Here is a 72,089-nt window from a genome sequence, read left to right on the forward strand (position 1 = left end):
ATTTTGGCATCCATATTCATCAGGGATATTGGCCTGTAGTTCTCTTTTTTTACTGGGTCTCTGTCTGGTTTAGGAATCAAAGTAATACTGGCTTCATAGAATGAGTCTGGAAGTTTTCCTTCCCTTTCTATTTCTTGGAATAGCTTGAGAAGGATAGGTATTATCTCTGCTTTAAACGTCTGGTAGAACTCCCCTGGGAAGCCATCTGGTCCTGGACTCTTATTTGTTGGGAGATTTTTGATAACCGATTCAATTTCTTCGCTGGTTATGGGTCTGTTCAAGCTTTCTCTTTCCTCCTGATTGAGTTTTGGAAGAGTGTGGGTGTTCAGGAATTTGTCCATTTCTTCCAGGTTGTCCAATTTGTTGGCATATAATTTTTCATAGTATTCCCTGATAATTGTTTGTATCTCTGAGGGATTGGTTGTAATCATTCCATTTTCATTCATGATTTTATCTATTTGGGTCATCTCCCTTTTCTTTTTGAGAAGCCTGGCTAGAGGTTTGTCAATTTTGTTTATTTTTTCAAAAAACCAACTCTTGGTTTCGTTGATCTGCTCTACAGTTTTTTTAGATTCTATATTGTTTATTTCTGCTCTGATCTTTATTATTTCTCTTCTTCTGCTGGGTTTAGGCTGCCTTTGCTGTTCTGCTTCTATTTCCTTTAGGTGTGCTGTTAGATTTTGTATTTGGGATTTTTCTTGTTTCTTGAGATAGGCCTGGATTGCAATGTATTTTCCTCTCAGGACTGCCTTCGCTGTGTCCCAAAGCGTTTGGATTGTTGTATTTTCATTTTCGTTTGTTTCCATATATTTTTTGATTTCTTCTCTAATTGCCTGGTTGACCCACTCATTCGTTAGTAGGGTGTTCTTTAACCTCCATGCTTTTGGAGGTTTTCCAGACTTTTTCCTGTGGTTGATTTCAAGCTTCATAGCATTGTGGTCTGAAAGTATGCATGGTATAATTTCAATTCTTGTAAACTTATGAAGGGCTGTTTTGTGACCCAGTATATGATCTATCTTGGAGAATGTTCCATGTGCACTCGAGAAGAAAGTATATTGTGTTGCTTTGGGATGCAGAGTTCTAAATATATCTGTCAAGTCCATCTGATCCAGTGTCTCATTCAGGGCCCTTGTTTCTTTATTGACCGTGTGTCTAGGTGATCTATCTATTTCTGTATGTGGGGTGTTAAAGTCCCCAGCAATTACCACATTCTTATCAATAAGGTTGCTTCTGTTTATGAGTAATTGTTTTATATATTTGGGGGCTCCGGTATTCGGCGCATAGACATTTATAATTGTTAGCTCTTCCTGATGGATAGACCCTGTAACTATTATATAATGTCCTTCTTCATCTCTTGTTACAGCCTTTAATTTAAAGTCTAGTTTGTCTGATATAAGTATGGCTACTCCAGCTTTCTTCTGGCTTCCAGTAGCATGATAAATAGTTCTCCATCCCCTCACTCTGAATCTAAAGGTGTCCTCAGGTCTAAAATGAGTCTCTTGTAGACAGCAAATAGATGGGTCTTGTTTTTTTATCCATTCTGATACCCTATGTCTTTTGGTTGGCGCATTTAATCCATTTACATTCAGTGTTATTATAGAAAGATACGGGTTTAGAGTCATTGTGATGTCTGTATGTTTTATGCTTGTAGTGATGTCTCTGGTACTTTGTCTCACAGGGTCCCCCTTAGGATCTCTTGTAGGGCTGGTTTAGTGGTGACAAATTCCTTCAGTTTTTGTTTGTTTGGGAAGACCTTTATCTCTCCTTCTATTCTAAATGACAGACTTGCTGGATAAAGGATTCTTGGCTGCATATTTTTGCTGTCTAGCACCCTGAAAATCTCGTGCCAATTCTTTCTGGCCTGCCAAGTTTCAAAAGAGAGATCAGTCACGAGTCTTATAGGTCTCCCTTTATATGTGAGGGCACGTTTATCCCTTGCTGCTTTCAGAATTTTCTCTTTATCCTTGTATTTTGCCAGTTTCACTATGATATGTCGTGCAGAAGATCGATTCAAGTTACGTCTGAAGGGAGTTCTCTGTGCCTCTTGGATTTCAATGCCTTTTTCCTTCCCCAGTTCAGGGAAGTTCTCAGCTATGATTTCTTCAAGTACCCCTTCAGCACCTTTCCCTCTCTCTTCCTCCTCTGGGATACCAATTATGCGTATATTATTTCTTTTTAGTGTATCACTTAGTTCTCTAATTTTCCCCTCATACTCCTGGATTTTTTTATCTCTCTTTTTCTCAGCTTCCTCTTTTTCCATAACTTTATCTTCTAGTTCACCTATTCTCTCCTCTGCCTCTTCCATCCGAGCCGTGGTGGTTTGCATTTTGTTTTCCATTTCCTTTAAAGCGTTTTTCAGCTCCTCGTGACTGTTCCTTAGTCCCCTGATGTCTGTAGCAAGAGATTCTCTGCTGTCCTGTATGCTGTTTTCCAGCCCAGCGATTAATTTTATGACTATTATTCTAAATTCACTTTCTGTTATATTATTTAAATCCTTTTTGATCAGCTCATTAGCTGTTGTTATTTCCTGGAGATTCTTCTGAGGGGAATTCTTCCGCTTGGTCATTTTGGATAGTCCCTGGTGTGGTGAGGGCCTGCAGGGCACTTCCCCTGTGCTGTGGTGTATAACTGGAGTTGGTGGGCGGGGCCGCAGACCGACCTGATGTCTGCCCCCAGCCCACCGCTGGGGCCACAGTCAGACTGGTGTGTGCCTTCTCTTCCCCTCTCCTAGGGGCGGGATTCACTGTGGGGTGGCGTGGCCCGTCTGGGCTACTTGCACACTGCCAGGCTTGTGATGCTGGGGATCTGGCGTATTAGCTGGGGTGGGAAGGCAAGGTGCACGGCGGCAGGGGGGGCAGGCTTAGCTCGCTTCTCCTTAGGTGATCCACTTCAGGAGGGGCCCTGTGGCAGCCGGAGGGAGTCAGATCGCTGCCGGAGGTTTGGCTCCGCAGAAGCACAGAGTTGGGTGTTCGCGCGGAGCGAGCAATTTCCCTGGCCGGAGCCGGTTCCCTTTGGGATTTTGGCTGGGGGATGGGCGGGGGAGATGGCGCTGGCTAGCGCCTTTGTTCCCCGCCAAACTGAGCTCTGTCGTCCGGGGGCTCCGCAGCTCACCCTCCCTTTGTCCTCCAGCCTTCCCGCTTTCCGAGCAGAGCTGTTAACTTATGACCTCCCAGACGCTAAGTCGCGCTTGCTGTCGGAACACAGTCCGTCAGGCCCCTCCGCTTTTGCAAGCCGGACTCGGGGGCTCTGCTTGGCCGGCGAGCAGCCCCTCCGCCCCGGCTCCCTCCCGCCAGTCCGTGGAGCGCGCACCGCCTCGCCGCCCTTCCTACCCTCTTCCGTGGGCCTCTCGTCTGCACTTGGGTCCGGTGACTCCGTTCTGCTAATCCTCTGGCGGTTTTCTGGGTTATTTAGGCAGGTGTAGGTGGAATCTAAGTGATCAGCAGGACGCGCGGTGAGCCCAGCGTCCTCCTACGCCGCCATCTTCCTAGAGGCCAGTTTAAGCTTTTGAAAAAAGCCAAACCTTGTGAATTTGGTCCTTTTATTTATTTCTTACTTGTTAAATAATTTGCTCTTCTCCCTTGTCTCATTCTAATAAAAGCACTGAGGCTGCCCAAGAAAATACAAATAGGAAGCTGGGGGATATACATGGAAAGGAGGAACAAGATCTGTACTCCTCTGCCTTGATGCTATGCTATCCAGAGAAGTGTTTATGGTTTGATTATATTTGTATGCGTTTGAAAGTTTTCATTTCAATTTTTGGAATCGCATTTATTACTTTATTTGCAACACTTTAACATAAATACAGAGGGAATTATTATTATCCCCATTTTACAGATTAGAAAACTAACTTGGAGAAGCAGTAAGTGGTAAATGCAAATCCACACTTTAAAAACTCAAGGCAGGGATTTATCTGTGCTCAAATCCTTTCACATAGTAGATCCTCAGGAAGATTTACTAAATGAATTCATTAGTAGATGATTTTTTTTCCACCAAAGTACTATGTTTTTGGGTGGAAGCAGGATAAGGAAGAAAAGTGAAGATACACAGGGAGGAGTGAGGCTAATGGTAACAGCTAACATGAGTTACATGCTTGCTATATGTCAGTCGCTGAATAAGCAACTTAAACTCATGTATTCTTCAGAACTACTTGTGAAGGTAAGTAGAATTATGTTTCACACTGTACACGTGAGGAAACTACAAGGTATGTTTCAGGGAAAAGACTCAAACCCAGGTAGGTTGATTCGCAAGCCATACTTTTAACCTCCCACCACTATACAGATATAGAAACAAACAAAGAAGTTAGAAGTCATAACAATGGCAAAGAGCAGAAGCAATAGTCAGGAGAAATCAGGCAAGGTGGAAGGTCTAATATCTACTGAGTGCCAGGCCTTTACACAGATTGTCCCCAGTCCTCAAATTAACCCTATTAAATTAATTAAAGAATGAGGCCATTAGACTGAGGTGGCTCTATTGCGCTGGAGGCCAAACTGAGAGAACCAAAATCCAACTCGGTAAATGCGTCAAGGTAATGAAATCGAAATGCTGAGGACAACCAGTCACCAACAGCCAGCTAGGCTTCAAGCTACAGCCAAGAAATCATTTCCTTTCTTTGCTTCTGCCTTTTCTTTACAGAAGTCTTTCCCCTGGCTCCTGTTGGCAAAATGTTCCAACCACTTCCAGTTTGGTATTGCCCGATTCAAATGACTCAAGCTGAAATAAACTCTTAAAATTTTTAACATGCCTCACTGTATCTTTTAACACCCCAAAAGTTGATGTGAGTATCTTCTCTTCATAGATAAGGAAGGTGAAGTTCAAAGATGCCAAATGACTTCCACAAAGTCATGCAGCTAACAACTGATAGACCTATAATTCAAATCAGGTCTGATCCCCAAGCACATTTTTTTTCTATTACACAATATTGCCAGAGACCAAATTTATACAGTCTAGATAACAGATATTTTCCATGTACAGGAGCAGTCTCTGTCTCTAAGAGATGTGGAACAGACAGCAGAAGAATTCTAGTACTCATGTATCTTTGATCAAAGAACAGTCTTTCTCTAATTGGAAAGTTCATCCCCTATATCTAAGCATATAAATGACTGCCTCCAGAGAATATACAAGGAAGTATGAAAGAGAAAGTACACACCTGTCCAGGTCATCTGAATCAGCCCTGGTGATCAGTAAGTGAAAGTGTAATCAATTATATTTCCAGTTCTAGACACTAAAGTAGCATGACTCCTTTCTATAATATGCACACGATGCCACATATCTACGGTGATCTCTTTTCAGCTCTCTGGAATTGCCTTCAGTCTTATTCTAGAGGCATGGTTCCCAAACTTCAGCATGCAGCAGAATCAACTGGAGAGCTTCCTAAGCAGAAAATATGGGGCTCCACCCCCAGAGTTTCTGCTTGAGTCAGTCTAGATTGGGTCCTGAGAAGCTGCATTTGCAACAACTTCCCAGGTAAGACTGATGATTCTAGTTGGAGACCATACTTTAAGGACTATTAGTTTCTAATTCATTTATCTTTAATCCAGACCAATGTTGGCCATAACATGATACCAGGAATGAGCAATCTACTTAAAAAGCAAAGGGTTCAATTCCTTGACTCTAAGGACCCCAGGAAGCTTTCAGTACTGATTTGTAGAGCTTCAGCATTTCATACTGAACTTCACATTTTCCCTGAACACAGAAAGCACATATATAGATGACAATTCAGATCAAAGTTAAAAAAAAAAAATAATGCTTGTACCTTTGCAGCTTATGTATAGGTCCTCAAAACTCTATTTTGTCAGGGTGCCTGGGTGGTTCAGACGGTTTACCATCCTACTCTTGATCTCAGCTCAGGGTCATGAGTTCAAGCTCCATGCTGGGTGTGAAGCCTACTTAAAAACAAAAACAAAACAAAACAAACAAACAAAACTCTATTTTTTCCTACAAGGTTTAGATTCCTTGTGTTAGCCCTGATAATCAATATAATCTGGAAAGTTTCACCTTAACAATATTTTTGGACTTGTTCATTTTTCTGTCAATAATCAGATAGAAATAAGGTTTTGCTCATGTTTTGCAGATGATTTTTTAATAATTTTCATAGCTTCACTGTGAACATTAGACTTTTATAGTTATCAGAGCTCAGCTAGGGAAAGCTATGACTGTTTCATTTTGACAGTTCCTTTGGAGCAATTATTTAATGTGAGTATTATTTAAATGTGAGAGTGGAATGAATATATCCTGGTGTGGTTTTTAAAATTTAGTCTCAACATCTTATCTTCTATCTACATTTAAGATAGCACATTATTCTTTACTTCTTTTTTTTTTTCGACGTTTATTTATTTATTTTTGGGACAGAGAGAGACAGAGCATGAACGGGGGAGGGGCAGAGAGAGAGGGAGACAAAGAATCGGAAACAGGCTCCGAGCCATCAGCCCAGAGCCTGACGCGGGGCTCAAACTCACGGACCGCGAGATCGTGACCTGGCTGAAGTCGGACACTTAACCGACTGCGCCACCCAGGCGCCCCATTATTCTTTACTTCTTGCCTTCCATTTAGAGTTAGCAAGGAGTTTAGATATTGGGGGAAGTAATTTAGGCTGAAGAGCAAAAGATACACATTTATGTGCTATCCTTGGCTCTGTTATTCCCTTAATCCCACCTGAAGAAAGAAAAATGTTGATTTTAAGTTGAGGCAAAATATGACATCTTTTGAACAGTACAGTTGACAATTTAGGAAAAACCACACAGTCTTTAAGCCATTATTTCAAAACCTCTGGGTATGTATAAAGTTAGTTTCACTGGGTGCCATTTGAGCAAAGATCCACTGTTGAGAAAAAAATTTAACTTAAAGAGTTAATAACTTAATGGAGGAAAGCCACTGCAACCTTTTTCCTCAGATCTGTAGGAATTCAGGCTTTATATTTATAATGAATTTCTGTCCACCCATTCTCAGGAATACTTAATAGGCAATGGAAGAAATATGAAGTGTCGACAAAGCAATTATCACTGTTCTGAAGGGGAGATGGGGTGAGGTGAAAATGCATAGAGAATAGTTATTTGTTTACTTCAAAATATGGGTAGTGTTCAGCTGAAGGGGGTTATCCTGAGAATTTCTGTATGTTTTTCATATGCCATTTCTCTCAAGAATCGACAGGCAGTGGCGTTACACTCATTCTGGAAATTGCCTCTATGTTCAAATAGCATTCACTACATGCAGCTTTTCTCAGATCTAAAGGGCAAGGGGAAAACAGATTATTTGTAAAATAAAAACATAACACTGGCATGGATATTTTTTTTTCCTCAGGGTGAGAGGGAAAATGCCTGGATCTTGTTTTCAAACATTCCAGCCATCAACTCCAGACAGCATGGACAAACATAATTTTCATTGTTGACATAATGAAGATGATGATGCTTTTCAACCATTTCCCAGAGCATAAACTCATTTTCAGTGTGAGCCCGGCTAACCATAACGGATGCTAGTGATGTGGGAAAAACAAATGCACAAATGAAAAACAATGAGTTAGTTCATTCATTGCTGTCAATAGAAGCCAGAGTTCCCCCAAATCTGCTTAGTATCTGCCTTTGTATAATCTAAAGTGCATTGCAGACCATTTGCATATTGAGTAAAATGTTAAAATTAACAATTGAATAAAACGTTAGGCATAAGCTAGGCAGTTACATTCTCACTATCTCTCAGAAAGTTTTGGGCTTTTTTCTTCATGTGTCTGCTTATTAAATTAGGTACAAAGATTTTTTTTTCAGTAGCTGAAACTAAATAAAGTTGAGAATTGATGCAATTATCTCAATAATATACTCACTTTCCTTAACTTTTAAATTATTAGACAACCAAAATTACTTTTGGTTTAAATGATGTGGATAGTTGAAGAAAACATGATAGTCTCATAAGAAGACTCGTAACAAAACCAATTATTTTTTCTTACTGGCCTTAGTTAACATTTCTATCAATTTCCTTCCTGTCTTTTTTCTGTGTGAGCTCATATTATAGATATTGTCCTGTACTCTGTTTTTGGGTTTTTTTTTCATATTATAGCATTTTCTTATTTGGTAAAGGTTTTTTATAACTAATTTTCAGTGTCTACATATCCTTATATCACAGAAAAGTACCACAATACATCTAAGATTTCTGCATGTGGGATCACTTAAGTAACATATAATACTTTTTTATTAAAAATAACAGTGATAAATATCCCTGTACATAAATCAATGTAATTAATATTTTAAGACTGTGAGTAAATAATGACATTGTTTGAGTAACATAGGTTTAAGTCAGATCCTCTGATAACTCTGGGCACGTGGAGACCCACGATACATTTCCCAGGCACCCTTGCTAGTACTGTGACTATGTGACTGAGTTCTGGCTGGTGGAATAAGAAAGTGTCCTGTGGCAGCTTCCAGGAGACTTCTTTACACTACTGATGCTATATGCCCTTTGCTTCTATTTTTGGCCGTTTCTCCATTTTGGATCATGGGATAAGGGCTACAGTCAAGAATGGTGGAGAGTGAAATGAGACAAATTCTCATTACATATCCATTGACAAACTGGAAAAAAGCATTACAGTTTTGATAAATCTTTTGATGAGAGATAGTGAATCACCTTTGTTCCCTATTATTCTATTTTGAGAGTGAGGGTGATGCCCCCCAAAATATCATGATTTATCCCTATAGGATTTAAGGGAGATTCCTGGGTTCTCTTTCTCTCCCGGTGCCCAGAGAGAGCACTCTGCATTATTCTCTGTCATCTCATTTTGGCAACAGCAAAATATATGTTAGCAAAACAATATGTTTTTAAAGAGCAGATCATTTCCAATTCCCAAGTGGTAAATAATTTCTAAAAAGTACTATATTCTCTCTCGAGTTATTTTTCATTTTAGTCAATAGTTCACTATTGTAAAAAAAAAGTTACAAACTACATACAAGAGGAGAAATAGCTTAAGGACCTGTATAACTTTGAGGCAAAGTTGCATGAAATTGTCAAACCACAACTCTCCCAGGATCTTCCAGTGTTAGTTGATTAGCCAAACCAGCAGGACTATTCAGTAATGGATTCTGCTTTGGGCAATGCTAATAGAGCTATACCCTTGACGGAAACTAACCTCAAAATTTGGGCCACATTGACTTTCACTAAACATATAATGATGACGCTTCGCTTTTCAATGTAAAAAGGGAAACGGAAAATTGAGGTAATTATGTTGGCAATTTAAATAAAACAGAAAATATCCAGATACTTGAGCAAAGGGAATTGGAGCTTTGAACTATGTAGATAATCTGAACTCTCAATTTCATTTTTTCAAGAACACAAAGAAAATAAAGTTTCCTGACCAGAGATTTCCAAAATCTCATGTCTAGAAGGCCCCAAACCAATTCACTCCCTGCTATCTCAGCAAAAACTGGCATTAACCAAGGCTTTTTTTTTTTTTTTGAGTTCTCCTGTGTTAATTCAAATTTGTAGAGACTGATGCTGTTTACCAACAAGCAATCAGGCAAGATAGTCTCACAAACACAAAAATGTAACATGTTGATCCAGTTTCCACTTCCTCTGAGCCTCTGGAGGAAATGGACCACCATCCTGACAAATGTGGGTAACATCTACCAAACATTCTCCTTTGGTCTATTAGTGAATTCCTTCCCACTAAGAAGGTGCCTCTCCTCCCAGCATCCAGCACTTCCTTTGTTGCATTTGCCCCCAATATCTCTGCTTTGCAGTTTTATGTTCTTCAGGGCGGGCTTCTGGCCTATTGTCACTGCTGATGTCGTCACCCACTCTGCACCAGGGCCAGCCCTGTGGGATGTGGTTCCATCAGTGCTTTGATGCCAAGCCTCTCCTGTCCTGTTTCTCCTGATGTATATGATAATTTGGCATGAGGAGTTCATCACTGCCCACCTACTCACGGCCCTATCTTTTCTCTATTTGATCCATATTGTTAGCTACTATAAAAGAGGACCTCTCTGCTCATAAGTTTCTACCTCTAGACATTAAGTGTTTCAAAATCATTTCAGTCGTAGATTGCCAAATTGTTGTAACATTTTTGTTTATTCATTCCCTTACTGTTATTAGATTGGTTAGGACTTCTGGTTTTCAGCAGCGTGAGACATACTGATGGTGTGTTTACAAGTTTACCATCTGTGATGTTCATTTTGTGTCAACTTGACTGGGTCACAGGTTGCCAGACATTAGGTCAAACATTATTCTGGGTGTGTCTATGATGTGTTTCTGGATGACACTAACGTTTGAATAAATGAGCAAAGCAGATTGCCCTCCCTGATGTGGGTGATTCGCATGTAGTCATTTGAAAGTCTGGCTAGAACAAAAAAGCTGAAAAGACCTCCTGTGACCAGGAGAGGATTCCTTCCAACCTAACTGCTTTCAACCTGGGACACTGGTTCATTCCTGGCTTTGGAATTAAACTGAAATAATAGCTCTTCTTGGGTCTTAAGCTTGCCAGCTTTCAGACTGGAAATACACCATCAGCTCCTCATTCTCAAGCCCCTGGACCCAGGCTGGAACTACACCTCCAGCTCCACTGGGCCTTGCTGCCTGCAAATCTTGAGACTTGTCAGCCTCCCGAATTGTGCACACTACTTCCTTAAAATAAACCTCTTCATATACAGTACATATAGCCCATTAGTTCCTTTTCTCTGGAAAGCCCTAATACCATAGGTAACCCTGATATTTGTTTTGTTTACTACCCAACTACAATCTTTTCTAAATTACATATTTGGATTGTTTTATATTAAATGTCTCTCACTTGTAAATAATTGATGAACCTCATCTCAAAAGCAATTGATCTGTGATCAGCTTGCTTTTTTCCTTATAAATATGGAATGAAAGCCAATGTGTGCTAGCCTAACAGCCTCCACAGTCATAATAGAAGGCTCTCCACCATGTTATAATTCTCTCCTGCCAAGTTCTCTAGAAATCCCTGAAACTATGCCTCATATATGTTCACAAACAATTGTCTCCCATGGACTTCTCCTGCTCTTTTCTCACTTCTAGAAGTTTACTATCTTATATTTTCCACAGCTGACAATGTCCCTTCATGAACCACCATTTCTGCGATGCTCCCAAAGTTAAGTGCCAGCACTCAAGGCCCCAGAGTAGCACTCACTTCTGTAAGATTAGATTCTGAGTCAGGAAAAGCTCAACTCTGTGTCACTTTCCCAAACAAGGGACGACAGCCAGGCCCTGATGGAGCTGTCATGACAGCCTGTGAAACTCTGGGCAGATGAATCCTTGTCCTTCCAGTCCTTACTCTCCCCTCAAAGTTTTAAAAATTATAGGCTCAGTTTTAGTCAGTGTTCACATGCAAGGTAAAGAACACTTTTTTACCGTCAGCTGATCTCTGGGATATGTCTCCTGAGATGGAGACAGAGCCGTAACCAGGGAGCTCAATATGGAGAGAGCAAGCTTCATCTAGCTTCGGAGATCAACGCCCTTCCCTGTTGCGTTAGGTGGCTTAAGTTCAATATTTCTTAATGTTTTTGAAAGCAGGAAGAGAATTGTGAGGGTAGGAAAGAGAAATATCTTTAAAAAAACCAGGTGACTATTTTAAAGATATTCATTTACAATCATTTTATTAAACAATCACCTTTTACATGTCATCAGACCTTACCCCTGAAGTGCAAAAAAACAGTTTGAGGTATTAAAACTGAAGGAACATTTGCACATATTTCGTAAGGTGTTCACACTATAGTAACCAAAATATTCAATGTAACTAAATACTACACATAACAGCAGGTTGAGAAGAACAAAGCTGTATAAAACAAACCCAGTTCGTCTCATTATAGCTCTGAGCCTCCTATTTATGATGAAAGGATGGCAAAAAAAAGTAATGTGAGATGTAAGTTGCTTGCAAAATGATGTGTCCATTATTGAGTTTTTAAAAGTGGTGTATGGAATGTAAAAGGGCAACACCTGAAACAGCAGCCATCCCTAAAGCACAAAAATCAAACTGACAAACTGGTTTCAATGATAGTATTCTGTGCACAGGATTTAATACTCAGATTAATGGCAATTCACTTACAGTATCTGAAATAGATTTACTAGACTATTTTAGCACTACTCATGTACACATATAAGGTCACATAAGTAGCATGCATGGTCCATACATTTTTTTCTGTAGGAGTTTTCCCTTTAAAGTAGAAAATAAATTTTTACACAGATCAAAGTTCAGAATGGTCACTTCAAAGTGATCTTGAAGAAACAAAGGGAAGAGGAGATTGCTTTTTTAAGTGTTAGACCTTTTCATATTGATTAAATTATCTGAAGACTTTCCAGATCCCATTTCACTTTGTGTCTATACCTTGAAAGAGAAAGTTGAGGCAATCCGATAACTAATTATTATAATATAAACACTTCTGGTCTGTTGAGGCAATTGGAGACAAGATGTATTTTGATTTGATGATTGATTTAATTACTAATTTTAGAGCATAGGTACTTCATTTGAAACAAATTTAAAATTGTATAGTGATTTGCATATAATATAGTAAATTAAGTCGTGAATAATGGGTCACAAATGTTGAACAGAAATTAGTCTCTACAGCAGTTGTTATGGTTAACATAGCACTTGTAGTAGCCACACATGCTAGGTTTTTAAATTATTATTTTTTTAATGTTTATTTATTTTTGAGAGAGAGACAGAACACAAGCGGGGGAGGGGCAGAGAGAGAGGGAGACACAGAATCTGAAGCAGTCCCCAGGCTCTGAGTTGTCCGCACAGAGCCCAACGTGGGGCTCGAACTCACAGACTGCGAGATCATGACCTGAGCCGAAGTTGGATGCTCACCTGACTGAGCCACCCAGGCGCCCCCACACATGCGAGGTTTTGATGCCCGTCACTGAATTGTTCTATTCAGTTGTGTGAATAGACCGAACAAAGAAAAGGATGATTTTTTGCTAAGAACAGAGGCTGCTTAATACGTGGCTTTTAAACATTTTTTTGAAAAACTGACAAAGGATCACAACCTCTTGCAGTTTACTATTACAGGAAAATACTGTTTATTCCATGGCCATCATGACACGTTCAAGAAGACACCTAAAAAGTAGGGCTCTTCCAGATTATTTGCTTTGCTAGCATCAGAAATTTGTGGGAAAGGGACATTTTTTTTTCATAGAGACTCAACAATGTTCTGCAAAACACACTTACCCTGTTTACTCTTTGTCATAGGGACAAAAGGAAACTAGGTTGCTAAAAACCCCATGGGAACATTATGCTTATGTGTGGGGACAATGTCCACTCCCACAACTATGGTTTGTTTTCCCATGCAATGGCTCTTGAATGAAGAATGATCTCTGCAGCTGCCTCACTGCTGGAAGCACAGCTGCAAATGCAGCTGACTTGTTTACCTGGGAGGAAAGTGAACTTGTGCTGAGGTTCTCAGTGAACCAGGAGAAAACTGAGCACAGCCACTCCCATGTAAATGAATAATGACCTAGGGTCACTTGGTTTCCTTTAGAGGTTAACAACTATTTTTACATTCTGCTACACAAGTAGGTGCTCCAGGTTAAGACACATTTCCTGAGTTTGTTTGTTTGTTTGTTTGTTTTTTAAATGAATGTCATCAGACATGGAAATCGGCCAAAAACTCAGGTCACAGAAAGAGTAATTAAATCTCAGGTGTCCAAATTGACCAGTCCAATTAAAATAGATCCCCAAGCTGGAATTATCTGGAATAAAAAAAAACAAATAAAAAAAGTAACTTTCAATTTAGGACCACATAAACAATCTAAATGCCAGCACACTGGGTATAAATGCTTAGGGGGAAAAATGTAACAAATGTATATTTTTTCTATGCCCACCTTTTATCTCTATAACAACGAATTATCAAAAGAAAATTGAAATAAAATGAAATATGACTGATCCTGTAAGATCTGAGTCCTGAATATGGTTGGCTTGTTGTCATTCTACCCATTGGTGCCATACAAATAGGGCTGACCACATACTCACGCGACGAGAACAATACCACCCAAATTCTTTCACTATCATCATGCTGACGAACTACACTGTGAAATCTATCAAACCTACAAATATCAAATGCTGGCTGGCATTCAATTTGGATGAAAACACTGACTGCAGTAACACAGGGTATAGTCAGTGAGTCCTCCTGAGAGAAGGGACCTGTTAAAGTCAGTCAAAGACTGGGTTTCTTATGCCATTCAACACCAAACTGGTGGGTGCCTTCCTGTATAGAAGGGCCAGTGAGCACAGGAGAAGGGAAAAGCTCATCACTCCCAGGATGACCATTCCTGATATCAGTGCACTGGTGATGGCATTCAGCTGGAAGGGAGGTTCCCTTGGAGAACCTGCAAGCACAACACAAACAGTGGGAAGGTCCACTGTCAGATTTATCTCACTTCATCCCAATTTATACCTGCAAAACATCTGTCATTACGATCTTGCAAAGTAACAGCATGACAATGATTCATGCTACAATCTATTTGACTATAATTCAATCCAATATATGGGTTAGAAGTCAGGTATCCCCTGAGCAGTCAAAAACAAAATCATCTATAAAATGCTATAAAAATTGACCAACAGGTCACATATGAGTCCAGAAATCCTCAGTGAACTATTATTTAAAATATAAAAACTTGTAAAACCAGAACTCAATATATTTCATCGTTTAGAGTTGTGCAACTGATCATCAAAAAATACTTAAAAATTTTTAAAATCATACTTTTATTTTCATATATGTTTGTTATCTTACCAAGCTGTGAATTGTTGGTTGGAGTCTCATCTGGAGGAGAAAAGAAAAAGGAAAGCAATATTGTATCTTTAAATATTTACCTAGGTTTATTATAATTATGTGATTACTTTTTACCTACATGTGCCCTTCCCTTCACCCACAAGCCTCATGGGTAAGGCAATAATGAGAATCTTCCGAAACAATTCTGTTTTCACATTTTCTGTTTCACGTGTCCAAGATTTTATTATCTATCCATTCCCCAGGCCCACACCCTGCCACTGCCCCGGGGCATACAAGGAGAATCACAAAATATACTGTACTATATTTTTTCTTGCCAACTTTGCTTCATCATTATCTCTTTAGTCAGGTTAGTGGGGGCAGTAATTGTTAACAGCTAGTACAATTTTATAGCCCTATAACTTGCCATTTGTTATTCTGTTTTACAGAAGTATTCATTATTTAGTGCCACTTTATTTTAAGCATTGCCAATTTGCCCATCATAATCTGCAAAAACATCATTTTAAGTTCCAAGAAGATAAATTCACACTTGATAACTAAATGAAAGGAAAACGTGACTCCTAACCTTGAGTTGTAGGGTTTTTTTTTTTTTGTATCTGTTATGTAAAAGATCAAAGCTGTTGATTTTTTACTCATCTCTGGCAAACATAATAATAGATGGAATGAATGCATTCACCTGGCTTCCCAACTTGTGTTACCCATTTTGTAATCATATAGCCATTAACCCCTGATCCTGTACAATGTAGTGGATTTCATTTCTGTCCTTAAACATTTGGGTGCATATGTGTCTGTGGGTGTCCGTTATTTGAACCATAAAATGTGTGCCGTTGCTGGTTTGATTTTGGAGGATAAATATTATTACAATGAACATGTGTGTAATTCCAGAAAGTTTACAAAGTGCTGTTTCATATGTCATCACATTTTGTCCTCATAACAGCCATATGGTTTAGATATTATTGCTGCCCCCATTTTACAGAAGAAGAATCTTCCATCTGTCACAGCCTCTGTGATAAGGTAAGCATATGTTTAAATAAAATTTCAATTTCAGAATCCTTTTCCTAAAATCATATAAAGTAGCCAAGTATGGAGAATATTTTTAGTTATAAAGATGAATAACTCAGGCCATATGAAACCCCAAGATTAGTATTTGAAACAATTGATTGGAAGAACCTGGTGTGATATTTATAAGCTATCTGAAGCCATTTCTTTTAAGACATATGAGTCTTGGCATAAATGATGATTCTGCTGTTGAGTCTGAAGTGCAATGCCCTGAATTAATAGAATTCTCATTTATAGCATTCTTTAGAATGGTGCAGTGTACCACTATAGGACAAAAGGGGGGGGGCAGCATAAATTTTCATAATAGGGACACCCTTAGGAAAACTAGGAAAACCCTAATCTCCAACCCACACTACTTTATAAAGACATTGTTTCTCATGGAAATGGATAAAATGAATGAACTGTGAACAATTCTCCCAAAATATATGCATACTCCCTTTCCAAGACAAGCTGCCTCACTGAAACATGGAAGAGAATATATAATGATCTAAAATTCCTTTTTCAAAGATATTCATTGTTTATAAATCACACTTACTTGCTTTTAATTTTTTTTAAAGAATAGAGAGCTCCATCCTCCTATGTGTCCCAAGTTAGGTGACCAAGTTAGGTGATCCTAGGACTGGATGCCCCTACTATTTTCTGCATCCTGAAGTTAATAAAAGAAGTCAGGATATCCTCCTTCTCTCCCACATTACCACCAACACTTCCGGAAGAACAATAAATATCCCAGGTGCCACTCATGAGGACTGGGCTGTGGACAAAATCTTCACCTGAGACAAAATGTCAAATGAGTCCTACCAGCTACAGGTTCCAAGATGCTGAAAAACCAAAAGCTTCCTACCTCTGGCAGATGACTAAAATCAAAGCATGTAATATTTGAATATTATTCGGAATTGTATTCAATAGTGGATAAAGCTATCTGGTTGCTGTTTCCACTATCCATCAATTTCCCATCTACTGAAGTTTGATCTAGCTCCAAAATGGAGGTAGACATTTTCCAGGAGATTTTTTTTCAACACAAACTCTGTTTTTTTTTTTCTCTCACACCCATTTGGTCTTACCATATACATATATGCTAAAAGAAACATCCTGGAGTTAAAACAGATTGGAGTACTAAACTTGGTGGACTCTTCAAAAAACATACAGCTAGCTGAGGACCCACAGGAAGAAAGTGAGGGCAGCAATACCACAGCTGTTTGAAAGCCAGAAGTGGAAGATAAATTGTTTTTCTCTGCTTTTCTCTCATATAAGTAGTAGAAATAAATGGAAAAAGTAAATATCAGTGTAAGATATATACAGAATAAATATTTTTCCTTTCTTAGCACAAGCAAACTATTTTTTTAATCTTCAACTACCTTTGTGGTAAAGTGGACCACATATTTCAAATTTAGAACCTCCAAATTTTGTACCTTCCATTGTGTTATGTTTGTTAATAGTCTATCTCTACCTTTGAATGCTAAGATACCTGAGAGCAAAGACTGTGGCCTGTTCTCTGGGGGTATTCCCAGTTCCTAGCAGAGTGCCTGTCCCATGTGGAGGCTTGAATGAATTATTAACTCCCCATAAAACTCAATGACACAAGTTGAATAGCTTGGCTTGGACTTCCCCATCAGAATTTATGTAATAAAACAATTAGGTACTACTGTGTTCCAGTGCTTGCACTTGTGAATTTCCAGAATTGTTCCCCATGATAAGCATTTCCCTACCGAATAATTTTAGCACATGGGGATGTAAAATAAGGACACTTCAGGAATTTTGAAGATTTTAAACTTTGAAAAGATGTGAATATTTTCCTAAATCAACCAACAAAAGGATTAACAATGTTAAGTAAGTATAAGCAGAATGTCTGATTCATTAAAACAAAAGTATTGTGCTTTAACAACTTATTAAACCTGACATAAGTCAGTTGTCTAGGGGAAAGGAGTGGTTCAATGAGTAAACAAAGCAAAAATCCCCAAGTACCAGAGAGCTTTGAAGAGAGCAAATCAAGCCTGAAATTGGACTTGTCTATATAAAACCCGCCACAGGATCTAGAGAGATAAATTCTAGCTGACCTAAGTTAAAAATGAGGTGAAACTGAGAAAAGAAGGTAGCCCTGGTCATTAAGCTAGACATGAAGTTCACATAGGATTTTCCTGTGGATGAATATGGCTTGATTTCTGAGTTCTGTGTTTATATAGAATTTAAAATAATATTTTTTGCTTGGATACCATAAGTATCATAATGTGAACACGGTCATATATGGCCCTCTAGACAGTGAGGCCACCACGATTGCCCTCAAATGAGCACCGTCCTACGGCCATTTGTCAAAATTATAAAAAATAAATCCACAGAGAGTGACAGAGGAATGAAGGGCATCTGGCAGGTTTGAACATGATCCTTTGGGGGCTTTGCCAATGAAGAGACCAGGGTGACTAAGACAAAACTATTCTGTGAGAAAATGAATATTATCCTTAAGGTGGAAATAGGTTGAAATTGGAAGAGAAGAAATCCAGACACGATATCAGAGACATGTGATCAAGGCATTAACTCTTTGAGGTTTTATCATAGATAGTTTGGGCAACTGAATATGGTTTAGGTGAAACCTACCAAACCTGTCTAGCTGTTAGCTATGGTAGAATTAGAAACTTCTACTCGGTAATCTTTACTGGGACTTGGGAGCCTTAGAAACATTCGTCTTTATAAGAACATATCTTTACACTAACAAATTATTTAAACTTTGTAATATTTAAATTTGTTTTGGCCCAGGTAAGAAGGAAGCAAGGAGGCTAATAAAGAGGAAAAGCCATTTACTCAACATGGGCAGAGAAATGTCGCTTTCAAGATTTTTTTTTTCTTCTACAAAACTAACACTAGATATGTTCCATAGAAATAAAAACATTTCTTATTGTGCCTTCCCAAAAGCATTCCTAATTACTGGCAACAAGAGTTGAGTTTCCATGTAGTGTAATTCTATGAACTATTTCTGACAGCTAGATAAGAATTGGGCCTTTCATAAACCACAAACCAGTCATTTTCAAACCATTGAAAACACATACCAAACCTCAGAGAGTGTAGACCAAGTTTGAAATTTCATATTTAATAAATTTCTGTATTATTTTTAAAAACCTATTAGCTTGTTTTTAAATAATGCTCTTCACAAACCAGAGGAGTAAATAATTCAAGAAATTGTCTAAACTTTTTAGGCCAAAACCTTATTTTCCTTAATTACCTATTTCACACAAAACTTTCTTTTCACTGTGGAACAGGATGCATGGGAGAAAAAGTAAAAATAATCTAACTGAAATACAGTAATAGCCTTATGGCTTATATAAAATTGAGAAACAATGACTAGAATATAATCCAAACCAGAATTCTTCTTTTTTTAAAGACAAATTTAGAGCTATAGAGTTAGAAATTTAAAGGCAACTTCTTCAAACCCCTCATTTTAAAGATGAAAAAACACTTGCCCCAAGAAATGGCATACAATTCCACATCACATAGCTTGTTTAGACAAAAGCTGGAGCTAGAACCAGTTTTTCTGACTTAAGTTTGTGTTGTTTACACTGCATGTCTGTTTTATCCAATTGATTCCAAATGTCCCTGGGTTCACGCTGACTTAAAGCAGTATTCCTCTGGAGAGTGTGTACACAAATACTTGTATACATGAGAATATATGTGTATAAACAGTTGTGGCTATTAGATTCATGACCATGGCAGAGTGCACTAGAAGGGATGTGTAATATTCAGGATCTGGGAAGAAACAAATGGTACTAAAATTGGGCATTTTAAGAAAAGATTAATGGGACTATTTATACAGATGTAGGAAATTCACAAGAGAAAGTCAAGAAGTTCCCTGGCCTATGGGTTAAAGGGAGGGTTTCTAGTTCTGTAGAAAAGTTGGCTGGGAGGAGTTATGCGGGCACTTCCATCCGCTGATAGCACTACCTACTAGCCAAGCCCAACCAAAGACTGGATGGCAAAACAGCAGATGAGTGCAATTCACGCAGGCCAGTCTTCAGGGGTAGGGAGAATGAAAAATGTCCAGCATCGTACACTTGTATACTTGTGTGTGTGTGTGTGTGTGTGTGTGCGCGTGCATGCGCATGTGTAAAAAGGCCAATATTGTAAAGCCAATATTGCCCTTTGTGTGAAAGTTGAGTAAACAGGAAACTACTGTGAAATTGAAGTTGCTTAGCAGTTTATCTTATTTCACAGTTAATTAGTGCTGTTTAGAAACCACTCTGAGTTCTCCTTAGAAGCCAAGTAATAAGCCATTTTGGAACAGTCTATTATTATACACAAAAGGAGGAGCGTTCTTACCACTCCGAGTAATGATGGGACCAGCAGAAAGGACTGCATTTCCAGACGTGCTCTGGGGGCTCCAAGTGGTCCTCCTCCCTGCATCCCTCCTTTCTCTGTGGCCGCAAATCTGAGGTGTTAATGAAAACAAATGAAATTCCACACCGGCACAAAATTGGTTCTTTATGGCCATTTGGAAAGCAGATTCTTTTGGAAGAGATACCACATGTTTAATTTTATTCATTTACTTCTGTGCATTTATTTAATTACTTTGCATATAACTGCTACAATGTTTCTTTTTCTGGCTTGGGCCACATTTCTTATTTCCTCCTGTTATAATTGTGCTTTGCCTCATTAATTTACATAGCTCAATGGTTCTCCTGAAAAAGAGCTGTGTTTATCAAAGTTTTGTACTTTTATATCTCTCAAGCCTTTAATAAATCTTTCCCTGAATTGTTGGTCAGCACAGAGACAAGATAATGTGGATTCTCCATTTAACCCCATCTGATATTGCTAGTTAGGATGAAAGCAATCAATTGTGAAGAAATGCCTGAATTTGAGCATAAATAAAAACATATTAAAGCTATTTCAAATAAAAAATGTGCTTGCATTTTTTCAGGTTAATATTGATGTGACCTCAGGGGGCCTGCCAGAAATAGATTTTTTTTTTATTCACTAGTAAATGGATCTGTATTTTAATGATGGCTGTATGCAATTAAGATCCTCACCTTTTAGAACTTCTAACTTGTAATCCAAGGGATTTCTGGCCATCAGGGCCAAATCTACCTTTCCAGTGCTAGCCCTGTGCACCTTCCCAGGTTTTCCAATCATCCTCTATTCTGCTCCATGACTTTACTGAAGGCCTGGTAGTCCCCTGATTACTCTGTCTTATATGTCTGTGACTTCGGTCAATCTTTGGCATGGAGGGTCTCTCACTCTTGATTTTGCCCCTTTGTGATTCATCCATCTTCAAATCACACTTTGGGTTTTATATCTTCCATCAGACTTCCCAATCTGTCCTGTTCTATCTCTCTCACAAAAGCAAATACTGTCTCCTACTACAACCTATATGTACAATCTGCCTTTGCACCATAACATTTTTGTCTTATTTTCTTCCACTACTGTCTCCTGGTCCTCAAAGATAAGCTAAATGAGTTCAGAAAATCATGCACACATGGCTGTATTCCCAGTATTATGTGTGGCACAAAGTAGGCATTCAATAGATCTTTACTGGATGAATAAATAAATAAATCCTACTTCAAACTGACCCAAAATAGGCATTCAGTAGATCTTTACTGGATGAATAAGTAAATAAATCCTACTTCAAACTGTTTGACCCAATGCATATCCGCTTTCCATATAGAAATTAGTTCCTAACATTTGATAACCCTTCAGCTTAGATCAATTTGACAATTTAGAATAAAGTTGCTAAAAACATACTGGCATAAGGAAGGGGCAGTCATCAGCTCTGCAGAGCTTGGTAACACAGTGCAGGAAGACGGTGGACATTTTCTGATTCTTGTGTTTCACAAATCGGAACACTTCAAAGGAAAACCGGCCTTGCTGGCTTCTGCCATTTTCAATGACAGTGGTCTGAGGATCTTTGTCGCAGCTATATTTTAGGGAATGTGAAAACAGGATATTACTGGAAATTACCAGCCCGCTGAAAATTATAAATTAATTTCTGCAGTATTAAGAGCTAACAAAATCATGCCATGTAACAGATATTTAATAAGAGCATAAGCTAACTCAACAAATATGCCAAGAGTGACCTAGATCAGAAAATTTAAACAGATCAATTTCTGATTATAATAGTACCATCAAATTTTAGAGGGATTATACTTTCATAAGTTTCAAAAATCCAAACAGAATAAAAGGTATATAGTGAAAAGTCTCCCTCCCATGATTGCCCTTGTCCACACCATTCCACACACATATTCGAATCTGCCAGAGGTGATCTCACTTGTTACTGCATCCTCCCAGGGTATATACATTTAAAGCTAAAGTAATGAATTCTTATTGTTTCCTCCTTACAAAAAACAGAAGCACACTATCCACATTGTTTTGTACCTTCCCTTTTTAAAAATTTAGCACAGTATTTTAGACATTATGAATGTATAAAATGTAAATGCACATTTATAAATATGAATATTTAGCAAGCTACCTCATTCTTTTTGCACACTGTGTAGTATTCCATCACACACATGTACCAGCATTTATTTAATCAGGTACCTATTTAAGTACCTTTGCATTGTTTTGAATCTTTTGCTTTTTACAAAGTAATAATGCATAGCCTTATAATACAGTATTTTGTTTTTTGGGTTTTTTTAAATATGAAATTTGTTGTCAAATTGCTTTCCATACAACACCCAGAGCTCATCCCAACAGGTGCCCTCCTCAATTCCCATCACCCACCCTCCCCTCCCTCCCACCCCCCCATCAACCCTCAGTTTGTTCTCAGTTTTCAAGAGTCTCTTATGGTTTGGCTCCCTCCCTCTATAACCTATTTTTTCCCTTCCCCTCCCCCATGGTCTTCTGTTAAGTTTCTCAGGATCCAAATAAGAGTGAAATATAATACAGTATTTTGAACATAAGCAGGTTATCTGTACAATGTATCTATAGGGCCATTTAATAGATGCTGCCACATTGCCCTCTATAAATATTGTTGTATTTTGTACTTCCCAAGTAATATATAAAGAAAGTCCTTATTTCCCCAGAACTATATCAACAAAGTATATGTAAAAATTTCTGGATTATTTGCTCTTGGGTAAGAAAAAGACACTATCACCATATAATTTTCATTTGCATCTTTGCCAGTGGAAATGACTATGCGCATCCTTTCATACATATTAGAGCCAACTACATTTCTTTATCTGAAAATTGTTTATGTCCTTTGCCCAAATTTCTATTTTGTTGTTGGTCTTTTCTTCCTGATTCTTCTAAGTTCTTTATGTGTGAGGAAGACTAGCTCCCGGCTGGTTATCTAAGTTGCAATTGTTTTACTTTGTTGCTTAGCCCGTGTGTGTGTGTGTGTGTGTGTGTGTGTGTGTGTGTGTTCATACACACACAGAAGCTTTGTTTTTGGTTAAATTTTCAACATTTTATTGTATGGCTTTTAGTAAGGCATATCTTACCTTATTGTGCTCACTTTATTGTGCTTGCAGAGACCGTGGTTCTTACGAGTTAAAGGTTGGTGCCAACCCCGCACCAAGCAGGTCTGTCGGTGCCATTTTTGCAACAGCATTTGCTCACTTTATGTCTCCATGTCACATTTTGGTAATTCTCACACTATTTCAAACTTTTTCATTGTTATTATATTTGTTATGCTGATCTGTGATGTTACTATTGTAATTGTTTTGGGGCCCCCCCAAACTGTGTCCCTTTAAGACAGTGAACTTAACTGGTAAGTGTGTGCTCTGACTGTTCACCCACTGGTTGTTCCCCAACTTCCCCCTCCTCCTTGTCTCTCTCCTTCTCCTCAGGCCTCCGTATTCCCTGAGACACAATAATGTTGAAATTAGGCCACTTAATAACCCTACAATGACCTCTAATTATTCAAGTGAAAAGAAGAGTCACACATCTCTCATTTTAAATCAAAAGCCAGAAATGATTTAGCTTAATGAGGAAGTCATGATGAAAGCCTAGACAGACTGAAAGCTAGGCCTCTGTGACAAACAGCCAAGTTGTGAAAGCAAAGGAAAAGTTCTTGAAGGAAATTAAAAGTGCTAACCCAGTGAACACATGAATCATAGGAAAGTGAAGCAGTCTTACTGCTGATATGAAGAAAGTTTTAGTGGTCTGGAGAGAAGATCTAACCAGCCACAACATTCCTTTAAGCCAAAAGCTAATCCAGAACAAGGCCCCCTCTACAATTCTGTGAAGGCTGAAAGAGGTAAAGAAGATGAAGAAAAGTTTGAAATTCACAGAGGTTGGTTCATGAGGTTTAAAGAAAGAAGCTGACTCCATAACATAAAAGATAAATCAGCAACTGCTGACACAGAAACTGCAGCAAGTTATCCAGAAGTTAACACAACATCCATGCTGCAGCCCATGAATCAAGGAATAATTTTGACTTTCAAGTTTCATTATTTAAGAAATACATTTTGCAAGGCTAGAGGTGCCGTAGATAGTAATTCCTCTGATGGATCTGGTCAAAGTAAATTGAAATCCTGGAAAGGGTTCACCATTCTAGATGCCATTAAGAAGAGGTCAAAATAGAAACATGACAGAATTTGGAAGAAATTGATTCCAACCCTCATGGATGACTTTGAGGGGTTCAAGACATCCACAGAGGAAGTGACTACAGATGTTGTGGAAATAGCAAGAGAACTAGAATTAGAAGTGGAGCCTCAAGATGTGACTGAATTGCCGCAAGCTCATGATAAAACCCGAATGGATGGGGAGTTGCTTATTATGGATGAGCAAAGAAGTGGTTTCTTGAGATGGATACTACTCCTGCTGAAGATGCTGTGAAGATTATTGAAATGACAACAAAGGATTTTCCATAAAGTCAGTTGATAAAACAGCAGCAGGGAATTTCTACTGTGGATAAAATGCGGACAAAATCAAACAGTATGGCATGCTACAGAGAAATCATTTATGAAAGGAACATTCAATCACCGTGGCAAATTTCATTGTTGTCTTATTTTAAGAAATTGCCGCAGCCATCCCAGCCTTCGGCAACCACCACCCTGGTTAGTCAGCAGACGTCAACATCGAGGTAAGACCTTTCACCAGCAAAAAGATTACAACTCACTGAAAGCTCAGATGATGATTGGCCTTTTTTAGCAATAAAGTATATTTTAACTTTACATTGTAAATTTGTACACTGTTTTTTGGGTAAAATGATATTGCATACCTAAAAGACTGTAGTATAGTATAAACATAACTTTATATTCACTGGGAAATCAAAAAATTCATTACCAATATTTATTTCACTGGGTGATCTGGAACCAAACCCTCAACATCTCCAAGGTATATCTGTATTTGGGCCACATATAGATTTTCCTTACACCAAAGTTGTTTTGTTTGTTTCTTTGTTTGTTTAAATTTTAGTTAGTAACATACAGTGCAATATTGGTTCCAGAATTCAGTGATTCATCACTTACATACAACACCCAGTGCTCATCACAAGTGCACTCCTTAATACCCATCACCCATCTAGCCCATGTCCCATCCATCTCCCTCCATCAAAGTTTTAAAAATATTTCTTATGTTAATATGGTTTTTTCTACCACTTTTAAAACTGTATTTTTTACATTCAAATTAATAATCTATTTAAAGTCTTTGTGGTGTATTGAATGAACTATAGATCCAATGCAATATTTTCTTCATGGTTACCCACTTTGCAGCACTGTTTTTAAAATCTTTTTATCTCACTGATTTGTGATATCACAGTCTATCATATTGTAAACTCCCATATATTTTGGATCTATTTCTGAACTCAATAAAATATTCTAATTTTTGTGTACATGACTAATCTTGCATAATATCACATTCCTTTAATAATTTTAGAGCTATTATTAAGTATAATATCTGTTAGGGCTACACCCTTTATTTAGCCATTGGAATATCCTGCCTAATAAAAATTTTGTCTTTTCAAAGTGTTTTATAAGTGGAATCATGCCCTATGTAACCTTTTGTGATTTGATTTTTTATTTACTGTAATTATCTAGCGATACACCTATGTTATATATACCCATAATCCATTCTTTTTCATTTAGAAGTAGCATTTCATGACATTGATGTACCACAGTTAATTATTTACTCATTGAAGAATATTATTTTCTTCCAGTTTTTGGCTAATGAAAATAAAGCTGCTATTAATATTTGTGCACACATTTTTGTATGTGTGAGCCTCTTACATCAACTTCATTATCACTGAGAAAAATGTCCAGAAATGTAATTGCTAGATTGTAGGGTGGTTGCATATTTAGTTTTCTTGTTGGTGTATTTTTAAGTTCTAAATTTTCCATTTGTCTCTTCCTTATGTCTTCCATTTCTGTTCAGAGACTTCCCATTTCATTGTTATTTTTCCATTTGTTATAAGCATGTTTGCTATTGTCTGTTAAAGCTTTTTATAATGACTGCTTTAGTCTTTTGTAGATAATTCTAAACTCTCCATCACATTTATTTTTGTTCTTTTTCCATTTATTTTGAGGTCTTCCTGATTGTTGCTGTGTCAAGTGATTTTTACTGAACGTTGGGGTTTGGACTATTAGTTATGAGACTCAGGATCTTATATAAACCTTATATTTTAGCTGACTTCCTTTTCCAACACTTCATCAAGGAAGGAGGGATGCTGTGTCATTACTACCACATAGGAGTAGAATTCCAGACTTCCCCTTGGCCTTTCTTGACACCCAAGGAGCAGGGATCCTGTTAATTCTGGATAGAGTGAGAGTTTCTACTCTCCACTGGGCCTCCACTGACATATACCTGACTACATAGGGTAGGAGTGGCCTCCACCAACACCACAAGGACTATGGCCTTGTTACTGTGGCATTGTAGTAAATGGCCTGACTTTCCACTAGGATTCCTCTGATGTCAACCCAATAGGACATGTAAGGGTATCTCATTATTGCCAGGGGGGAGAAGTACAGAAACCCCACTCCACCTTCTCTGAAATCATCCCATATGGGATATTGGGACACCTTGTTACTGACAAGGGTAGAAATTTGGCTCGCCACTCAGTCTTTGCTAGCGTGGGTGGGGATGTGGTATTAGACTAGAATAGTACAATTATTGTGTGAAAGCTTTCTGTCTTACTAAGCTACTCCTTTCCTAGTCTTTTGTATTGAGAGGACAGGCTTTGTCATTCATTCATTCATTCATTCATTCAAACGGGTTTATCACCCATTCATTTATTTATATCTGTAGCCATTGATATATCTGAGTTCCTGACTTCTTCAGCTCTAAGTGTGGGATATAAAAGGCAAAAAGAAAACCATAATTCATTAGGTCTTAGAGTCCCTAGCTGATCTAACCTTATCTCTATATTTTTTTATTATTCTTATACTTGTTTTGTATATAATATTCAGAGTTTAAATATATATACTTGTTTTGTATATAATATTCAGAGCTTACACACACACACACACACACACACACACACACACACACACTTAGGAGGAATAGGCAAAACTATCTACTCAATCTTCCCAGAAATTTTTTCAGGACATTTATTTTTATTAAAAAAGAGGATATAAGTTTTTCTTTTTTCTTACTTGTTTACTTCCCTTCTCTTTCCTTCCCTTTTCTTCCATTCCTTTCCTTGCCCTTGTCTCTTCTCTTCACCCTCTACTCTTCTACTCTTTTGTCTTGCCTTGTTCTTTCTCTCCTCTTCTTGTCCTTCTCTATTTTCCCATTTCAGTTATTCTTTTTTTTCTAACTTTTGACTTCCTTCACCCATTTCTCCCACCCCCAAGTCCCCACATCTGGCAACCACTAATCCGTTCCCTGTGTCTATGATATCCATGAGGGTTCTTTTCCCATCTGATATCCATTCACAATTTCTTTATCCATTCATCTATCATTGGACACAGGTTTCCATGTTTTGGCTATTGTAAATAATGCTCCAATGAACACGGAGGTGTATAAATCTTTTTGAGTTAGTGTTTTCATTTTCTTGGATACGTACCCAGTGGCAGAATTGCTAGATCAAATGTTGATTTGATTTTTAATTTTTTTTTTAATTTTTTTTTAATGTTTATTATTTTTGAGAGACAGAGACAGAGAGCAAGCAGGGGAGGGGCAGAGAGAGAGGGAGACACAGAATCCGAAGCAGGCTCCAGGCTCCGAGCCATCAGCCCAGAGCCCGACGCGGGGCTCGAACTCACAGACCGCGAGATCGTGACCTGAGCCGAAGGCAGCCGCTCAACCGACTGAGCCACCCAGGCGCCCCTTGATTTTTAATTTTTTGAGGAAGACCCATAGTGTTTTACATAGTGGCAGTACCAATTTACATTCCTACCAACAGTTCACTAATATTCCCTTTTCTCCACATCCTCACCAACACTTGTTATTTCTTATCTTTTTGATATACCCATTCTAACAGGTATGAGGTGATATCTCTATTATAGTATTGATTTGCATTTCCTTGATTATTGGTGGTATTGAAGATATTTTCAGGTACCTGTTGACAATCTCTATGTCTTCTTTGGAAAATATCTATTCATATCTTCTGCCCATTTTTAAATAAGATTGTCTGGTTTTTTGCTATTGAGTTATATGAGTTCTTTATATATTTTAGATATTAGCCCCTCATCAGATATATGTTTTGCAAATATTTTCTCCTATTCAGTAGATTGCCTTTTCATTTTGTTGATGATTTTCTTTGCTGTGCAGAAGCTTCTTAGTTTGATGTAATCCCACTTGTTCAATTCTGCTTTTGTTGCTTTATGGTTACTTTTAATTAAAAAAAATAATGTTGCAGTGTTTAATTGCAAATCTTATCTTTTTCATGGCAATGACTTTCCAGTGAGTTTAATTAATCTTTAAAATTTTTTCTCAGCTATTTTTTACATTTTTCTGGTAGTATACTGGAACACTGTAAGCAGTATCTTCACTTGCTTACCACTCACATTTGAAAGCGTTGGATTTCCCTAGATTTGTCATTTTCTGGGACTCTTTGGGCAATGTGGAATGGTAGTGACCTCTCTCATGGATTTCCTCAATGCAAGGTTCTCCCACTTTTGTTTTACAATGGCCAACAAGTTTCCACTGAATGTGGCATAATTGTGTAGTTGAGTTTTCTCTGCCTTTCTGAACTTAAAGATATTCAAGAATTCTACGATCAGCCCCATGTTCTTCAGGTTCATTCACAAGCCTATTCCAAGACCCTTATCTTCCCAGGTGAATCCTCCACTCTTTAGAAGATGTACTTTTCCTGATACTTTCTGAGATCCGCCACTTCTGAGGTTCTAGTCATTCTCTATCCCTTCATTCTCCATATTCCCCAGGGCTGTTGGCTTGTTGGGCCTCAACCCTGTTCCTAGCAACTCCCACTCCCAGCAGTACCCTCTCCTTCTGTTGCACATTTCTCCTGGCTGTTTCTGAAATCTGCCACTACCAGGACCACTCAACACTGACTTTTCCTCCCCGCTTTTCCCACCACCTCTCCCCACAGAACTTCCTGCAGGCCTCCCTCTGCACCATTTGCTCTTGATCTTAATTGTTTTTATTATCACTCACACCTATCTGGGGATTTCTCAGTTTTCTTTTCCACCTAGTTTCACTGCAACTGACATCTGAGAGACTCATTTAGTAACTATTTCATTCTCTATAGTTTCTAATAAGAACACTGAAAAGATTCAGCATGAAGCCATAGTCATACTAGAAGTCTGACGATCACATTCCAGATTATCACTATGTGATCATTATAGAAATTTTGGAAAATAAGAAAAACATCAAAACAAAATGACTCACAATCCTCCTATGCATAAATAACCACTGGGAGCCTGTTGATGGATTCCCTTACAGTCTTTTCTATCATATATTATACAAATGAGGTCCATTGTACATAAAACTGTATATGCTGATTATTTCACTTCATATTTCAATTCATATAAAATTTAAAGAGCCACATTATTTCCACGCATAAAAATACCACAAAGACAGAAAGGGAGGAGATAGAATAGGACCAATCTTTTTTTTCTGTTTTATAAATAACTTTATATAAATTAATGTCTGTGTGAGTTCCCAAATTACTAGTTCTCCACAATCCACTTAGTCATTTCCTTTCCTCATTGCTGAATAGCCTTCATTGCTCCCGAGTTTTACTATTTTAAATATCACTGATAAAACATAAAATCATAAATATTTTAGAGTATGTTTCAAACCTGTAGATACAGAATCAAAGAATATAAAATCTTTTAAGGTTTTGATATATACTGACATGTTTTTCCCAAAAATGTTGCCTAAATTAACAGTTCCAGCAATAGGATATAAGAGTATCAGTTTGACCTAGTCTCTGGACATCATCTTAACCTTGATTAGCTGATAAAGCATAATCTTTTGGTTCCCATCATATTACTCCCATAATGTGTTAATAAGCAGCAGTGATCTGAGCCAACTGCATTTTGTAAGCATGATTAGAAGCCATTGCTTGACTCTCAAGTCTGTTCTGCTGTCAGATAAAAATGCTGAAAGGAAACTGGGATGATTGAATGCTTTTATGATCAATGTCCCCTTTCCCCAAATGTAGATTACATTCACTCTATCATTGTCTATTGGAGAATGAAGTTGAAGTTATTGGCTCTGTTAAAAAAAGGAGTAGTAGGCTATATCATACTTTCATTTAAATACTGATAAATGAAGAAAAGCATTCTGGGGTCTAAATTATCTGGACCATTACTTTAATTTTACTCTCTTTTGACATATGATGAGACAGTCTAGCTGTGGGTAAATAGTACCTCCCACTGCCTTTCTCTTATTGCCAATAATATCCTAACCATGCTTTTTCTAAGACAGTGAAATATTCCCACATGTCCTAAACATGAATAAAACATCTTTGATGGACCTAACTTACTTGCAGTTCTCATTCAACAATAGCTTTATCAGCATTTTGTGTTGAAAACTCTTCTCAACTTTTATCCTTCCAGCTTTATAAGGACTAAAAGCTCAAAATATAAAACTTTACATTTAAAAGCTATAGAAGTGCCCTACAATTATTTGTTTATATAACTTGGAGTTTTTATTTCAATTATCTACAATTGGATCTTTGCTCTCAATACAAGACTTACCTAAGGAAGAGATCATATCGAACATCATCATTTGGGTTCCCTGATGGGGTTGTGTAGCAATAATCCATTAAGACATTCCATCTGCAGAAAGAAGTAAGCATAATATAGAGTCAGAATCTCCTTTTGGGTATTAGTTACTAATCCTAGGGAAGTAAATATTGACAAATGCCTCACCCCCACAAAATAGAACTATGTTTTTGTTAGTTATTTCAGAGGCTTCTTGTTTATTGAAACATTCTCCTAAGCTCAAGATGTTTAAAAATCTGCAGCAAATTGCCATCCTGCATCAAGTGGAGTTAAGGCTAATATCACACACACACACACACACCACACCACACACACACACACACACACACACACCACAGTACACACACACACACACACACACACACACACACACACACAAATTGTGTAAAAAACAACTGGTCAAAGTGAGAAGAAACAAAACCTAAAAGCAAGCTTTATAGATACTTCTATGTTCACTGTATACAGCAATATTCTGTTTCTGGAAGTTACTAACCCTAACAAATGACAGAGGATATTATAATATCACATACAGCAAGGAGTTTGGTACATAAATTATACACTGAAAATTATGCCAGAATCAGTGGGGATGAGAGTAGGAGTCCATGAATGACACTGTGGTAGGTAAAAGAAAACCATGAGGCAAATACATAATCTTCCCCCATATGGCTACACTGTGCCTAGATTTATACATTACTTCATTCCAACTCTGATGTTATAAAAATTACTAGCCTATGGGAAGTAAATGCCAATCATTTTTTAAATCCTGAATTTGATAAGATGATTTCAGGATGTAAAGTTTATATTATATGTGATAATGTTACATGTGATAATGTTATTATAGGGTAGGATTGAATCTTCAGCTTTTGAATTCCCTTTCAATTTTGATCATTCTGGTTTATCTAAAACTTGGTCATATGAAGCTTGATCGCTTTGGGGTTTTTTACAGAGATGTTTCTGAGGATCATTTTATATAATTCTGGCCCAGATCATAATGGGGAGAGTTCCTCTGTTTTTTAATACATTTTTATTGAATAGTAACATACACACTGAAAAGCGCATAAATCACCAGTGTTCATGAAATGACTACATCTGACCCATCATCTTTCCCATGAAAGAATAGAACATTGTGGTATCCCACAGGTTACCCTATTCCAATAGGTCTGCCTATTCCCTCTTCCAGTAACTCCCCCTCCTTCTTTATGGGAAGACTTGTTATTTCCCAATTAATGACACAAAATAAGTGTCCCTATTCATCTTTGTAATTTGCTATTTCTATTTATTAGCATTCCTAAATGGTGTGACAATGGCAGCATTATTTAAATTAAAAATGAATGAGCTAACTTTATGATTCATAAGGCTTTGTGCAGTCAAAACGTTTTAACCAACAACAACAACTAAAGAGTTTGAAAATACCTGCCATCCAGATTAGTGGCTTGTACAGCTGCAAACACTTTGGTTTTCAAAGGTAATCCTATACTTGGGATAATTAACTGCTGACTGTAGGTTGAATCCTAATGATGAAAAAAATAAGAAATTAATTCATCATTGTCTTCCCAACAACAGCACATTTACCACTTAAAACCATAATACCATATAAAAAAGGGGGCAAATCACCATAAAACTACAGAATTAACCCCAAAAATGATCTAGTTAATCCTCTAGTTTCTTGGCAGAACTGTTCTTAAACCACATCCAAGTAACAAATCATTTCCATACATAAATCCTTTTGTTTCCATAGCTTATCGTATATGGTGGTTAATGTTCTGTGTATTTAAACCGCATTCAGTGATTAATAGTCAGTGTTTAATATTTAATTTGTTTAATAATCAGTTGTTAATATTCAGTTTATTTAAATGAATACTTCATTTATTTAAATTAAATTAGTGGCTGTTATGCAGTTTCTCATCTACTTTAAGCCCTTTCCCATTGGGGTTGTAGGTCCTTATGCTCTTGATAATCTCTCATTTGCCCCCAAATCACTTATCTGGCAATTGGAAAGTACCAAAATTTAATTGAAAACCAAAAAAGAGACCAATGAGTCCTCCAAGTTGCCAAAATGCATGCCACAATATTTCCTTCATAAATTCCTTGATAGTTACTTATAGAAAGGTGTCTCAGGACTTCACTTCTATCTTTTTCCTCTTCGTGTATAGCAATTCTAGAGAGCTTATTTATACCATGCCCCAATTTACAGTATTAAAGCAATAGGTCAGAAACTGAGATGTGACAGCTTTAATTTGATAATACAGAAAAACAGAAAAAAAATTGTAAGATGCAAAGAAGAAAACGAAAAGAAAAGAATTTCTAAAAATGTAAACTGTAAAATCAATTGGCATGGAAGCAAATTGCTTCTCCCAAATTTAGTAACCTTGAATCTATTTTTCAGCAAAGGAAAAATGTTAATGTTCATTATGAAATTTCAAAGTCATCAAGCAAAGGCAAAATACAGAGCATATTCTGTTTAAGAAGGCTGGGAAGAAAGCAACAGGTTTTGAATTTTTAAAATTACAAATTTTTAAAATTATAGTATGAATGCTTTACTCTTGAAAAGGTTGCACTCGTGTGAAACATCTCATTCCCAAATACAGCCAGATAAATGAGGGAATATATGTCGTACTTCTCTCTATCATAAATGATAATAGCTCCTCTAACCATTTCCAATAGATACTTTTATTTATCTTTCCTGTTCTCTTTAAAAACTTCTCCAAGTATTCCACACCTCATTAAATATATAGATCCTTATTTTATTTTTTAAAGGTTTTATTTTTAAGTAATCTCTACACCCATCTTGGGGCTGGAACTCACAACTCCAAGAGCAAGAGTTGTATGCTCTACCGACTGGGTCCGCCAGGGGCCGCCAGAGATTATATACTTGCCTCAGTAGTGTCTTGAAGAACGTTGACTTTGTTAGAATTATTATACTGCTAAGTCATTTGCAAATGAATCAACAAATATTTCCTTCTAAAATTGCTTCTAAAAGGTAATGTTTTTACCTTACTTTTTTTTCCTTTATTTTGTATAGTTTTTTTTTTACTCTTATTATATTGTCCCTAAAATCAATTATATTTATTTTAGATTTTTTTCTTCAACTTTGAAAAGACATTCGTATTACTGTAACACTATTTCAGGTTTACTCTTTCTTTATCCTCTCAGAAGACACTAACATTTAGATACAATTCAAATTCACAAAATCATCTTTGCTTTCCACAGAGAAGAAAACCGATACATTTATATTACACAAAAATAAGGCCACAGTTCAACTTGAAATAATCCACATAGATGGAAACTGAATAGTCAATAAAATTATTTTATAAATTATTAATATAAAAATTATTTTTTATAAATAAAATTTTCCTAAGTACATTTACTGGGTGCCAGAATACATAGATATGAACAATTGCACTGAACTAGATATAAGTTTTCCTTTCCAAATAACTAATCAGAGAATGAGAGTAGTAGGTATTAAATGTAACTTTTCATCATTCAAAAACTGCATGTGAAATAGGAAGACTTGGCCACAAATGCTTGTGTAATGATATGTAATTTGAAACGCTGCAATAAAATTACACTTGGACAGCTAAATGTTAGTGTTTCAAACAAATAATAAATATGATTTGGGATCAATTAGTGAAAGTAAACAAATTTTTTTTCTCATGTAAATTACTAGGGCTTTTTTTTCTCATGATTACAATATAATTGACTATATTACCTATAATGTATTTTTCATCTTTGTGACTTATTTATAACTGGAAGCATGTATAAATTACTAGTTTGGTAGTGCCCTGTAACATGACAAAATATTATGACCATGTCATGTTAAAAACAAAGTAGTCTTTGGCAGTGAAACGCTTCTATATGTTATAGTAATGATGGGTATAAGTCATCACGAATTTGTCAAAACTCACAAAATACACAGGAAGAGTGAAACTCAATGTAAACTATACATTTCAGTTAATGCATCAATATGGGTTCATCAATTATAACAAATATACCCCCAAATTCAAGGTGTAAATAATAGAGGAAATTGTGTACAGGCACAAGAAGTCTGTGGGAACTCTCTACTTTCAGATCAGTTTTTCTGTAAACCAAAAACTGCTGTAAAAAATGGTCTGTTAATTAAAAAACATAATTTGTGGAGAAATTGTTCAATTTTATTATTTATTTCATTGTCTGGTAAATAACTTTTAAAATTCAATTTAACTTTTTAATTCCAACATTAATGATACCTTTATTGCAAACTGGTTAAAAATGAGATGTGTCTGCTTTGTTTTCTGAAATATTTTTCCACATCCTATTCTCATCAGATCTTAAGATGTTAAGTCTTGTCAAATAAAAAGCATAGACATCAAAAAAGATGAGATGTTTTGACACTACCTAGTTCATTTATAGTCTGATATCAATATCAAACAATTGGTTGCCTTTTTTACCATAGAATTATAATCTTAAGGTTATCACCAAATTATAGGCTTTTATTTAGCATTAAGATGCTAGCTAGAAAGTTTTGGGGGCACCTGGGTGGCTCAGACAGTTAAGCATCTGACTTCGACTCAGGTCATGATCTCAGGATTTGTGAGTTCGAGCCCCGCGTCAGGCTCTGTGCTGACAGCTCAGAGCGCGGAGCCTGCTTCGGATTCCGTGTCTCCCTCTCTTTCTGCCCCTCCCCCACTCTCAAAAATAAATAAACATTAAAAATTTTTTAAAAAGATGCTAGAAAGTTTTTGAAGGATTATGTCTAGTTAACAATAGAGGAATACTATTTCTAATGATAAAAGAAGGACCCTCACAGCAAAGCTCTCAACAAATCCACACTTCTAAAGTTTTATTTTCTGCTTTTCCAGTAAGGGAATAGTTTAATTTTACACACAAAAAATAATGGTGTCATTAAATACCATTTGGGCATGTTTTTTACTTTTTTAAAATCAGGAATTTTCATCTTTGTTTCACTCAAAAATAACCAACAATACTGAACCCAAACCAGTCACCTCAATTCTACCTCAGGGAGCTTACATGTATAAATCAGCAGATAGGAACTTCCCAATTTAAAAATACTGCTCAAAACAATAATAAATATCTGTTCATATTGGGAATGAATACTGGCACATATTTGCTGAGTATTATAGAACCAAGTAAGTTGGTAGTTTCTCCTTGCAGAGGAAAGTTTAGAAATGACAGAAAGGCCATCTTCATTCCAATACATTTTAATTTGTTGTTTAGAACTCAGTGGTGTCAGACTACAAACTTATAAACATGATTTTTTAAATGCCTTTGGAAAATGTCCTACTACAATATTTATAGCTCATTATATTCAAAGTATAAAGCACTGACTTTTAAATCAGTTGCATGAATTATAACTCAGTGCCATGATGACATGAATAATAATGTAAAAATCAGATTCATAATTTACCAAAATGTTGGTTGATAGATTGAAAAATTGATATTTAAATCAGGCATTTAAAATGTATGAATAAAAATTTTTAATCAACATGAAAATATCATTTGGGGGATTAATGTTAGAGTTATAAATAGAAATCCATGTATTTTTTACGTTTTCCTGCCGCTGTCGATATTTACATGACAAGAGTTTAGACAATACTATGTAGTCAACCCAAACTATTTCAAATGTGACAGAATTGTCATCAGCCAAAATCCATTTTGAAAATATTAACACATTCATCACCAAGCGTGCCCTCAAGAGAAGTAGCATTTGGACTTTTCCTATCTTTTTATCACAAAAATATTACTGCTAACATCTTGACCCTGACTATGGCTAAACACACACACATACACATACACACACACATGCAAATAAATATATACATATAAATGTAGATAGACACTTGGAATAACTATGTAGAATCACATTTACAAAATAAAATCTAAGTCATTTATCAACTTTTAGAAAGCAATGGAGTTTTTAGTATACCTTTATCACTAGGATATATAAAAATGGTAGTAAAGGTGGATAAATGTTACCAAAGTATAACGGGGTTAATGTGGCCTTTGGTAGATTTTGATATAAAATCCATCCACATAAATGGCTCCTCAGTATGATGAGAGAGAACATAACATCCGTCACCCATCAACTTACATTATAAAGGAGCAGGTTCAAAGTGCTGACAAATGTACCATTGTTCTCTCTCACAGAAATAGCAGCTGAGGACCTAAAACAGATTTAGAAAAAGGAAAGCATTGATAGATTTTAAATTAAAAGTTTCAGTAATACCTTAATATTAGATTTAAGGCACTAAAACTCTTGAGTAAGCTTGACATACTTTTACCTAGGTCTGGAGTAGGCACACGATTTAAATCATTGAACGTATCAAAAAGCAAAAGAGACCAAATAAAGACAAACTGTTCTTTATGATCTTTTTATTTATAAAGGCATTATTTCCATTTTGCATTATATATATGAGACTTTAAAGAAAAATGTCATTCCAATATAATTTGAATCTGAAACAAATACATTTTCATCAATCCCATTAGAAGTTTCATAAGATCAAGGATTTTGTTTTACTTTGTTCACTGCTGGAACATTGCATGGCACATAGTAGAAGTATAATAATTATTTATTGAATAAATGAATGAATTTCCATATACACCGCAACTCAGAAATGTGTTTACTGGGAAAGTAAGGTGGAACAGAGTGAGATTGTGACACCCTCATGGCCCACTTCCCTTTACACCTGTATCCTTTTGACTCAAAGCCTTTCTTTTCTTGTTTTCCAAGTCTTACTTTTCACCAAGATATTTATCATCATTGTGCCATTGAAACCAGCTGTGACTATTTTTTAACCGAAACAGAATGTGGCCTCCGCATTCCCTCATGACTAAGATTAAACAATAACTACACCCTTGTGATAACAAACCCTAGAACTGAGAAGAGAAAGTTTTCACTCAATCACCCCACTTTATCAAAAATATTTGACAAATCCAGTGACTCTGTTGTAATGTGGATATAAACCTGTCTTGGAGTATGTCCTCTGGGAAAAATGAATCAATACATGACTATAAACAGTCCATATCTGAAGTTCCTGGGCTCTGAGTGAGGCCACCTTTCTTGGGGGACCATCAGCACCTATGCAGCTGACACCTCAGCAAGAGGCACAGAGCCCCCAGATTCTGAGGCAGCAGAGTCCCACAGTGAGAGCATCTGGCAGAGTCTGAAGCCAAGCAGGACCCAACAATGCAGTGACTGTTCTATCCACTGGAAATAGTACACCTTCTGGACTGCATAAGCACTCCAGTGCTTGGGCAATTAGTGTCTTTGGCAATTCTGAAGGGAGTGAGGAGAACCCCCAGGCAGTCATTTGACTAGTTGGAGCCAGTTTTAATTTGGGGGAAAATATATACATCTGATCTGTTGATATGGGTCATAAGAATGTTAGATAGATAGATGATAGATAGATAGATAGATAGATAGATAGATAGATAGATAGATAAGGACTTAATATAGTTTCCATTACCTTGAGTTTGGCTATTCTCAACAAATCCTGCTATCTTTATAAGTCCGTTCAGGAAAAAAAAAATGACTCAAATATAAAGACAGAATGTGAAAGTAAGAATAGAACTTGAACTTACGAGGCAAGCTGGGTATTATTAACCAGGTATTCCAATGGATAACTACAACTAAATTTGTAAAGAAGCCCAGGTAGATAGCTGATGATTGTTGGTGGGTCTGGAGTATCAATGTATCCCGAAATATTTCCTATTTGTACTGAAGTTGAATTCCCATAAGCACTGACTCCAGGAATTGTGGATACCTGTTAGAATGGTAGATCAAGTTCAATGATTAAATAGCTATATATAAATCCAGGCATTTCATATGCAAAATAAAACATTAGACTAGATCATTTATTTCTTTTAAAAAAAATTAATATTTATTTACTTTTGAGAGAGACAGAGTGTGAGTGGGGTGGGGCAGAGAGAGAGGGAGACACAGAATCCAAAGCAGGCTCCAGGCTCTGAGCTGTCAGCACAGAGCCCAACACAGGGCTCAAACTCATGAACCATGAGATCATGACCTAAGCTTAAGTAGGAGGCTTAACCAACTAAGCCACCCAGGCGCCCCTAGACCAGATCATTTCTAGCATCTGTTTCAACTACAACATGCCATGGCTTTGAGATTATATGCACATAATGCTATTTATAAGTGATCAATATGTCTTTTAACTAAATGAAACTTCATATTCACCAAAGACACTTTATTCATATTTCATAAGTAAGAAAGGAGAGATAGTACATGTTCAGAGTGCTACAATAAGTCATTTCAAAATGTTCACCAGTAAAGTCCAAATTCTGTGGCATGGCTTAAAATATTCCTGTTAACCTTATCTTGATTCCCACTTTCGCTTCATATCCCTGTAATCACACACTTGGTTAACAATGTCCCAGATGCAGGGGCGCTTGGGTGGCTCAGTCCCTTAAGCATCACACTCTTAATTTTGGCTCAGGTCATGATCTCACTGTGAGTTTGAGTCCTGAATTGGGGTAGCCTGCTTGGGATTTTCTCTCTCCCCCTCTCTCTCTGCCCTTCCCCTGCATCTCTCTCTCTCTCTCTTTCTCTCTCTCTCTCTCTCTCTCTGTTTCAAAATAAATAAAAACATTTTTAAAAATTTCAAAAAAAAATGCCCCAGCCAGTCACAAGGATCTCGTTAAGGCTTTGCACATGCTTTCTCTGCCTCCTTTCTCCCCTGCTTCACCATGATGTATCCTACTCTTTCCTGGGTCTCATCAGCTTCCCTAGGAAACCTCCTGACTGTCCTACCGCAATGCTCATCTCCATCGCAGGAGGAGTCACAGTGCATGAGCGGTCTCTTAAACTGGCAGTCTCCTTCACCATAATCAGAGCTCTTTGTGGGTAGGGGATCCCCTTAGCCTTTGCCTTTGCATGGTCAGCAACACACAGTGACACCAGCAGCTTGGGGCCCCTGAGATAAATTTTGAGCAAATGCATTAAGGTCACATTTTTTTTTTTCTGATGTGACCATCTGAGGGTCTTCCTTTGTGGTACATACATGGAGATTCTCATCCCCTCCCAGGGTAACAGTTCATAGACAGGTTTCAAGGGGATGAACTCCCAGACTTTATATTAAAATATTGTCCATATGTGTATTTTCCTGAGACTGGATTATTCAATCCCACTAAGATTTAAGAACCACCATTTTAGGAATAATCAATAATGCTCTTGACTTTCATAATAATGTTCTTGGCCACCATTATAGAAATAATAACGTTCTCGACTTTCATAATAACACTCTATACTTTTCATAGAATACAGCTCCTCCCATTACATCAACTACAGTATGATGCTCAATAAATACTTTTAGCAGATATTATGGAAACCTATAATACTTACTTTTCAACAAGAGAATAAACTTTATGCGTGAACCTGGAGTACATAGGCAAAGCTGAGGCAATTATCTAGCTAATTCATGAACAGGGCCAGAATTACTATAATTGAAACAATTTTTTTATCCTAATCCAGTGACGTAATAGTCTACTTAATTTTTCCCATGTAGGATTGTCCTTGAAGCAAACTCCAAAGCTGGTGACGTCTATGAAAAAATGAAAATATATGCAAATCTTCCCCTCCTCTCGCATTTGCCTGACTGGCTAGCTAAACATACCAATTCTTTGAAAACAGAATAAAACACAAGTACACATATGTAGCAACTTTTATACCTAAATCATTCAACTTTTTAAAAAAGTAAACAGCAGGTGTGCACACACACGCCCACACATGTGCACACACACCCAGATGCTTTGCCTGGCATTTCTCCTGAATTGTTTTCGTGGTAGCAGGGCAAGACTTAAATCCAGAGAAGAAAGTGCCATGAAGGAAAGACCCCAGGGTATGGTGGGAGGAGGGAAACTCTGTCTCTCCACGTGGGTTCCTCCTTTCACAAGGAAACACAGACATATAATAACCAGCCTGCGTCACACTCCCTCAGGCCCACCTCATAACCTCTCTGTGCACAACTCAGAGAGATGAATAAATGTTTTTAATAAAAAGAGTCAACAATACTCAAGCTGCAGGCTTGAAATGGTCATGGGCACAATATTCTAACTACCCTCTGGGAAAAGATAAAGAAGGAAATCAGAGAAATCTTTTTCCTGTCTCCCATCCCCCATCAAGTCTTAGAAACTCTGTCCTTAGAGAAATTAAGCTTTCCTCTTTAATCCCAAATAATAATTTATGAAGAGGAAAAGCCAGTTTCTCCTTATTCACTGTGCTAAGTGGTCACGCTCATTGGATCTCCTTTTTGTCTGTGCTAAGATTTACCAATAAGAATATATTTAAACAAGCAAAATGAAAAATAGTGCTCAATGAATTTCAGTGTAACACCCCTCAAATCACAATATTTATACTTCAATTAATTTTAATTCTTGGGAGAATCAATTCCTTATTCAATTCCTGTGTGTGTGTGTGTGTGTGTGTGTGTGTGTGTGTGTTCAATACAAGCATAAATAATGAATCGCATAGACTAGTGACTCTGGGGATGGAAATATTTGATTTTCACAATGACTAGAGAGATTTCCTTTTCTGAACAATCTATTGGGATTTCATGAGTAAGACTGAGTATGAAAAACATTTTGAAATTCAAAGGACAGTCCCACACAATGGAGAATATCACACCGGAAATGCTGACAGCCCTCTTTCACACGACACTGGTGTGGATCATTCCACGGTAAACATGAAACCTAGGAGAGTCTAGTCTTCCCATTCTATATTTCATCTTTTTTTCTGAATGAGGTCACTAAGAGGCAATAGGCCAAGGGACCCATTGTCCAACTCACTGAAGCAAACAATTTCTGCATGATAAGACAGTTCCATAAAAAGCAGGAGAAACATAGCTAATGATAAAGTGTAGAGAAATATTTATCAATGTCACTCATACAAATAATGTTGTTTAGAGTAGTGTAGCTGATCTCGAGCCCCTCTACTGCTCAGCTACAATAAGGGGAACTATCACTGGAAAATAAAATTGTATGTTTAAAGCCTCACACAAGCAACGGAAGTGATTTGTTCAGTTTTATTGGAATTTCTTCCTGAAAGATTGGGCTTCTGATGATTTCATGAAACGGGGAGAGATTTTTGTTGTGACCCCAAACCTAGCACAGGATTTTACACTCATCTTACCACTAAGTTGTTTCCACAGCCCTCCAAGGTGCTGAGATTGATGATGAAAATGACCACCGCGGGAAAGGTGTTGTTATTGACGAACCCCCTGCAGTGGGAATCCCCATGCCTTCCGTTCAGTGCCAGATCTGTTTCAGAATAACCCGAGAAAAGTACTGTGCAAAAATTAATCTTCATTGTAATGGCCTGCACCCCACAATAGACATTGATGTCTCTTTCAGCTGAAATAAAAATATATGTAGAAAGCAAATATTAGTCACAAAAGCACAGTGCAGGATACAAGAATAACTATAACATCCCCTAATGTAGTTACTCATCCCCTCAGCCTGTTTAACTCATTCCTATGTTTGAATACACCATGATCCAATGTGAAGGTTGTTAAGAGAAGTAGCCAGGGAAAATAGTCTTAGATTTAGCTATTTAGGAGTTATAAAACATCTCTGTTTCTTTGTGTTTGATACACAGTAGATTTGCATTAAATGTCAGTTGAGTGTTACAGAATGATTAGAGAACTGAAGGGGCAAAATCAGGTTTGCAGAGAAAATTCAGAACCAGAGTAATTATCTGAATTATTCAGATAACCCGTCTAGAGTAGTGAGACTCACTGCAAGTGGTAAGTTTTCCCAAGTATAAGGAAGAAGCAGTTAAAATCCCTCATAAGCCATATTGCTGAGCATTTTGGTGTTTTGTAAGCCATCTTACCCAGGATGGAGAAACATAAGCCATCCGTCAGAATTCCATTTTATTTTGCCTATATTAAATTACTCTAGAGAGAAAGGAATGAAAACAAATGTGCTGATACTACAAAAAACATGCATAGCCTGCTTTAAGAAAATTTTGCCAGTGACTATGCCAAAATAAAAGGAATGAACTATGCATCAAAATTTAAAACATCATTTTCCCAGTTTCCATGACTATTCTATGAGTTATCAGGCCTGTACAGGTGAGCATACACACATACACACACACACATACACACACACACATACACACACACACACAAGTTTTCATACCTCTATGTAGTTATTTTTCTACATGTAATGAAGAAAATATATGCAGCAAATGGAGAGGTTGGCTGCTAGGCAATTCCCCAGAGGCAGAAACTTACTTTGATTGTTTTTGCTATCTGTTACAAGTTGAATCATGTGCCAAAAGATGCAGTGAAGCCCTAAATCCCAGTATCTCAGAATGTGACCTTATTTTGAAACAGGGTCATTGTAGATGTAATTAGTTTAGATAAGGTTACACTGGAATAGGGTGGGTCTCTAATCCAAAATGACTTGTGTCCTTATAAAAGGAATGCCATATGAAAAGACAGAGACGTAGGAAGGATGTCATGTGAAGACACAGAATTGAAGTGATGCATCAATAGTCAAAGAATGCAAAGATTGCCAGCAAATGACCAGAAGCTAGGAACAGGGAAGGAAGGATTCTACCCAGAGCATCAGAGAATATGGCCCTGCTGACACCTTGATTTTGAACTTCTAGTCTCCAGAACTATGAGGCAATAAGTTTCTGTTTGAAGTCACCCTGTTTGTATCACTTTGTTATGGCAGCCTGAGGACATTAATGCAGTAAGCTTGCCACTTTTTAACACTCCATTTTACCACTTAGATAAAGAATCAAGGGGTGCCTGGATGGATCAGTTGGTTGAGTGTCCGACTTCAGCTCAGGTCATGATCTTACAGTTCATGGGTTCGAGCCCCACATCGGGCTCTGTGCTGACAGTTTTCTCAGAGCCTGAAGCCTCCTTGAGATTCTGTGTCTCCTTCTCTCTCTGCCCCTCCCCAACTCGTGCACTGTTTCACTCTGTCTCTCAAAAATAAATAAGTGTAAAAAAATTTTTTTAAAGAATCAAAAATAAGCATCAGATTTTCTATATGTGGATACAAACAAAACAAAAATCGACTAAGCTATTTGGAGAAATAAATCTGTTTAAAAAAGAAAACAAGCAAACTAAAAGATAATTTTACTAAATTAGATGATGTTCACCTAAGTAATATGCAAATATCATTCAAGACTTTTTGGCATAGAATTAATTCACTTAAATACCACAATTCTAATCTAAGGGTAAAAGTGTTCAACAGCATATTTCTTTGGAGTATTCATTCTCCATGGTGGTTTTTGATGACTAAGTGAGTCATATTTTGAAAATGTGAATAAGTAAAAATGAAAATTTCTATGTTTGGTTATGATTTTAAGCTCATTACAAAAAGAAAGAAAATCTTTTTCATGGTTAAAGGTAGAGAGAAAGATGGAAAATCTTTTTCATGGCCAAAAGATAAATATTAGCCTAATTATTATAGAAAACTTCAAGCAATATTCCCTTCATAGGTGAATTCATTATGAAGTACAGTAGAGGAAATAATAAGTACTACTTAAAATTGGGAGAATATGTCTATCAGTTTTCAGCCACATTAGCTGTTTAAATACAATCATAACTTTTAATGATGATCTTTACTAAAATAATAGAGTTCATTTTCATAAATGTTTGAGTGTTTAGAATCTTCAAATTACATAATATATATAGACATATATATTACATAATATATATAGACATATAATATATATAGACATATGTATATATGTCTATACATATACATAGACATATATATGTCTATATACATACATACATATATGTCTATATGTATATATAGACATATGCATATGTCTATACATATGTATGTGTGTGTATATATATATATATATATATATATGTTTATTTATTTATTTTGAGAGAGAGACAGTGTGTGCACACACACATGTGAGCTGGGAAGGGGCAGAGAGAGAGGGGGAGAGAGAATCCCAAGCAGGCTCTGTGCTGTCAGCACAAAGCTCAATGTGGGGCTCAGTCTCATGAACCATGACCTGAACCAAAATCAAGAGTTGGACATTTAATCAACTGAGCCACCCAGGCTCCCACATCTTATATCAATTGACTGCTCTCCATCTATATGCTATTCCTTGGCTCATGCCACCATTATCTCTTGGCCTAGAATATTATATTAGCTTCCTAACTGGCTCCTTTATTTCCACTCTTAACCCTCTCTAATTAGCATACCTGTTAATACATGAGTCTAATCATGTTGCCTCTCCTCAAGTCTTCAAAGCTATTCATTTCACTCAGACCAAAATTCCAAATCCAACCAAGTCCTCAAGACTCTCCATGATCTGCCATCTTCTTATCTCTGCATTCACATCTCTCTCCCTACTAGTCCCTTGCTCCCTATATTTGTTTCACTGAATTTTTTTTTCAGTTTTTGAAATGCATCACAATGAGTGATGAAAGCCAGAGAAGCTGTTACCTCCTGGGGTGGAATTGTCTACAATAAGAGAAACAAGAAAAATTTGTGGAGTGATAAAAATGTTCTCAATCTTGATCTGGTTAGTAGTTATGTAAGTACATTCATATGTTAAACAATTGCAAGGTGCACCCTTAAAATTGGTGCATCTTATTTTATATAAATTATTCCTCCACAAAATGCTGTGAGCATTTAAAAAAGCCTAGTACAGATTTGCACAAGGCCATTAATTCTCTTTTCTCTGCTTAGGATGTCTTCATACTCCCAGTCTTTGTGTAATTAACTCCTATTTATTCTTCATGTCTTGAATTTCATTGTCTTTTCCCCAAAGATTTTCCTGATCCAAAATCTAAATTATGTCACTCCATTATGCTGTCATATAGCCTTAAAATCATGTATGTATTTGTGTACTTGTATATTTATCTTCTCTATATACTGAAAGTCCCAGAAAGAAGGAAGCTATAATATTCATTGATGTGAGTAATGAATTACTTAATCACATGAAATATTGGAACAACAGACTACACTGAGGTTTTACAAAGTAGTGGTACTTATTCTCAGATCATAGTCCATAAGAGGAAATAGTCATGACCCAGTTTGACAGAAAGATTGGGCAGAGAGCTATGGGGTAGTACAGAAAGTGAACCTCACCTAGGCCAGCTGGTTAGGAACAGCCTCTTGGAGAAGATGCCATTGACCTGAGTTTTGAAGTACCAATAGGAGTTAGTGATATAAAGGAGTGGAAATTTTATAACACAGAGGGGACAGTGTGAATAATGATACAAGTGCGAAATATGCTGAAGCCTGGTTGAGAGCTGGACAATTCTGTTGTCATTAGAATTTAAAATACAAAGGAGGAAATGGTAGAAAATGAGGTCAAGTGGCAAACACAAGGGCAAAACCACAGGAAACCTTTTCATACAAAATGGTTTCTGTAAGATAACAAAATATCTACCTCAATGTCGATCAAATCTTAGCTTCCAGGGAGTTCACTAAGAACTCTCTTGATGTCCAGTAGATAGGAAATTAGTATCACTGCATTACATGTAATATCACAAATGTATTGAAGTGAATATATATCATTAAATACGTTACAAAGGGGAAGTATCATTCCCTGTAATTTAAGCCATCTAAAGACTTCAGCTTCTTCACCTTTGAGAGGAATTAACTGATACTTAGAATAGCTTCATAAATGGCAAAGATGACTTTGTCCAGATGTAGAGCTCTCTTCAGTTTTCTGTGTTTAACTGAAGGCTTGTAACTCCTGAAATGGAACTGAATTTGCTACAAGCTGATCCCACTAGGAGATACGATAACAAGAGAAACGCTTTTCCCAGTGTAAGAAAAGAGATCTGTTCAAATCCATCCTAACCCAGTTTTCTAAAGACTTTTCACTGTCCCTTCTGAGAAACACATTTTTTCCTGGTTGTAGATACTAAAGACATCCATTCAGCACAACTTTTTCCATTTGTGATGCTTTGAGGAGGGAGAAGAGATACTTTAAGTTGCTGAAGGGCAATTTCTGCCAAAAGAAGACAAATTTTTTCCTCAGAGTTAGTGAATAACAGTTGTTCTCAACAACTAAATTTTTTGGAGCCTTTTTATTGTCCAACCTCTGGACTGAGTTGGTATATTCTTTTGAACAACACTTGAGTATGAAGCAACTCAATGATTACAAGTTAAAAACAAAAATATCAAGAAATAAATACCTTTAGATTTTTGATTTTTAGTGATTTGTGTTTAAACATACAAAGCATTATTAAAATGGCAGGCCGGCTTAGAGCTTATATGCAGTTATACTACCAGAATGGCTATTTTTCCCCTGATGTTTTAAACAAGTTAAGCGTTTCACAAGACTAAAAAAATGCAGTATTGAATCGAATTCAGGTAAAAAAAAAAAAGAAGTGTTCTGCACTTCTCTCACCTATCAATCAGGCAATGAGATTATCTCACATTTTTGAAAATTATGCAAATTTTAAATATCCTGTCGCTGTCAACTATCTCTTACCACATAAAAAAATGTATCCAGATTTGGAGTTGAGAGAGCATTGTTACCATATAAATGGGAGTAAAGAAAGGGTGAATCCAATTATCCATATGAATAAAAATCTCGTTCTACTTCATTCCCAATAAAGTTCCATTCCTAGAAAACCTAACTACACTTTCCCTTTAGGCACAATCACTGACAATATATTTGTAGCATATAATTCATATATCTAACAAGTATATCTAACTTTGTTCTTTTCCTCAACAGTTCCATACGCAACTAGTTTAATTTCAATGGCATATAGATGAGACTAAAGATCCCCAGCTTTTGATAGACTGAATGATTTTCATCTCATCTCAATACTGTTGAGACCTACATTTCTTTAACTAGCATCAGAATATTTATTTTAACATTTTCTAATTGTTACCTCGAATAATCAGAGCACAGATCAATACAGTTGTTCAAATAATTTGTACACACATATTCTACAATACAAATATGGCAACACCCCCAAAAATTGGGCTGTAGACTGGTACTCAGCCCCACAAAGCAGTGGCTCAAAATGTTCTAACCTGAAATGTTCTAACCCCTAACCTGAAAATGTAAAAATCTGCATGAAAATCAGCAACTCTGGGGTCAGTGCATAATATTTAAAAAAAAAAAAAGGTGAAGTACACAGGAGTTTAAAACACAAAATCAGTGCCATCAGTTTTATACAAGCTGGAGGCTATTGTTCCTATTTATTTTCAAGACCTAAACTACATGCCAGTTCATGTCAACAAAGTATTTTTAAAAACCATTTATTGTATACATATTACATGTCAGTCTCTGTACTAGACTCTGAAGATAAAGGCATTAGTAACACTCCTTTACTTCAAGATGCTCATGTTTAATTCAAGGAGACAGAAAAACTAGACGATTATAATGCAGCTTACTAAAGATTAGGCTTATATACCATATTATATACAACCATGTGTCTAAAAGGGAGGAGTGCTTGGAAGGGATTGTTGAGAAGAAATAAATTCCAATGGTCTAAATTCTATAGGAAAATGATTAGATGATGGCATGAATGGATCTCAAACTGATACTCAGATTTCTAGCTTTAGTGGGTGACTAGATTATTTCCTGAGATAAAGAATGCAGGAAAGAAAAATGAAAATCTCAGTTTTTGAGAGGCTGAGGTATATGTGGGACACTCAACAGAAATGTACAACAGGTAGTCAGAAATAGGAGTCTAGTATTTGGAGAATAGAAAAGAGTGAAAAATATAAATTTAAGAATACCAAATACTCAACGTATCACTCATAAACAATAATAATAGATGAAATACCCAATGATAGAATTCAAGTAAGAGGAGAAATAAAAGCTGAAAACAGAAAAATAATATATACATTGTCCATTAATGAGACTTTCCCTCTTTTCCCAATGGAAAGTAATAGTTCTCTGGGGCTCTACCTTGCATCCCTTTAACTGTGACTCTACTGTTCTGCTTATATTATATCTGGGAATGGATATTTGCTTTCCCAGTAGATTATGAACTCATTGAAAGCTCTGGATTTTCCCAGAGTGCCTAACAAATACTCAACAAATGTCTATTAAAATTTGCTTAATTCAATTCCTTCACAAACAGCACACATGGTTTCTAACTTTTAATAAGTTCTAAGATTCACAAATATGTGTGCAATTAATACGATTTCATCTTTACTGTTCATCCAGAACTCATATTTCCTATCTGTACTCTGCCACGTGCCTGAGATGATTCCTGTTTTTAGAGTTTTAGACAAGCATCAATATCTTTAATGTCAGATATTTTCTGACTTCCAATTGAGAAAACTCAACCCATTAAGTATTATGAAATTGATAGATTTTTTCTATTTTGGGGGGTATTTAACCTTTTAAAATAAATTAGTCTTGGTAGCCTACTATCTTCCCTTATTATTAATGATTTTTTAAAATTATTCTCCTTTAACAGTGATAGATTTGCTGATTCCTATTGTCATTAATAGCAAGCAAGGGCATGACAGCCACCTGGGCTGATATACACGTGTGGTTATGTAACAACACAAAGCAAGCAAGACATCATGAGTACCATGCTCTAAGCAGCACTTATTACATTGTGCATATATATCACCAGTGAATTTTATTAAAATGCAGATTCTGATTCAGTAGCTCTGAGATGGGACCTGATTTATGTGTTTCTCACAAGCCCCTAGATGATGCCAATGCTTCAAGTCTCTTAATCAATTGAACTGCTTAGTCACATCTATATACTTTGGGCAGAAGCTAACCCTTGGGGTGGATGCTATCTGGTGGGATTAAGCACTGCCACCACATACCTATTTGTATGATTTATATGCTGGCAAGAGGGAGAAGGTCGGTTGAAAAAGGATGAGAGAAAGGGAGAGAGAGGGGAGGAAGAATCATGAAGGAGAAAATTCCTTTCCTTGTGTGAGGAACTTTTTTTGTTAAGTTTATTTATTTTTGAGGGGGAGGGGCAGAGAGAGAGAAGGAGAGAGAGAATCCCATGGCAGCGCAGAGCCTGACATGAGGATCAATCTCATGAACAGCAAGATCACGACCTGAGCTGAAATCAAGAGTTGGACACCTAACCGACTGAGCCACCAGGTTTGCCGAACTGGTTTTGAATCTCAGTGAAAGAGTGTTCGTAAAAAGCTTTGTGAGCCTGAGTCCAAACAAATTTATTTTAGTGCTCAGGTGGCTGTGTGTGAAACAAAGTTGGGAATAGGATCAGTATTCTGCCCCCACTTCTACCCCATTCCGTAAACCATAGCAGTTTAATAACTTGAGGAGCACCTCAAATGTCAACCATGCTGTGGGCACTCGCCAGAACAACTGAAGGACACACGGAGTGGGGGAGGGGGTCTGTTGTGAGCAGGTGGAGGCTCTGTGCAGGTCAGACGCAGGTACTCCTGTGAATAGAACTGTATCTCTATTCATGGACTGGTTTATATGCACTTAAAAGTAGCATTGCGTTGAAACTGACAGTATGAACCAAAACCTATTCAATGTAATAGGAGTCTGTTCTGTATACTGAAGAGTACACTGCTTTGTAGTGCCATAGAAAATCTAACCTGCAAATAATCTACTTCCTAAACTCCAATAGACATTCCAAAACTAATTTATACCATCCTTGCAGATTATAAGAGTAACTTACATATCATTTCCACTTCTATCTCTCTAAAATGAGAGGAGTAATATTTGGCACTATATAAACTTAAAACTGCTCAGAGAACAGATGCTATGTTCATTGTTTTAACTCATTTTTTAAAGATACTTTTACCCTTAACAAGAGTTTATACGATATTGAGGTTTTGGAGCTAAAAGAGCAAGAACTCCTAAAGGGGTATTGATTTTCATCTACACAAAATACCAGCAGCTGATGAAGAATTTAAGGTGGATTAGGAACTCAAGTTTCCTCTCTACACCGAATGGGTTTCTTGCCACCTTGGTTTTTCACATCTGTTTCTCGTTAGCAAATACAAGCTGTCATGTCTAGTGCCTCAGGAAATTCATATGCAGTTTGAGGCAAATTTTGCAGGCTTATATTTGCACTAGCTCCTCTACATTCTCTGGAACCAGAAGAGATTGGTCATCTTTTTCAGGCAGGAGAAAGCATATGGGTTTTACTTACACAAGCAGAGGAAGCGAAAAACTCATGCAATAAAAAACTTCTTTATTGAAATAAAAAAGGGGATGGACTCTGAATTATTCAGTTACTGAACTTGCTTGCCACTGCATTTTATCATTTAGATTAATCAGGAAGTGATCAGCGGTCCCTGCCTGGATCACTTCTTCTGCCTCATCTGGTCTAGTAATTGCAATCACAGGTGCAAAGCAGAAGGCAGGCATTGTCTGGACAACTTGGAGACCAAAACACTACTACTATGTAGAAAGGCAGGAGAATTCGTCTTTCTTATCATAGAAAGGCCAAAACATGTTCCCTTGAATAATTAGTCCATTATCCACTCTGACTTCATCTTTGGGCACAGAGAAATGCAATGGTTAATTAAGCAAAGCCTAACACAAGAATAGAGAGTTCATTTTGTTTGACCCACCCCTAAATTCTGTGAAATTTGTGATGCTTAATTTTATTTCCTTTGGAACATTGGTGTTTATTGAAATATTAATAGGTATTAGGGAAAAAAAGATTTCCTTAGTCAAGTAGGTACTAAAAAGGCTAAACAAATTCTCCTACTATATGATTTTTCAGATTCGTTACTGTGGTAATTCCCATTGTGATTCTGTTAAACTTAGTATTCAGAATTCACTTTAAGGCATCATGGTTTGATGGCAAGAGTCTTAGTTTTACATCTCTGTCAATTTCTAGCTTTGCATCATTAAACAAACGCTAATCCTCCATTTCCCCATTGTAAAATGATTTTAAAAGATTTTATAGGTTTATCTAAGGAATACAAGAAAGAATTAGTAATGTGTATATCACTCAATACATTGAACCCATTGTTTCTTCCTTATTAGTGTTTAAATAGAATATGAATAGTTTAAATAGAATACAAAATGGCAAGTTATGTAGCACTGACTTATATTCAGTTTCCCATGAGTGGTTAGTTCACCATTCTTATGGTGTCAGGCCACCAAATTTCTGGTGCCACAAACCTAATCTTTCCTTGATGGTCATTAAAGACTTCTTAGAAGCTAAGGCTAACCCTTATATGCTACCATCTTCCAAAAAAAGGAGATAGTTCCAGAAGGTGTGTGTCAGTCATAGAGGCCAAATGCATTTATCCATATATTTAATTTAGGCCAAATAATTCTGTGGTACTCTAAAAGTAAACTGTGGTTTGAATTTTATTCTGGGAAGAGCACTACCATAATGCCAGTGGAGTACAGGTCTGTTCCCTGCTATTGGCTTAGATAGCCAAGAGTTAACTACCTTTAAAATAAAATGGTATCCCTTTAAATTTAAAATGAATTAGACCATGGCAGTTCCCTTGGCCCAAGGATAAATGCCATGGAAATGAAAGAAAATAGTTCTAATGTCATAAAACAGCAAAGGTCAGATAGGGTGAGATGATTACTTTCATCATTATTAGCATTACTTTGCATTTAGATAGCCCCTCTCCTTTGCCAGACTCATTCTCATTCTATCCCATTGCTTAGTATCTGAGCAGCTTGTGGAGCTCCTGATGATATCAAGGGTGATCCTGATGTGGAAGAGAAGCCACAAGTCAAGAGGGGAGTGAGCAATTAACCTTTATGCTTTATTTGCTCATTCTGGTCTTCTTCTGCAAACAACCTGCAAAAGTGGGCTCACTTGAAAATAATATCCATATAAACTTAAAGCCTCTCCTCGACTTTGGAGTTATCTGGATCTTAGATTTTTTAAATACAGATTTTATATTGCAATAAATAAATTGCACACACACGTGTGTGTGTGTGTGTGTGTGTGTGTGTGTGTGTGTATGCATGCATGTGCGTGTGCATTTGGTAAGTCTGGGTATTTGCTGTCTAAGTGGAACAGTACTAAAAGTGCTAACATGTATAAGGTCATATACAAATTAAAAATAAGAGGTTTAATTCTCCCTGTTTAAAATAAAGGAAGGAACTTCTCCCTCCCTTTTCTTAAACCATTTACATCAGACAACTTATAATTCTAAATACTTTCACCTTTCCTTGAATCCTAGGAAGACTAGAAAGGCCTCTGTCAGCTTTATGACCTGAGAATCTTTTTCAAGGATCTGGGAACCATCTTTTGAAAATATAAACATCCAGGAAAATAACACTCCTACCTCACAGTTTCTATGGGAGTGCAAGATCCTAACCCAAGAGGAAGCATGGCTCAAAATTACAAAAGTACTTCCTTTTGGGAAGATACAAGTTTACTTTTCCTCTAGATAAAGCCAATATGCTAACACAGATGGTCATCCCAATCACCAGGTATATTTAGAATGAACTATATGTGACAAATGGTGCTGTCAAGTCCTCTTATTTGAGGACTAGTTATGGTTTATCTTGAAAATATATGTAATGGGTTGCATCTGCTTGGCTATATAAAAGACCAAGATTTCTCTCTGTGCAATCTCTTGATGGATTGCTTACAATGAGCATCACATTCTGGTTAATGCTTGCTCAATGATAAGTGTTTTCATCTCTACTGTCTTGCAGAGAGCATTTCTGGATTGGGGGAAGATTTTATTTTTAATTTTATTTCCTAACACAGACCTGTGCTTTTAATTAGAATAATGGACTAAAGAAACTAATAGTATATACTATGTCAGTTGTTTTTAACCATGAATGCATATTAGACTCATCTGCAGGGTTTAAAATACAGATAGATTCCCAGCACCACAATCAGAGATTTGGACACTATATTTGGTGTAAAACAGTGGAGTAAACACTTCTGGGCTAAAACACTTTTAATAACCATCCCAGGTAATTTCGATGCAGGTGGTCAGTGGGCACCACTGTAATTGAATGTCTTAACATCATTTTTAAATGTACTGTATTTCCCTATGCTGTCCTACTCACTTCCTGGCTCATTTACATCTTTTGTTTACAAGTATCTAAGTACAATATCAGCTGGATCCTCTCTGCCTGGAAATCTTTTTACCTTTTGGCCTTCTTTTCATGCATAACAGGGTAAGGCTTGACCACTTTCCCCAGGTCCTGACCTCACTCTCTGGGCCCTCACTCTCCTGAAGGCCTCTGCCTTCCACATCACAATTAGTATTCTTCAACTTCCCTGCCCATGTCTTTTATTTTTCCTTCTCTCCTAAATCAAAGAAACAATTACCAGTTTCCCAATGTCAACTCCTCCACCTGTATCTTTGCTCTTTTCCATATTTTCTTTCCTCATTACATCAATTATTTTCTTATTGGTAATCCTGATCTCTGAATACTTTCCCTTTACTTGTGTATACTAAATTGCTTCTAGTCCTCTAATCCCTAAATCCTAAACTGCTGGCTCAGATCACTCCTCTCTTTCCTTCACCACCAATGTTACCTAAAGAGTAGTCTATTTTCCTACCTTTCAGTTTCCTGTTTCCCGCTCATTACTCACTCACTGCACAGGGACTCAGATACCACACAGTTATCTTTGGGAGCAACCTCTGTCCTCGGACCCAGGTCCATATTTTCTACTATTGGATAGAAGCTGTCATTATAAATTCTAGAAGCTCCTCAAACTCATTATTTCCCAGACTAAACTTCCTTTCTAAAACATGCAAATGCCTTAAACTTTTGGTATCAACATGCAGTTATCCAAGTTCATAACATCATCTAAGACATCATCATCATCTTCTCTTTCACCTCCCCAATTGAACCAGTTCTCAAACTCTGTTGAGTCCAACACAAAAATATCTCTTAAGAGCTGTCTCCTGCTGCTGTTCCCACTGACACTGCCTTCGTGACATTTCTCTCTGCCTCTAGTTTCTTCCAACTTGATTCTATCTTTTGCTTCTCCCAAGGTTGGCTTTCTAAAACAAAACATGACCATGTAAGATCCTTAAAAAAATGTGTTTAAAAGGACTTAATGTGTCTTCATCACCAAGAAAATAAAGACAAAATACTGTCCACAAATAACGCACAAAGTCTTCTTGTCCAAACAACTGAACCTGAATTTACTCATCTCTAGCTGTAATTAGTTTATAGGCTATACGGAAAAAGGGGAGAATGTTAAATAACAAACAAATTGAAGCTGCATCAACCAGATCCAAAGTCAGAATTCCACATTACTTGAAGAGATAAGCAGCATTTTAGAAAAACAGGTGACAGAGAGAAACTGTTATCAATTAAAATAGACTAAAGACACATGTCAACAAATACACTGTGTGGATGTTTTAAAGGCAACTTAGCTGAGTATTAGATGATATGTTAAGGGATTATCGTTAAGTTTATTAGACATATACAAAAGGGTGAAGATTTTGTTTGAGTTCCTTTCCATCACATATACATTCTGAAACATGAATAATGAATTCACTTTAAAATATTCCAGGGATGGGAATGGTAAGAAGGAGAGAGAGATGAAGCAAAATTTATGTGTTGATAATTGATGAAATTGGATGATCAGTACAATTACTTGTTTTACTAATCTTTACTTTTGTATATGTTTGAATTTTCCATTACAAAAAAAAATTTTTTTTAAAAACCCTCCTGTATGGTACTCAAAATCACTAACAACCCTGCCTTAGAATACCTTGCTAGACTTGCCTTCAGATATTCCCCACCCTGAACTCCAGGTCGTTCTTAACCTGCCAAGCACTTGCATCCTAAGTCTGGGCTCCTGAAGACATTCCTGCACACTCTGGCTCTTATTCGAGAGCAATCCAGATTACCTCTCTTCATAAAAATTAGAAATCCCATGTCAACTACATAACTACCTACTGATTGCTCTATCCAAGTATGCTGTTGCTCAGGCATGCTCTGAACACAGGAGTACTGGCAGGTTTGAGAAATATAAAACATGACAGAAAGCATTTCAATTTGCATGGCAAACTTGGAAAAGTGATTTCAGACTCTAGTCTTTATTTTGTAAGTGTTTAACTGTGATTCTCTAACTTTAGCTGATATAAAAATGATGAATACTTAAATGAAACACTGATAATTCAGTAAGTAATCTTCTCACTGAGTGTAGATTTTAGAAACCTGTGGGACGTGTCCATCAATATAGTCAAAAATCTCATATCTGTCACAATATTGATGGTTGCTATGTTATGCATACTGAAGTTGGCCTGCGTATTTTGGTAATGACCGTCATTGCACTGAAATAATATTTTTGAGTAATGTACTATATTTCACATTTTCTTAAGTATTATTCCTAAGTAAATCTATTAGCATATAGGGCAGTTTTGAAAGTCTGAATTAACTTACAAGGAAGAAAAAAGCATCAATTAGGCAAATTTTGATGAAATTAGCCTCTCCCGATTCTATCACCCAATAACCAATATTTTTCACATTTGTGAGCAGCCATTATAATAATATTAACTATGATGAACACTTTGTATGTTAATGTGGATATAAATTACAACTCCAGAAAAATGTCTTTTGTCATTTGCCATTTGTTAATATCCACTTAATGTAGATGGATATCCACCCCCCTCCATTTTCCATATGTATTTAAGGGCCTTACTATTCAAATATAATCACTCTTTCAAGATATAATTAGAGAAAAGATTAGGTTCAGACTTACCAGGAAATCTACTGTGGAGGTTGGCGTCACAGTTGTAGCCATTAAACTGAGCAGACCCCAGAAGCACTCTACTTGTTAGAAGTAACGGCAACCATATTCGTTCCATTGCAAAACCTGGAAAAGAGTTATTTATCATGTGGACATCATCAGCCTTCACTCTTACTTACTGAAAAGATTGAGGCTGATATGAGCTCACTGTTGGATAGGCTGGCAGTCTATATACGTACAGGCAAAGCTCATTTAGGGACTAAGGATTCTGAGAAATAATTATCAGCAACAATGCAGAAATTTTGGTTACAATATTTGAAAATTATTTCCACTCTTTGGCATCAGTTTGCTAAGGGTGACAAATCCAGGCTTTTGTAGTGAAAGAACAAAGATATATGATAGTCATAAAGTTTGAAAAAGAAAATGTATTATAAATAGGAAGAAGTCAAACCAAATATTTCACAGATTAGAACAGTGTACTTAGACAACCAATCAATGTAGAGACAACTCTATACTTTAAAACACCAATATTCATGAAGTAAAAGGGATTCAACACTCAGTACTTGATTCTCAGAGGATTCTCAATATTCTTAATGACTAAATAATGTCAGGAAAAATTTCCCCTCAACAAAGGAATTCCAGACTATTGCTACTTCTCAAAAGCAGTGGTTTGTGTATCTTTTTTTTTTTTTCCAGGAAACACAGGACTAAAGCAAAAGGAAGAACAGAAAAATACTATGTGTAGACTGACATCATGAATCCAATGACTCTTCATTGGTGAATAAATAGGACTAATACATATAAATGAACACCTTGAATTCCTAGGAGAAAGTAATGGAAAGTGATTTTTTAAGTTGTCATTGTGTGTTGAACAAATAAATATAAATTGACTTTGAAAATTAAATTCCAGTCAGTCTGGTGTTTAATATTTTATCCCCTGGATACCCTTTTTTGGCCAGATAAAGTGAAACCATCTTCCAGAAGCACCCAACTTATTCTCAGAGCATAGTTTGTGCACTGAAAAAAAAATCTTTTGGGTTGGTGGTTTTGGTCTGTGTGTGAAAAGCAAAAAGAAAATAAAATTGTAAATGGTTTACTCAAATAATTTAGTGCATTTTAAAAGCTTGGGGTTTGGGGAAGGGGTTATGGTATTTTAGCTGCCCTTAAAGATCTTCCCTTACATGATTAATCAAGTGTTTAGCAAAAGGAAGGAAATACATCTTGCTTTTGAGCCATCATTTTAGTATAACAAGTTTATGGTGAACAAAGTCACTTTGGTAAGGATGTGGGAAAGGAAGGCATGAGTTTACTCTTAAAAATAGACTGAAAAATATTAATTCAACAGGAACTTCCTTCCTTCAGCATTATAACATGCTACTCTGGCACCAACCTCATGACTTTTGGGAGAACAGCCACATGTCTAGTTGTTTCTGATTCTCTAGGACATTCAGTAAACAAAAAGTTCACACAAATATCTAATCCAGGCTCTCCTGGCCATATTTGCACCATGTAATCATCTAGCTCCTCAAGACACCTCAAATAAACAAGAAAGTCTTGATCTCTTGGAGATTTTGGAATACTGGTAGGAAAGAGAGCAGCTTGTTTCTGAGCAGTACATCCCACCACACACACACCTAGTAGATGCTCTGCCATACCCTTCTCATGCTGGGTCCCATTGATTCCCATGAGGCATTGGAGACTCTAGACTCACATCATTGTCTTCCAAGCTAGAAATACCTTCCATGCATAGTGATTCACAGAGTGGGGAATTTTCACTGATGAGTTATTTTTATTCTGAAACGCTGTGTAGCTTTTATATTCTTCCACAGGAGGAAAAAAAAAAAACACTTACTGAGAGGACACTATGCACAAAGAAGGCACTGTGTGCCAGGTCACTTGCCTATTGTCCCCCATTCATATTGGATGAGATTGGAATTATTACTCCATGTACAGAGAAAGATGAATAAGTCTCAGGGAGGTTAAGTGCCATGGAAAACAATTGGGGAACCCAGAATTCAACAGGTATTTCTGCTAACATTTGCTATACACACTACCTAAATATCATCTGTTATTTTTTTAAAAAAGGTGTTATTTTGGCTGATGTTTATCATCAGTTTCTTTTCTTTAAATTTATGAAGTGATAGATCTTTAATAGATATTTTCATCTGAAAATGGATAAGCAAATTCTTATGTAGTGAATGCAACCTGCTTAAAAGATGTATTTTATAGTGTGGGCATTAAGAGGGAGAAAATCATTTCTTTTCAAAAAATGGAGAAAAGGCCCTGATTGTGAAAACTGTGAGAATTATCATTATAAACTAAACTGGACACATCTAGGTTTACCAAAAATGGATGAGAAACTCGTGCTATTTGAAGCAACCTACTAACAGTGGTGGCAAAGTCTTAGCTTTATAAAGTTAGATCAGATTTGAGGCTGTTCAAAAGTGGCATGCTTCCCTCCCTTACACTTTGAACAGGACTCACAGAACTGTCGTGAAGATTAAAACCCTTGATAAATACTTTTTGATGAAAAGAAGACAGAGGTAGACAGCATCTTATTTCAACAAAATATACACTGATTTTGATATCAGCAGATATGGATTCAATCCTCCCCCAGTCATTCTCTAGATTTTTCGTTTGAAAATCAAGATGATGATCACAAGACTATAAACTGTAAGTGCATAAAAAACATAGCACAGTCTGGACATACAGAAGACACTGAAATATCAGCTTCAGGGTCACCATGTATTGATGTGCAAGTTGTCCCCTGCACAAGTACACCCAATAAGAGGGATAGTGACAGGGCTTGTGCTCCCTTGGCTAAGACACATGCTCTGGAACTAGATGGCTCAACACAAAGGTGTCCCATGGGCTAGTAACAACTCTGATTAGTTGAATCACATTATAATATCATTTGTACTGATCAGTGTGTCAATATTAAGGTACATTAAGCAGGAGATTTTTAAAGGACACCCACATCTCTTGTGTAGGCAGTATCCACATTTTGATCCCTGTAACAGTGGCAGAGATTATGGCATTTTCAAGACTGCATTTATATTCCACCTGCAAGTTAAAACAAAATGATGAACTATTAACTTGTACACTTCCCACCTTCAAACCTATCTCATCATTTTCCCTGCACACAGAAACCCTAAACATCAATGCACAGAGGCAAGCTTGAAAATGCTATCTTGCCGTAGCTCCTAAAGTTCTTTTCTGAAATGGGATTGCCTGGGATTTGGACTAGTTTGAGACTCTTTACATTCATTAAAGCATAAGGTCCTGTTTGCTCAGTCTCCCTAGCTCCTAGGCGAGTATAATTCTAGACATGTGTATCCAGTCCTGGTCTGGCTAAAAAAGTTCAGTTGAGTTTCATGTCACAAGGTAGAACCTAATTTCTATCGTCCACTCTTGTGTGACGTGCCGTGGCTGCTGTCCCATTGTGGCTCCAGCAAACTGGAGCTTGAGCAAAGGCATTTCCCATCTTTTCCATCATAACTAGGTGCAGCAACCAACACCCCAGTGACTGGTGCTAACTGTGGTGTGAAAGACTGCCTAACACAGCCAATATTACAAAACATTAATAGCAACTTCGTAGATAATAAAAACCTTGATGATTAGTGAGCACAAGCTTCATGCACGTGCTTCTTAGCTTTGTATCTTTATGAATTTAAATTGATGGGGATAGAGGAGAGAGAGGACAACCATACGCACAACATTGAATTTTAAGGAATTCAGATGTATTAATTTTAAAAAGAGACACTTGCATCTCTTAAATTAGTGTAACAGGCTCTGTATTTCATACTTAGCAATACAAAGGAAATCATGGGCTAAGTGATTTTCTGTTAAATATGTCAATATTTCTCATGTTAAATTTTCTTTTTAAAATGACCACTTCTAAAATACAAATTCTGATTTATTTGCATAAGATTGAGCATGAGTCAGAAAAATGTAGTTTCATTGTCAATTTTCACTCAATTTTGTATAAATTGATATAGTTCTGTCATAAACACTGTTCTCTAATTTTATACACCTGATTCTTTTTTTTTTACCTTCCTTTTATTGAGATCTGCTACGTCCCAGGCACTGTTTTTTGCTTAATATTCAACTATTAACATAGATTTATTTTTTACCCATGTTACACATGTGGGAACTAAAGCCTAAAGTTTTTTATTAACTTGCTCAGGGTCACAGATCTAGTAAATGACAGAGTAGAATTCAAAACAAACTTGACCTTTGGAATTATTACACTATTCTGTTTGCCTTAATTGGAGTTTGTCAAATAAATAAAACTAATATCCTGATAATTTTCAGAAAGTAAATTACATTAATAATGTATGCTTAACATATGCTTCGAACCGAATCTTATGATTGAGGCAAAATATTTTTAACATCTACATAATTGTCATGACTATTTCACACAGGCAATGAGTGCATAAAGAATATTCTTTTCACAAATTGTCTTAATGATAGTACTAGTGAGTTTTAAAGATATACAGTGTTCCAGATTGGGTTTTTTAAAGTACTTTATACAATTATCTAACTATGAGATAGGTGATTTATTCATCTTATTATGGGGATGAGAAATGTGAAGTAATTTGCCCAAGGTTAAACAGATAACCAGTGTTAAAATCAAGATTCAATGCGCAATAACTCCAGAAACCACCCTCAACTATCACGTGGCATTTCCTTCTAGAAAGTAATCCTACACTTCCCAAATGGGAAAATGGCAATTACTTAGTAAATGTGATCAAAATAGATTTATTCCTACATTCATGTATTAAACATTATTGAATGTTTACACATACCTGGAACTATCCAGGGGAAAGAGGAAGGGCTGAAAATTTTTGTCTGCCTAGAACTTACATTCTAGTAAGGGAAATCAGAAGAAAACAAAATCTATAGGTAAAATACAGAGTATATTTGTGATAAGCACTTTGGAGAAAAATAAAGCAAAAAGAATGATAGGAAGTTCTGGGGTGGCAGGATGGGAGTATCGAAATTTTAAATGGGGTGGTCAGGGATATATAATCAATACATATAAATTTTTTAAAAAAACTACTTTAGTTATGAACTGCGAGATCCACTTGTTTTTAATTTGTACTTCACTTTTTTTTTTACACTATTTAGGCATTTCCCAAATAAAACAGACTTTCAGTGCATAAATTATTCTCTGGGAAAAACTTGGACATTTTGAACAGCTGCATTAACCTTTTCAAATGAATAAAGGTGGCCCTTAGTGCCTGAGAAAAGTAATTTATTAAATAGCACCCCTGTGACCTGAGAAAAAGTGAACATGTTCAAAGTGCTTTTATCTACTCTCAAGAAGTAACTTTTGCAGAAACAAATGGGTTCAATGATTTATCAGTTTCATACTTCCTTAATTTTACTGCCTTCATATAGACCATCTGTAAGATACTGTTCTAGTTGGGAAGAAAAATAAAAAATTCAAACCAAACATCTCTTCAAATGTTTAATCATCATGCTAAGATTTATGCATTTTTTTCACTAAACTAAAGCTGATCATTTTGTCATACAGATTTACAAAAATACAAAATGGGCCTTTCGCATCAATGATTTCCCTAATTCTCTCGTTGTCACCCCTCCTCCAAATTTATTGGCCACCGACTCTGCAGAGGCTTGCTGACTTCTACTGGGGGCATAACCTCATTCCTGGTGCTTCTGTGTCACACCCCCCAAGCCTGCCCCTCAGAAAAGATCAGAAAGTGTTCATTATACTTTAAATGACTGGAAATAGCTTAGAGTTCCCAGGAAAGGGAAGGAAAAGAAATATGTGTATTTTAACAGAGATCAAAGTTTAAGTTAAAGGAATAAAGTCCTTCCAAGAAACCCACAAGACCCAGGTGAGAGGTGGGGCAATAAGGCACTGAATTTTTACAGGGAGGCAATTGTCCTGCTGAGTGAAGTCTCAAAGTGTTACACAGTCTTGCTTCTAGAAAAAGGACATATTGGTCCACTCTCCACAATCATCAGTTTTATTATTTTTTTAAGTTTATTTGTTTTGAAAGACAGAGAGCATGTGCACGAGTGGGGAGGGGCAGAGAGACAGGCAGAGAGAGAATCCCAAGCAGGCTCTGTCCTGTCAGTGCAGACCCTGACCTGGGGCTCAAACCCATGAACCATGAGATCATGACCTGAGCAAAACTCAAGAGCTGATGCTTAACCAACTGAGCTACCCATGTGCCCCCACAATCCTCAGTTTTAAAGTGCTGGAAGCCATGACTATTTAATGAAGAAACGTGTTTTCTGTTGGGGTGTCTTGACTGAAACTTGGTACTCTTTATTTCCATGTTCCACTTGGACATTAAAGGCAATGTATGTATTAAAAGGAAAATTAAAATATAAAACTTTCATCAGAAATATCCATTATCATCTACATATACATTCTTTAACATAGAGTGTCCTTGTCTTGCTAAACAAAGAATACAACTCACGTGTACTTTCAGAATAATTCCTCAAACAAAGACGGAAACATGTTTAGCCATCAAGAAGACACTCAGAAATTTTATGACTAAAGATGCTGATGTATACCATGAAAAAATATAAATGCTAGAGGCTGTTCCTAAAAGAAAAACCAGCTCTGATTTTCTCTGACACAAAGTGAATGTTCATTTATTTCCCTTTGCCTGCCTTTCTCATCTGTCTTCCTGTGGAGGGTTTTCTTGAGTAATCTATAGAATTTAAATGATCTACAATGTTTAGCTTAAACATTTATTCTAACACCTTAGTTTTGGGGGTACTAGCAGATTGAACTAAGTCATTCTAAAAGCCTTTTTTAAATAATTCACCAGTTTAATTTTCAAGATGTGTGCACATTTTATACTCCTGAGGCAGCTTTGAAGATATGTTAGTATATCAACTTCCACTCACGTTTCATGAAGTATGATAACAAATTAATAATAAAATGATTATTTATTTTAAATGCTCATTTCCCTGTAATTAAATAATTGACAATTATTATGATTATTTCCAAATGTTTCTTTCTTAATAGAGATAATATACAAAATATTGATGAAAAGGCACGACACAAGAATCAGCCAATCAGAAGAGACACCATGCTGACATATTCTGGCTGAATATCAACACATTTTCCAAAAAATCAAAAGTATTTGCGTGGGTACCAATAATGATAGTGGAAAGGTAACTTGCTTCCATTCACTTTTATTCTTGAGCATTCTTGGTGCTCAAGAATAAAAGGGCACTTTTATTAGTACCCCACTATTTGAAACTGCTCCATTAATTAATTAATTTATTTTTTTTTATTCATTTGACAAATTTTTATTGAGCAGTTTCTAAGTTTCAGACTCAGGGCCTTTGGGATCCAGTGGTGAGCAAAACAAACATGGTCTTTACTCTCACAGAGTTTATGGACTAGAGAGGGAGATAGTCATTAAAGTAATAATTGCAAACATAAAAATATACTTACAAAATATATTTCATAAGTATTATGAAAGAAAAGGAAAGGGTGCCTGCTAGAACCTAAGTGAGATGGGAGGTGCCAAGACTTCCTGCAATGTGCCACAGTTGATAAGAATTGAAAGACTGAGGGGTGCCTGGGTGGCTCAGTCAGTTGGGTGTCTGACTTCAGCTCAAGTCATGATCTCACGGTTCGTGGGTTTGAGCCCCATGTCGGGCTCTGTGCTGACAGCTTGGAGCCTGGAGCCTGCCTCAGATTCTTTGTCTCTCTGCCCCTCCCCTGCTCTTTCTCTTTCTCTTTCTCTCTCTCTCTCTCTCTCTCTCTCTCTCAAAAATAAATAAACATAAATAAAAAAGAGTTGAAGGATTGATTTGACTTAGGCAGATGAAGTCTGAAAAGAGCTCCTCACAGAGCTCATTGCACAACCACAAGTCTCAAAATGTAAACAGTTAACATTTGTGAAATTTGAAGGAAAGTCCATGGTACCAAGCAAGGAGGAAAGGGCCAGGAAATAAGTCTGAAGGTAAGCCAAGGAGACCATGGTACATGATTTTTCCTAAATGGAATGGAAAGCCATTGAAGGCCTTTGAGATGAGGGCAAGGATTATAATACCAGGACTAGAGTAAAGTAAACAAATTTAAAATATTATTTTGAGCAGGAAGTAATAGGACTTGATGTTAAATGCTAGGTGCAGAATAAGTGAGAGAAATAGGGATGACTCTCAAGTGTGTGTGTTGGTCAGTCAGGTAAATGGTAGCTCCATATATTGAGATGAAAACAATTTGGAAGAGGTACTTATTGGCATGAGAGCAGGATGGAGAAGGAACCAAGATATCAGTGGATTAGGCCAGATTCATTGCAACCAAATCTTAGATGTCATGAGAGATGAAACACATAGCAGTATGTGCAGTATAGCAATCTTGTTTTAAGTTGCAAGAGCAAACCTCTGTTGGTTATCACAGAGGGTCTTATATAAACACAATATATACCAACAGGAAAACGTTGTTAACACATTCAGAGGACAGCATCTTATTCAGCAGTTGGGAACCACGGCCACCTCATATAGTCAAAAATATCCCTGAAATTCCTTAAACTGCCCTTCTTTATGTGGGATTCATGAATAATAGAATATTTTCTGTGAGTTTCCTTCTGATCATTTCTGTTGTCCTACCCTTTGAGGAAGATGAAAATAGAATCTCTGTGAAAAGGAAAATATTGCCCAATTCTGACTGACAAATGCCCTATTTTAAACTCAAAGTAGAGAAAATATCCATTAAAATCCATGGATCTTGGCTGCTAGAGACAGAGGAGATTTTGGCTCTCCAACATCTGGGCTTTAACTTTAAGAGCCAGGCATGGAGAACTGAACAGAGTTTGTACTACATACTGAGAAGATGTGAGATAAGATATGTCATCAATGAAATGTTCTTCCCCACATGAAGGAGAGGAGTGGGGAAAGCAAAAGAGTGTTTAGAGTCTCATGTGGGGTTTTCTTTCTGCTCCCCTCTTTAGATAAAGATACCCAGGCAGATTCATGGGATCCAGAAGCAAAAGGGAGGCATGTCTGGCTTTTCATCTAAAACCTGGTGTGAAATGTCTGTCAGAGTGCCCACGACAGCATGAGGAAGTCAGAATTGAGTGGCAATGGTGATGGGACAGATCTAGACAAAGGAAGGCTCAAGATAGCTTCCCATACAGTCTTGTCACCAGCATGAAGATATCTTCAAAAAAACTTCTATAACCTCTGACGAGAGACAGATAAGAAAATTGAAAATGGAGATGTGTTATATATCTTGCTGGGAAGCCAGTAGGTGGTGGATAGCAACAAGATGGATGACCTAAAGCCAGGAGACACCTGGGGAATGTGCTAGAAACTCTGAATTCCAGTAGACTAAGAGATTATGTGTGTAAGGGAAGGGATGCAAGTCACTGGTAAGAGAGAAGATAAACCACTGTGCTTTCACCATTTTGAGAAAAAGAGATCAGAAGTTATAGTGGATACAGGAAGAGCACTGGTGATACCTAAAAATGAAACAGATGAGAATTCCCCATGGACTTACCAGTTAGGACCACAAGATGATAAATGTACTAAATAGCTTCACCATTGTGGGAACGTTAAGAATTTTTTTAAGTAGTTAACGCATATAATAAGTACTACTATTTATTTTATTTACACAAATTATTATTATTTATATAGTTATTATTGAAAGTAATTAATAGTTTTAAATTTAATAGTTATTAAATATTATTTATCAATATTACCTTTTAGTTTTCCCCGCAACCTATGAGATTGTGCCTATTTTAAAGATGAGGACATTGAAACACATAGAGGTTAAGTTAAGTAGCTTGATTTTGGTCCCTCACGTAGGAAGTGATAGAGATAACATCTGAACCCAGGTAATCTAGCTCTAGAGGCCATACTCTTAAACCTGAACTACACTGTCTCTAGAGCCCCCTTTCCACACATGTAAAACATGAGGAGGCCAGAAGTGGATAAGGAGAATTTTGACTATGACTAAATAGTTAACCCCAAAGTAACTAAATTTTAAACCAGCAGTGACTAAATTTTAAACCAGAGTTGTCTTGACATGGCAAGATTTGATGTTTCCTGCCATTGGTAATAGTGGTCTCCTATGTGATTTAAGTTCACTTAGAGAGAAATAACAAAAAATTCACTTCAATGTATCTAAGATACAAACTAATTGTATGTACAAAACCCTGTACAGAGATACATATTATCCATAAGTTCTTCATGGCTAGTTTTTTCTTTTCACAATTGAATAGATTACTATCTTTCAAGATGATATCTGTGTTAATCAAGGCTACAATCTCAGAAGCCAACGACACCACAGAATCTAACACAGCCTTGAGATTCCAATCAAATCTCGATTCCAATCACATATTATTTTCCTCATATATTTGGTTTATTTTATCTATCCATCCATCTACTGTTGTGGTGATTGTGATTTTTATACCATTTGGTATTAAGTTTTAGACATTTTGGTTCTTAATATTACAACACACATTTCATAAGGATAAAAAGTACTTTTTCCACATAACCACAACACCATTACTAAATAATACAATTATAATTAATTATAATAGCATTTAATATCAATTCCATATTCAGATTTTCCCAATTCACTGAAAATGTATTTTATACCTGCTTTTCCCCCAATGCAGGATCAAAAAAAGAAAAGAAAAGAAAAGAAAAGAAAAGAAAAGAAAAGAAAAGAAACAGACAATATAACTAAATGCAAAAGTTTATGCATTGTATTTGGGTTGTTACATCCTTTTAGACTCTTGTAATATAGAAATCCCACTGCCTTGACATCATTTTATATTCAGAAGAATTTTATGGTCCTACTAGACCAAAATAATGACAGAAAATGCAAGATTCTGTAAAAATCAGAAATATTTAAAGCTGAATAAATCATTCAAATATTTTATGAGGAAAGGAAAACAAAATTTAATCTAAAATTAAAACTGTATGGTAGAGGTTGCAGAGACAAAAATTGGGTAATGGGTAACATGAATATAAAGAATACTAGAAATGTGAGATATGGGCTGGATGAGTTATGTGGCTTATAACAACAATAAGACCAATCTCTAATTTATCAATTCCTTGTATAGGCAATAAATAAGGCTATGGAGTATGATGGTTACAAATAAGAATCTATCCATTGTCCAAGTGAAAACTTGTGACCAATAAGAAATTGATGTTAGCTCAAAAGATAATTGCTTTCAAAGTAGATTAGTATCTCTTAAATCCAGGGATACTTAGGCATAGAAGTATTTAAAATAATCAAAAATTAGAGAACCATTTCTTGTGTTAACTGATATACACTGGCATTCTTTGTCATTAATGTGTTAGAGAATTTGACCTATTTAATTAACTAAGGTCAGCCCTTTTATTCTGATTTAAGATATGTAACTGAGTAAATTCAGACTTGTTATGTAAAACTGACATGCTACCAAGATTATATATATTATCGAGATATTTAAGAAAATATAAATTTGAGCACATGTTAAAATCTATTTTTTATATTTGAGCATTAGTTGAATACTTAAGATTTTTATAGGAGATAATTTAACTCCTACAAACATACTAAACTTCCTCTGATCAAAATTTAATATATTTTATTTCCTTTTCAAAATGTCAATTAACTACTTTTTCATACACAATCAAATATTCCTCAAAGACTTGTTAAAAATGATAAAGTCTGCTAGAATTTACTGACAAAAGTCAGAATTTGAACTTAAAATCTTCAAGAAAAGCTAGGTTTGGTCATTTGTAATTCTAATTGAATGTTAATCTTTAAACACTTCAGAATATATTTTTCAATTATTCAACACAGGAAAAAAAAACCAGCCTCACACTAAACACAGAATAAGTAGTTGTTTTGCTTCAGAAGCCATGTTAGGCATAGAATTCACATCTTTAAACAGTAAATTCATATACCACATATTGTAATGGTCACCCTCAGACAATTACAGGGGAACTAAGATTGACTGAAAGATATCAGTTTGATGTAGTCTATCTCATATTTACACAGTAATCAATCAATTCATTGATTGGAATAATAGGAAGACTGAAAATACTATTTAAATTAATTGCATTTCTCTCTCTTTTTTTCCCCCAAGATTATATAGTGGAATTTGTTGACGATAAATTCCAGTTTGATGTGATGTCACTAAATGCACAGAATATATACCTCTGAATATATGTTTCTGCCCTCAAAAAGTTTTTAGTCAATGGGGAAACACTTAAGCTTCACAATAATGACATCAACAACATTAAAACTTCTAGAAGTTAATTTAGAAGAATATCTTTATGGCCTTGGGATAATGAAAGATCTCTTAAGAAAAGAAAATTGTTTTACTATCATAAATTATAGGCTGGGCCTACCCACAACTTCCTTCTAAAGGCTCACTGAGATATTTTTGTTACCATGTTGCCTATTAATTCATATAAGGCAACACTTATATAGCATACACTAGCATACTTCTGATTAAATATAACCATAGTCTGGGCTCTGGTTCTCATTCTATTACTAACTGTCTGTGCTCGTGGGGAAGTCACATCATGTGTCTTACTCTCAGTTACTTCATGTGGGCAATGAAATGTTTGACTAGAAGATGACTAAGATGACTTCCCGCTATCAAGAGCCAATGAAATCATGATGTTTTAAAAACTGGAGGAGAAAATTGTGATAAATTCCTCAAGACCTTCTTTCTAAAATCTCCTCCCTTATCAGAATTTAGGCTTTACAATATCAGAAGGTTTTAGAGACCTACTGCCTTCTTGCTCTCTCCACAACAATTGATGAGGGGCCAAACACTGCATCTAGAACATCCTCATATCTACCTCTTGTTGTTTTCTAAGAAATAAAAATCAGCAAGGGGCCTCATAGATTAATCTCAATGGTATAAAGGGAAAGCATTAACCCTTCCACTTTTGGGCATGTCTGTCCTACAAACAAATGGTAAAATTAACATGACACTTAAAAATAAATAAGTTGCTATTGGTTTTATACTTTTATTTATGTCTCATTGCATCTACATTTTTGTTTGTTTCTCAAAGGTCCCAAAGGCCTTCAGGAAGCAATAATCACAGAATAAACTAGGCTGCTGAGAATTTATAATTGCACTTTGTTCTGCCTCAAATACATATTCAACCCTGTTCTCATTAACGTTCATGATATATTTTTTTTTTATTATTTGTTGAGCTGTTTGGGGGAATGTAATATTAGCCTTCATGACATCACTCTGAGGAGTACCTTGAAGGAAAGAGCTGCCTTTGTTTTTTAGACGTGGGAACTGGTGCCGAGTGACCAAATGGTTTTCCTAGGTAATGCATGCTTGTTATAGATAATACACAAGAAGATAACTAGAAGAAGCTCTTGAAATAATAAATTCTAATATCTCTAAGTTAGATGTTTGATAACAACACAATTATATACACAAAACATGATACCTTTGGCCATGATAAAATCAGATCCACAAAAGTTTTAGCCAGTCAGATCAAGTAGTATGTATATACAAAAGCTTTACTTAAATATCAGTGTTGAAATCAGGAAGAACATAAAGTTTAAATCCTCATATGTCAACATTTCAGTTAGCTCCATGTTAATTAATTGTTTCTACATCAGAAATTAGAAAGACCACTCATAGATCCCTGGAGGTGATCATTACATCAAATCCTTACTCTGAAAATCAGTAATTAAAAGGAAAGAATTAACCATTAATCCTGATGTTCAAGTATCAGCAGTATTTCTGTTTTAAAATGACTTATCAAAGGGGCACGTGGGTGGCTCAGTCGGTTAAGCATCCGACTTTGGCTTAGGTCACGACCTCATGGTTTGTGAGTTTGAGCCCTGCATCAGGCCCCGTGCTGACGGCTCATAGGCCGGAGCCTTTTTTGGATTCTGTCTCCCTTTCTCTCTGACCCTCCCCTGCTCACACTCTCTCTCTCTCTTTCAAAAATAAATAAACTTTAAAAAAATTTAATGACATCAAGAAAAAGGGGGTGTGTGTGTATGTGGAAACTAGGGCAAAACATTAATTTATGCTATTATTTTGATCTCTTATATTTTTGAAATTTATAATAAAAACAAAATCAAGTGAGCTACAGCTCACTTATTCTAACTGCGGTACCTTATGTAACCCACTTTACCTCTCTTGGACTTTCTTGTTATCTATAAAATAAGAACAATCTAAGTGACTAAATAATTATACCTAGGTTACAGAACCTTTGAAAAAATATTTTATCCTTTTTCTAGTAGCATTACAGGAAAGAGGCAGAAATAAGCCTAATTTATTTATAGGATCAAAGTCAATGATGTCAAGACATTGAAGAATGAAAGTTCTGAAAGGGAGGATAGTTATCACTTCTAAGAAGTGAACTTATGAGCTTTTGTATCTTCAATGAGATGAAAATAATTCAAACAAAATCATGGCCCTTGCAATAGCCAGTGCTAGGAATATAAGCTATAACTCTAGTTACAACATTTCAGCTTCTGTCTCATAAACCAAAATTTGTGTCTGGGATCTGAAGCCCCAAGAGAGCTGTAGAGATAGCTGCAGGCCACAGTAGGTAAGGCCCTTACAGTGGATCTTCATCAGTAAGTGAGAGGCAAGCAGGTGAACAGAAAGAAGGAGGTAAGCAGTTGGATATATTATGGTGGATAAGATTATGGATAATGTTGTATCATAACTGTAAATCAGGGCCTTTGGAAAATTTAACCCAAATCCTTCAGACATGGAGATACCACTTCTTTAGGAGAGTTTATTTTGTACTATTGTGGTAAATATTCCAACAAGAACAGTTTGAAAACTGAGGCTCATCATGACAAAAATGTCTCTGACCCAAAGATTTACACAAAAGATGTCACCCAGCAATACATAATTAATTGCCAAATGAATGGCAATAAGTATTTAGTTATTCTTGGATGACCCACAAAAAGGATAAACTATAAATGAGAAGAATAGAAATGACGTCTTTGAAAGTCTCATTATCTCCTACATGTGATATTTGAAAATCTAAATAAGATAATCCTCTTCACTAAACACAAGTCTTCATTGAACAACAAAAACAGCTTTGTTTTCAAACTACCCGTACACCTCGTGAGAGGTTTCAAACTATCTCTACACTTCTCAGACCTTGTTGAAAATCATGGGTTTAGATGAGAAGAATCTTTTTAAATAATTATTGTACTAGGATATTAGTTTAGTGGGTCAAGAACAACATTTCTCATGAAATGGAATAGTTTGGGATAGTATAGGATGGAAAATAATGGAATAGAGTCAAATAGAATATTTTTATAAAATTTGTATGTACAAACTATGTATGTATGTATGTATGTTTGGATGAGTGTATGCTAGATTACAATGTAAATATCTGACTGTGAGTTATATTGGAAAGTTTGAAACTCACTGGTTTAGAACAAGGTAGCAACATGGTCCCCATGGGCTGAATGTCCCTACCTACAAACATTGATTGGCTTCACACAGAAGAAGCAAGCTAAGGTAAAATGTCATTCCCAGACTGAGGTCCCCACAAAACGATGTTGAGAAAAAATGTATTTCCCATGCTCTGAGTAAGGACTTGAAGTAGGCTTGTAGAGTGGGATTGATTATTTATTTGTTTATGTCTTAGGAGGATGTTTGTTATAAATATATATTAAGGAAGTAGAGGCAATAGATACTTGGTTAAGAAAGTTTGTGAATTGAAGGAGAAAATTA

General features: G+C 36.5%; 1 protein-coding gene across 1 annotated transcript; it reads right to left on the reverse strand.

Annotated features, from left to right (window-relative positions):
• Nucleotides 1-14,137: 14,137 nt before the first annotated feature.
• On the reverse strand, nucleotides 14,138-56,532 carry ZPLD1 (zona pellucida like domain containing 1). The gene is made up of 10 exons (XM_047100516.1): nucleotides 56,419-56,532; nucleotides 41,964-42,184; nucleotides 38,402-38,583; nucleotides 36,912-36,984; nucleotides 32,237-32,334; nucleotides 30,797-30,877; nucleotides 21,495-21,666; nucleotides 20,076-20,184; nucleotides 14,718-14,747; nucleotides 14,138-14,313 (listed from the first exon to the last, which is right to left on the reverse strand). The coding sequence occupies exons 1-10, from the start codon at nucleotides 56,522-56,524 to the stop codon at nucleotides 14,138-14,140; spliced, it is 1,248 nt and encodes a 415-aa protein (XP_046956472.1). The 5' UTR covers nucleotides 56,525-56,532.
• Nucleotides 56,533-72,089: the final 15,557 nt, after the last annotated feature.

This window comes from Lynx rufus, unplaced genomic scaffold, assembly GCF_022079265.1.
Source record: "Lynx rufus isolate CCGP_SWC_20201006 ecotype Redwood Valley unplaced genomic scaffold, mLynRuf1.p SCAF_5, whole genome shotgun sequence".
In the NCBI taxonomy this organism is placed as follows: Eukaryota; Metazoa; Chordata; class Mammalia; order Carnivora; family Felidae; genus Lynx; species Lynx rufus.

Bases quoted from the DNA above. Each gene is read 5' to 3' on its own strand.
- ZPLD1 (XM_047100516.1), bottom strand. From the start codon at position 56,524: ATGGAACGAATATGGTTGCCGTTACTTCTAACAAGTAGAGTGCTTCTG. The intron at 36,985-38,401 runs GTAAGTTCAAGT...AATCTGTTTTAG, and splicing joins AATAATACCCAGCTTGCCTC to GTCCTCAGCTGCTATTTCTG. The intron at 21,667-30,796 runs GTAAGTCTTGTA...CCTAAAATATAG, and splicing joins CGATATGATCTCTTCCTTAG to CTGCGACAAAGATCCTCAGA.